The 72,089-nt window shown below is 34.1% G+C and overlaps 4 protein-coding genes, 1 non-coding gene and 1 pseudogene across 8 annotated transcripts in view; 1 reads left to right on the plus strand and 5 right to left on the minus strand.

Moving 5' to 3' along the window:
• The first annotated feature begins 1,954 nt into the window (after nt 1-1,954).
• Nucleotides 1,955-6,881, plus strand: LOC130817811 (transcription factor PIF3-like). 4 transcript variants are annotated; one of them, XM_057683719.1, is made up of 9 exons: nt 1,955-2,362; nt 2,840-3,011; nt 3,111-4,242; nt 4,340-4,438; nt 4,532-4,597; nt 4,784-4,849; nt 5,162-5,393; nt 5,475-5,644; nt 6,034-6,881. In XM_057683719.1, the coding sequence occupies exons 2-9, from the start codon at nt 2,926-2,928 to the stop codon at nt 6,127-6,129; spliced, it is 1,947 nt and encodes a 648-aa protein (XP_057539702.1). In that variant the 5' UTR covers nt 1,955-2,362; nt 2,840-2,925; the 3' UTR covers nt 6,130-6,881. The 4 variants fall into 4 exon arrangements, 3 of the variants coding, with proteins under 3 accessions (XP_057539702.1, XP_057539701.1, XP_057539703.1); XR_009043858.1 differs by having other exon boundaries at nt 1,956-2,362; nt 5,162-5,644; nt 6,034-6,222; nt 6,357-6,881; XM_057683718.1 differs by having other exon boundaries at nt 1,956-2,362; nt 5,162-5,644.
• A 2,947-nt stretch (nt 6,882-9,828) lies between these two features.
• Nucleotides 9,829-29,283, minus strand: LOC130818546 (cell division cycle 5-like protein; annotated as a pseudogene).
• Nucleotides 29,284-38,857: 9,574 nt separating this feature from the next.
• On the minus strand, nt 38,858-41,519 carry LOC130817812 (60S ribosomal protein L31-like). Its single transcript, XM_057683721.1, has 3 exons — nt 41,378-41,519; nt 41,155-41,265; nt 38,858-39,296 (listed from the first exon to the last, which is right to left on the minus strand). Exons 2-3 carry the CDS (start codon nt 41,235-41,237, stop codon nt 39,017-39,019), a joined length of 363 nt encoding a protein of 120 aa, XP_057539704.1. The 5' UTR covers nt 41,238-41,265; nt 41,378-41,519; the 3' UTR covers nt 38,858-39,016.
• Nucleotides 41,520-42,244: 725 nt separating this feature from the next.
• LOC130819587 (U5 spliceosomal RNA) lies at nt 42,245-42,360 on the minus strand. The gene has a single exon (XR_009044626.1). It is a non-coding gene; the product is annotated as a U5 spliceosomal RNA (small nuclear RNA).
• A 12,423-nt stretch (nt 42,361-54,783) lies between these two features.
• LOC130818548 (ATP-dependent DNA helicase pfh1-like) lies at nt 54,784-56,433 on the minus strand. The gene is made up of 2 exons (XM_057684713.1): nt 55,188-56,433; nt 54,784-55,121 (listed from the first exon to the last, which is right to left on the minus strand). The coding sequence occupies exons 1-2, from the start codon at nt 56,431-56,433 to the stop codon at nt 54,784-54,786; spliced, it is 1,584 nt and encodes a 527-aa protein (XP_057540696.1).
• A 10,420-nt stretch (nt 56,434-66,853) lies between these two features.
• The window catches only part of LOC130817813 (pectin acetylesterase 6-like), a 5,904-nt gene continuing 668 nt past the window's right edge, over nt 66,854-72,089 (minus strand). The window contains exons 1-11 of the mRNA XM_057683722.1: nt 72,051-72,089; nt 70,638-70,720; nt 69,951-70,080; nt 69,768-69,841; nt 69,288-69,499; nt 69,128-69,188; nt 68,995-69,048; nt 68,747-68,824; nt 68,483-68,588; nt 68,251-68,396; nt 66,854-67,547 (exon numbers count right to left, since the gene is read on the minus strand). The exon at nt 72,051-72,089 is cut by the window's right edge and continues 668 nt beyond it. Coding sequence (XP_057539705.1) covers nt 67,440-67,547; nt 68,251-68,396; nt 68,483-68,588; nt 68,747-68,824; nt 68,995-69,048; nt 69,128-69,188; nt 69,288-69,499; nt 69,768-69,841; nt 69,951-70,080; nt 70,638-70,720; nt 72,051-72,089 — 1,091 coding nt within the window. The 3' untranslated portion in view covers nt 66,854-67,439. The remainder of the gene's footprint in view (nt 67,548-68,250; nt 68,397-68,482; nt 68,589-68,746; nt 68,825-68,994; nt 69,049-69,127; nt 69,189-69,287; nt 69,500-69,767; nt 69,842-69,950; nt 70,081-70,637; nt 70,721-72,050) is intronic.

The raw sequence follows: 72,089 nt of genomic DNA on the forward strand, positions 1-72,089 counted from the left end.
AGGGTCCGCCCCACGAATCCACGGATAAGGTTCACTCTTTTTTAGAATTATATGGTATTATTGGGATACCCATCAAGAATTATACACAAGCCCACAACCCACTATTTTAGTAATGTGAGACTTTCCTCACATGTGAAAGTATTTCCAACACTCCCCCTCATATGTGAGTCACATTATAGCTAAGAACCACTTTCGGCTCCAATATCATGTCAAAACCAAGTATTATATACAATTCAACAACCCACTATTTAAATGACGTGGGATCCTTCTCATACCTAAATATTTCCTAACATTATGGTTGGAATATGTGGCTTAAAAATTGTGTAATGTTTACATCAATCATAAAAAAAACTACTTCATAGATTTAACATGGAAACTCTTGATACCATTCGTTAGAATTATACTTGAAACACAATGCCCAATGAAATAATAGTTATAAAACATCTTAAACAACATAACTTGTTTGTGATTTATGGTAGGGATGTTTAATGTTCGAAAATTTGTTTGTGGAATGCATAAGTTAGACCTCCTATATATGATGTATCGTATTTTTAAATGATTTCCTTTATGTCTCTGTAAATGGAAAGTAAAGACAAATAATAACGACTAAAATAAAAATAATATATCACCTCTTTTTTTCTCTCTTGTGCATATATATATATATATATATATATATATATATATATATATATATATATATATATATATATGATTAAATAAGAAGGATTTTAAAATGAGAAGAATGAAAAGGATTTTTATTTAATTTTGTTTTGTTACTATATATACAAAAAAGGATATTATGTTATAAATTAAAAACATTTTAAAAATTATTTTATAGTTACTTTTCTATATACTTTTACAATTATGTGTTTTTGGCTCAATCATGACCATAAGTTTTTTTTTATTTTAGTGAAATCAAATGTGTTGAGTTCTTCTTACCCTTCTCATTTTTCACTCTTTCTCATTGGATTCCTCCCCTTTATATATATATATATATATATATATATATATATATATATATATATATATATATATATATATATATATATATATATATATATATATATATATATATATATATATATATTTATGTTCTTTGCGAAAGAAAAGAGGTGTCCTTGATCCTTATACTTAATTAGAATCACTAACAATCACATGTATTGGAGGCCATAAAATCTATCTTTTTAACTTAAGCTACCGTAGTAAATCTAATTTGTCTCACTATAATTAGATTATTATAGAACGATATCTATCCTTTTTAATTTTCATAACATAATTATCACTAAGCCTAATATATAAATTTAATAAACTACTTTGACTACACAAATATGAAATTACATTTTTTCTTTATAACATATATGGCCCACATAAATTAATCCTACACACAATACTATGTATAATAAGTCTTATTTTCTGACTCTAATTTACCTCATAAGAAGCCGCAAGTAAAAATAAGTCTTTTCAATTATTATATTTAATTGTATATATCAAATAAAAATACTTATTTTTTTAATAATTTTTAAAAAGAAAAGTTACCTAGAATAATCTAATATTTTCATGATTTTCTTACAATAATCCCACGTGTTGATTGACCATGAATAATCTCAACTTTGAGAGGTATTTTCCTAGAGTAAATTCAATAATCAGATAACTTACTATAACAAGTTTTTTTTAGAAAAAAAGATAAATTAAAATAAAATGTCAAAAAAATATTGAAAAAAATTTATGAATTTTTTATTATTCAGAATTTTTTATTGTAAATTTTAAAAAAATTTCCCTATTTTAAATTTATTTTAAATTTATTTTTTTAGTTATCGAGTTACCTAAATTTATACTTGAAAAATACCTTTTAAAGTTAAAATTATTAATAATTAATCAATAAATAAAATTTTGTATAAAAATTATAAAAAAATTAGATTATTGGGCACCTTACGTATTCAACAAAGTATCATGTTCTTGCCTTTGCTTTATTTTGCTCCTTTTTTTTTCTTTCTTGATCCCGCTTGAGAATCGCCTACTAGTCTACTACCACGGTACCACCTGGATCTTCTATATGTTTCCCTTCTCTCTTCTCTCTTCTCTCTTCTCTCTTCTCTCTATCCTTCTAAATAAATAAGACTTGTTATGCGATATTTCGAAATTTTTTAAGTACTCAACTTATGAGTTTCTGTGATATCTTCTCTTGAAAGCTGAGCAATCTCTTAAAGTCTGATTCCCAAAATCTTTGTGCCTTTCACTCTTGATTTTCATGATTGGGTTTTTTGGATTTTGAGTTTTGAGTGCAATTTACAATTTTCAGCTGTTTTTAAGTCCTTTCAGTTTTTGGGTATTCTGCCTTTAGGTACCAACTATCTCCTTAAAGGTTGGTGTTTCCTTTTCATCTTTATATAAATCCAGTTGGATGGGGTTATTGCTTGCTGTTTGATAATTATTGTTTAATTTGGGTAATCTGATGTGGGTTCTTCTGGGAATTATATTTTAATCATGATTGTATTAAAAAGATTGAATATTTTAACCTTTTTAAGGAAGTTCTGATTAGTTGATTATTCTGTGGTCTTACTGTGATTAAAGAATTACTTTGACTAATACTTTATTCAAATTTTGTTTATCTTTGTGATTAGGACATCAGTTAATTAAGATCTCTATTTGGGTTTGTTTTTTTAATCATTAAAAGGAGTTCCATCTTAATTTTAAACTAGTTTATGCCACTCTTTGTTGTGTGTGCTTAAGCAGGAATTTTATTGAAAAGTGTTCAACTCAATGAATTCTGGGAACAGTTTTCTTGGCTTGGGAAACCTTTTTGTTTGTTTCTTAATTGTTGTTTGTAAACTTATTGCAGGATTTGGCTTCCAACAAGTTTATGTAGTGAAAGATATTCTTTGTTCATTGCTTTGGGGTGTATCTGAGGATAAATTTGGTGCAAGTATGCCTTTAACTGAGCTTATTAGGATGCTTAAAGGGAAACCAGAAGTTTCCCAAGGTGCATCCACTTCCATTTATCCTTCTTCTAGGTCAGTTAATCTTAATTTGTATGTTTTTGGAATTTTAAATTATTATCTTTCATTGTCTATTGTACTAACTTTTGTGATTTATGGGGGTAATTGATGCAGACCAGATTCTGATTGTGTTGAGCTGGTTTGGGAAAATGGTCAGATTATGATGCAAGGTAAAGCTAGAAAAAATCCCATTTCAAACAATTTTCAAACATTTGGCTCCAAGCCCCTAGATGATAGGGTGTCTAATACTTCAAAAATGACCAAGTTTGGGCAAATGAATTCTGAAATGGCTGAATTTCCTTTGTGTGTTCCTTCTTGTGAAGTGGGTTTGGATCAAGATGTACCCTGGTTGAGTTACCCCATGGATGAACCTTTGCATAATGACTATACTCCTGACTTCTTGAATGAATTATCAGGAGTTACCATTAATGATCTTCCCTCAGACAGCCCTTTAGCTTGCCGTGAAAAGATAACTAGTTTTCATGGTGATGGTGGCCATGATGCCTCCATAAATTTAAAACATAGCCATACTTCTAAACCCCCTTCAAGTAATGTGAAGGATAATAGAGGTGCAGTTGGTGAGGTACCCCAATTTTTGCCTCCATTTCAGCACAGTGTTCCAAGATCAGGTATCTCTGATGGCAACAATTTAGGAAATGCCCAAAAAGCTGCTTCAAGAGACTCTGTACCTAATCCATCTACATTAAGTGCCTTTGCCAGCTTGAGATTGCATAAGTTAAATGCTGGACAACCTAGTACTAGTTCGGGCTTTACAAAATTCCCTAAATTCTCGCGGCCTGCTTCTCTTTCGAGAGCTAGTCATGTGACGGTAAACCCCTCGACAATACTAGAGAATGATGATAAAAGATGCGCTTTGAGTAGTAATAATCCTGCTAAATCTACTCTATTTAATTCACAGAAAGAAATAGTTTCTCATAACCAAACCAATGTAGAACCAGCAAATACTAATGCAGAATCTTTTCCCACAAAGCCTAATCAGGAGCTGATTTCTACTAAAGAAACTTTGTATAGAGAAAACATGGCTATAAATCACATGTCACCAAATCAGGCATGTGATACATCAATAAACAAAGCGGGTACTGGTGGCGATGACAGGATTGTGGAGCCTGTTGTTGCCGCATCTTCTGTATGTTCGGGTAATAGTGTTGACCGAGCTTCAAATGAGCCGTCACCTACTTTGAAAAGAAAATGTCTTGAAGCTGCAGATTCATCAAGTCATAGTGATGTAAGAAACTGGATTTCCCTAGAGAGTGATCTTTGTTTATAATTCTGTTTTTTTTTTTTTTGTTTATCATGATAAGTTGAATATGACTTACTTGCAGGAAAATGAAGATGAATCATTGGGTGCAAGGAAACCTGTTTGTGGTCAGACTGGCTCAAAGAGAAGCAGAGCTGCAGAAGTCCATAATCTATCTGAGAGGGTAAGCTTACATTTTGTTGATAATTATCTTAATGGTAATGGTTTGTTGAGAATCTAAGTGTTATTTTTGTGTGCATTGGAACATATTCAACAGAGACGAAGGGACAGAATTAACGAGAAGATGCGTGCATTACAAGAGCTCATACCCAATTGCAATAAGGTATGATACTATTGGTTTTGATTCATTTTTGCTAGATATGTTTCAATGCTCGAATTATATGTTGCTTAGAGTACAAGTTGAATTTTGGATGTTTCAAATTTGGAAAAACAACGCGATATATGTGATTGGAACTTGGCTTTTTCTCTATGATACATGGCTCTCCTGACTGTTTCCATGTAACACTAGGCTGACAAAGCTTCGATGCTTGATGAGGCCATAGAGTATTTGAAGACACTCCAACTTCAAGTACAGGTGATTTTCCTATTTTACTCCAAAGATTTGGTTGTTTCGTTTCATATTATGTAAATGTTGCAAATGGTAATGAGGTTTAGGTGTAATGTCTTCTTCGTTTGTTTTCATTACCGCTTATTACCATCCGGAGATGTGAATTTACGTGTTGATGAAAGCGAAGAAAAGCATAATATTTGCTAATAATAGATGCATTTCATTGGACATTTTCATGGAAGACTTTGTTTAAGCTAACACAAACTTCATGAACATACACCTCAGAGCCATCAGTACTGAACATTATCGTTGACTCATTTTGGTTAATTGATATTGCAGATATTGTCAATGGGTCCTGGGTTGTATATGCAGCCGATGATGTTCCCGCCAGGAATGCAACCGATCCATGGAGCACATATGCCGCATTTCTCACCGATGGGGCTTGGCATGGGCATGGGAATGGGATTTGGAATGAATATGCTCAATATGAATAGTGGTGCAAGGATGGTACCATTCCTTGGCCCTCATTACCCTATCCCTGGAACCAGGCCCCCGTTTCATGGAATGCCAGGTTCTACCCTTCAAGCTTTCCCGCATCCCGGTCAAGGATTTCCTATCTCTATGCAACAACCCTTTGTTCCTCCGCTGGCAGGAAATTTTATGAAGATGCCATCAGGATCAAACGCCTCAGGTGTAGCTGGGACACCCAATGCACCGCATTTAGCTTCATCTGGTTGTGCAAAGGATGCTAACCTGCAACTAATACCAAGTGGCATCACTAGTAACAACGTTAGCAGCTCCTCGAATCAGGCAACCAATCAGGTATGTGCATATTCTAGGACATATTGATATGCTGATTTAATTAAAACAATAATTATTCTTTCTTTGGTGATCGCTATAACCGTGCGTGAGTTTGTTCTATTACTTCATGTGATCTTAAGAAGAAATTCTACGTTACTAGGACTTGAATATATGAAAAATTCAACTTAAAATTTCCGATGGCTCTCTATAAAAACTTTGAATTATCATTCTTGAGATGATGTTCATCCCCTACACTAAATGCGCCTGGCTCGATGTTTCTCAGTTACGTGACTGAATATCATATAAAATATGCTGTCCTTGCATAAATTTATCACCGAGATAGATGAGTAGTTATACGTCTACTATGTTCCGTGCTTAATGATTACTCGTTTCCGATATTCTAATTGCAGGTATCAAATGAAAGAACTCAACAGTCTGCCACGAACATAGATCAAGCGCAAGATGTAAAACCGTCAGAAGCTGCTAACAAAGAAAACACTGCATAGATGACAGAAACTTGTAACCTATGAACGAGAAATAAGAGAGAAACTCCAGTAATGCGCACCATCTGTTTTGCTACTCAACAGAAATCATCAAAGGTGTGCAAAATAGACCCGATTCAACTCGACTTTAACCCAACCCAATATTTTGTAGACCCGGAGGCTGGATGTACACCTCAAGAAATTATTTAACCGAGTTAACTGTTTCTAACGTGTGTAACATACATTATCAGATAGAAGTTTCTCCATAAATCAACAGAATTTCAGCAGCTGTTGAGTACAAATGTGCCTAGCTATTACGGGGAAGCTTATAATGCTCAATTTGAGTTTCCCGGAAAAGAGGGGCAGTTTGATGAGACAAAACTCCTTTCGAGTGAAATCTTCAGCCGAAGTGAGGTCTCCAAGAACAGAGCTTAAAACTTTCTTAGATTGTACATATTACAAAGATGAGATTAGTACTTCGGTATCTCGTGCTGATCTCCTTAGAGGTGCATATGCTGTCCTAATGTAAATTTCCAGTGCTCGAGGCTTCGGTTTTTCTTTTTTATATATATTTATGAGGAAATTTATATTTCTCATACATGCTTAATAATTCAAGGGTGTTGTGTCCCCTTGACTTTGGTTAGTAGTTGGATCTTACAATAAGTGTATACATGAAGTTTGAGGAAATACTTTAGATGTAACATCTAATATAGAGGCTTGATCGAGTGTAACATGTAAAGAATAGTTTTTTTAAAGTATAGTTTGTCTTCAATTCATGCTAGATATCTCTGTACTTGAAGGTCATACCTAATCTGCTATCCTCATTAAGTATTGAAGAGTCCTAAAGACAAAAAAGCCTCTAAAGTGCCACCTAGTCAACAGCTTGATTGCCATCTCGTATAGCTATTCATACCAAACGACCCCTAAGTCCATTAGTTTGTTACTTTTACTTGTTTAACTGTAACTTAAAATTAAAGTTTTATCATTTTTCATCTAATTTGATTAAAAATGGTTAAATAAACATTGATTATTGATTATTAACTCTAAATAATTAAATATATGAAACCATGTATGTATAAAATTTAATTTATTAAAATTTCTATTACTTTATTAGATTAACTAATAAGATGATTGAATATGAGTCGATCATACCTCTATGTTAAAAGTTAGTTCAGGTTTGCAGCATTTCGATTAAAAATTCGTTCGGGTTAAGTTGATTTTTGTCGGATCAGATTCGGTTTTAAGCATGATTCGAGTCGGGTATGACTCGGGTCGGTCACTATTAGGTTCGGGTAATCTCGGTTAATGGTTATATGTCGGTTATAAAAATCGGTCGCAGTTGGGATTCGATTTTACAATTTTCGGTCGTAAATCGGTTTGGGCGCAACTTTAGTTCAAATAATGTCGGTTCGATAAACCTAAAAAAACATATTTTCGGGTCGGTTAACTTTCAGTTTCAATTAGAAGCGGATCGGGTCACATTTGAAAACTTCTAATATTTCCATTTCATTTCAGATCTTGGGCTCTTAATCTTATAGATATGAGACTATATTAGTTTAGAATTGATTTAACATTGGGCTCTTAATCTTATAGATATGAGACTATATTAGTTTAGAATTGATTTAACATTAAAGTTAAGAATAATCTAGAATAAACATCCAACTATGGCCAAAAAGCAAATGATAGCACTTTTTACCATTCACATATTAACATCAAGATCGCAATTTATTCAAACCATAGCCAAAAAGATGAAAATACTCTTGCTTTTTATCAATTAATTAATTAATTAATATTTAAATTTAGGAAAAATTACCCTGAATAATACAAACTTTCACTGATTTTCCTACAATAATACGAACTTCCAATTAACCATGAATAATACGAACTTTAATACATATTTCCCGCTAGCATACTTGACCGGTTCTTTACCTGGAGAAACGGTAAATTCCCCATTTCTTCATTATGCTAGCGGGAAATATGTATCAAAGTTCGTATTTTATTCATAGTTAATTGAAAGTTCGTATTATTGTAGGAAAATCAGTGAAAGTTCGTATTATTCAAGGTCATTTTTCTTACTTAGTTTTATCAGCCAAAAAATAATTTAAAAGGAAGGAGTAAGTTTACCGGTAACAGGTAAAATGGTATACCAGCGGGAAATATGTATCAAAGTTCGTATTATTCATGGTTAATTGAAAGTTCGTATTATTGTAGGAAAATCAGTGAAAGTTCGTATTATTCAGGGTAATTTTTCCTTAAATTTATATCAATATTATAGAAAAAAAACCTTAAAACCACCCACTACCCAACTCCAACCAACTGACCACCCCGACCCGACGACAACCCCCTGCCCCCTCCTCGACTTTAGTTTAAAATTAATTAATAAAACTTGGAAGTTTTATGTCTACACTTGTGAGTTTTGACCATAGGGTTCAACTCCTTCAAATTGCTATAGCGTTAAAAGCAGCTTCTTGTAATTCCAAGAATCAGATTGTAGTTTCTGAAAAATTCTATCTTCATCAAGGATAGTCAGAATTCTGAAAATCTGAATATACATTCTGTGTCATTTAGAGCGTATAATGATCGTTGGAAATTAAATTAAATTAATTAATTAAATTAATTAATTTGATAATATCCCAAGGTTGTAAAGTTTGTGTTTTTACTAAAAAGCAGTGTTCACGGATCGTGAAGCTACTCGCGGCTCGCGAGGAAAGAAAGAAAAAGTCACTGTTTTGTGGAACTGCAGCTCGTGGCTCGCGACCCAGCTCGCGGCTCACGAGTTCCCTTCTATTTTGCTGATTTTCCTTTGCAAAGCTAGTTTATCTGTTTTGTTGGTTTTGATATAACTTTCAACGGTTAAATATGGTTATATTAACCATATATATTGGGATGGTTTGATTGAAAGACGACATTAGTTCGTGAATCAATCTTGCGTTTTATGAAGTAACGTGTTGCTTCGTGTAAAGGTGTGAGATATTCTATAAATATAGAATGCTTGTGTGGTTAATTGATACATGAAATTTCTGATTTCTTCCTTTCTCGAGCATTTTACATAGAAAACTTGCAATCCTCGATTGTAATTTTCCGTATCTTCTTTCATTTAAGTTTTCCTTACATCGTTCTAAATTCCGTGTGCTATGAATTTAGTGTAATCCTTTGTATCTCAAAACATATTTTCGGTTTATTCCCAAGCACCGTAGTAGGGAGAAAATGATGTTTTAGGAAAGAGCATCTCGCCTAGAATTAATATCAAGTTCAAACAAAATCTTCTTGTTACTTTGTTCGGGTTTGAAGATCCGCTTTCCGGAGTTCTTGGTGGTGTACATAATCATGGTTCTTAATTGTCATATGTAATTTGTTTCCTTCTATAAACTCGTAACTTTATTTTATTGTTTATTTAATAAATAAAGTAACACTTACAACACGTTCATCCACACATTTAATGAAGTATCAATCAGAGTTCTAGTTCCGACGGTAAAGACATGTGATGGTGGTATGGAACCAAAAGCTTGCTCCGAATTTTATCATCGAAGTTTTACGAAAACGAATGATGCATAGTAAAATTTGTAGACCGAAGAAACTGAAGGCCTCACGGAATCATCTGTTGTACATTCTCCTATCAATGCCACATTGCAACGGCTTGAAAGTGCAATTGTGTCCAACAGATGGGTAACTGCTGACTATACCTACCTCACTGTCACATTTGAGCATTGCCAGCATCTCCTTCTAATGTGATTTCATTTGTTTCTGATGCGTTGATCTCATTGTCGGGGTCCCTACGCACTCCCCTAGGGTCTCCAGTTTGCTTGTAGAAACAGAACCCTTTTCGACAAAACTACTTTCATTTGTCTCACCAACATTATCCATTTTTTCTGAAGCACTATTAGAGAGTTTAGTCCCATCGACATGTTGATCCTCAATGATTTCCAAATCAGGAAAGTTACTATTGGGAAGTTTAGTGCCATCCACATGTTGATCCTTGACAATTTTTCAGAATCAGGACAAGTACTCGGAGCTGATACCAAAATACCATCAACATGCATATCATTTTCTGAACTCACTCCATTGACAACTTTAGTAGCATCCCCATCTTAATGATGGCACAGCTAGAGTACGGATAACACCGTCTTTGAACTTTCACCATCGATTTTTCTCTCCTCCTACCACAACAACCATTACCACCTCTTTTTATCTAACATTTATCCTTAATATCTCTTCATTCTCTCTCTAAAAGAAGTATAATACTTAGTTACCTCAAAAAATATATTATTGCTGAAAAACTCATACAATTATGTGGACTAATTGAAGGATGTTAAAGCAAGTGCCAATAATCTTAATGATGACGTTAACTTTAAACATATAATCGAACATGCTTTGTGTTGTATTTTGGAGAGGGTAGATAAAGATGTGTCGAATATGAGTTGTTTAAGGTTTGGAACAGTTGATGAAATTTGCTTGATCAAAGCAACAAGGAAAGAAGCAGACTGTGAGTGGCTCGACCAGGCGCTCGATCGAGTAGTACCTAGCTCGACCGGTGGAGCAGAATTTCCAGAACAAGTCAGTAGCTTCACTGGAAGCTTGCTCGACCGAGCGAGGTAGTGGGGCACTGTCGAGCGGTAGTCGAGCAGACTACATTGGATCCTGTTTTTGGTCAGAATTTGTAGCGACTATGGTGATTTATGAGGGAATACTAAGCGTGATGAATACCTTGCCTATAAATAGGATTCATCACTCATAGTAACATTCACCACAAAAACACACATATTGTTGAGAGGGCTATTGCATTGTTGAGAGGGCTATTGTATTGTTAGAAACTTAAGAGTGTTCTTACTTTGCTTTAGTATTTGTGATCTTGAGAAATTGTTCCCAAGAAAAGGAGAGGTTTATTATACTTGTAATTGTTGAATTCAATATAATAAACTACATTTGAAGGAGGGTATCCAAGATACCTCATATACACTTATGTTCATCTTTGCATTATATTTTTCATTTGATTTTCATTGTTAAACCTTTTTGAGGCTTTCATTTCAAAGGATTTTATTATAAAAATTGATTCGAAATGCAAGATAAATTTTACGGAAATTATCAATGATACCCCTTAGTTTTGGCACTCTATCAATGGTACCATTGATAACAAAAAAAACTTAGGGGTATCATTGATAAAGGGGTACCATTTAAAAAATAAAAGAAAAAGAAAAAAGTTATTGGTTTTGGACGATTTTGGACGAAAAAAGTTAAAAAGGCTACCGTTGTAACACGCTCAATAATACGAGAGTACCATTGATAATAAAAGAAACTTAGGAGTACCATTGATGAAGAGCCAAAATTCAGGGTTATCGTTAATAATTTTCCTAAATTTTATTTTGTGAGATGTTATTACTAAAATAATATTACTAGTTATTAGTACAATAATAGCAAAGCATAGGCAAAGTTTTCTACCATATAGAGAGGAGAGAAAGTATGAATAGGAGAGTTGTACAAGAGGAGAGAGAAAGTAGCCTTCCACAAAGAAGAGTTGAAGATGATGGCAATTGGCACTCAAATAATAGGGAAAAAATCGTTACGAGGACACATAAGATCAAAGAGATCAGTGCAAAGAATTTTCATTTTTCTTAAGAGGAATACAGCTAATTCTGTTACTACCAGTGAGCTGTAAGTGGAAACAAAAGAGGGGTAATCATTACCTCTGGAAAAATAAACATTAGGTAATGGAATGGGCTAATCGATACTGTTTCCAGCTCCTAAATTTTATTAACCAAACACCCCATTGAATACCTACAGAATACTAGGAATGCTTCCGTCCTAAACAGAATCGGAGAATTATGTCTTCAACAATTTTGTTTGGTATGTGCACCTTGTGTTGAGCGAATAATTGTCTCATTTCACGAGGTTGTGATATTTTCGATCTTAGTCAAACTCATGACAATGGCTAAGACAGCCATACATCAATCACCAGATGCTCACTAGAAATGGCATGCTACATGACATCATCGACATATGAAAGATCAAATTCGAGGATGGAAATGTTTGATGTTGATAAACTATCCAAGAACAAGGACAACATTAGCTCTCTAGTTTATGCTCATCTCAAAACACTATTTGAGAACACGATTACAACAACCCCAAAACACTATTTGAGAACACGATTACAACAAAGTTGTTTCATTGGCACAGGAACATTACCTTGTAACCATGAGTAAGAACATCAATTTTCTTCTCTAGTCGTTGAGCCTTTTTGTTATCATCATCCATTTTCCTCTTAAGATTCTCAAACTCGTTTTGTAGGGTGGCAAGTTTCTCTACAGCTCCAGCCACACTTGATAGACACTAGTGGAAAAAACGTTTTTTGCTGCGGTTATTTTGCCATTATTTGCTGCGGTTTTGGCCCCCAGCAATAGTGATAGCAGCAAATGTCCTTTTTTAAATGCTGCGGTTCAAAACCGCAGCAAATAAGGGCATTATTTGCTGCGGTCATGGGCAAAAACCGCAGCAAATAAGGAGGGTTATTTGCTGCGGTCAGGGGCAAAACCACAGCAAATAAGTGTGCATTATTTGCTGCGGTTTTGCCCCTGACCGCAGCAAATAACTCTATTTTTTTTTTCTTTTTTCGTTTTATACTCATAATAATCTAATAATATTGTTATTTTACCATATCAAAAGCAGTAATTACAAACTGTGCTAAAGAAATGCTAAAGAGTGAAAAGGAGATTAGAAGAGTAAAAATGTATTCTCATTTATTGAATCAAGAAAATATAATCTGAAGGTACAAAAGAACCTATGCATATATAGGCATAAGATAACTAACAGCTAAGCATCATAACAAACAAATAACAGAATACAAAGGTTGTTACAACAAACTGACAACTTGATTGAGGCAGCATATACACCGTTGATAGACATGAAGCACGAATCATGACAAAGTTGCTGTTGTAAAGATAAAACAACCTTCTAGAAGCTGCTGTTGTTACCCAAATATACTGATCATCACTTGCTTCAGAAGATGCACACAACCAGCTGTTTTGCTGATGAAGAGAAGACTTGCACATGTATTCAGAATGAAGAGCTACCTATCTTAACACTCTGAGTTTTGTGTTGTCAAAATCTTGTAGTTCTTGATATTGATATTTGGTGTCTTAGGTTCCATTCATTTGATATTGTGGACTAAACATACATCATAAAATAGGAGTAGTGGATGTTATTTTACCATGGTAAAAAGCAGTAAAAGCAAACAATATCAGTACTGTTTCACTTGTAATAAGTTATTTTACCATCACATTTTCAACAAAATCCAAGTTGTCAAGCCCAAGATAATACTAAAAGTGTGCTTTGGGGGTAACCTGAAGATATAAACAATTAACACCCAATTATAAGCAATTAAGAGAAAATCTCACTTCCCAAACCACATTCTATATTGGGAGAGACAAAAGGGAGTATTGAAATCAAATTCAATGTAATACAAAAAGCAATTATTCAGTTGCAACTTATAAGACACAAGGCAATTACAATTCCAACAAAAATGCCAATTGCATTGATGAATTGAATCATTAAATACAAAAATGTAGATAAATCAGGTCATTTAGTGAGCATCCACAACAAGAATCATCATACAAATCGATTATGATAATAATTTTATGAATCAATAACAATTAAAGAAACCAAACAACTTTTCACATTTCATTAATCACTACGTACCTAGAAATGTATAGTTAGGGCAAATCCGATACCAAGAGCCTCCAGCACAGAGAACGCCTTGGACCCCTGCATAGTTCGCATTGTACCAGCCCATACATAAGAAATGCTCAAACAATTAGGATGATCAATCATTTCTACACCCTTATGAAAATCTACAAGCTATAGAGGATGATCTCAATCTCAAGCATCCAAATTCCTAAGAAATTGTGAAATCCTTCATGAACATCATCACAAGCAATACCAAATACATGTTCATTTTGATTCTATCGAGTGGTTTTAGTAGGCTAAATTAATCGACAAATCATGTACAAAATTACAAAGCATTGAATGGAATAACGGCTAGAACAACCAAGAATGAAACCCATGATTAGTATTAATTGATATCAATCATCAATGAATTTTGGAAGAAAAACCCAATTTCAAAGCAACAAATACAAATGAAATTGCATGATTTAGGGTGTGGAACACCCATAAATGAATTTCTAAAGAAAAAGTCATTTTGGGAACAAAAAATATGAATAAATTGCATGGTCTGTGGATGCAGCAATAGTATACATGGAAAAGCCTGGAGTTCAATTTTATCTCTAGAATTGAAAAATACACTACAAAATTCAACCAAAATACCAAAAATAAATTTCTGAATAACAAGCCCTAAACACGAACTCAAATATCAAACAATAAAATGGAAATAAAGTAAACAATAATTCATCGATAAAACAACAAGCAATCAATTAAACATAAGGAGTTAAATAGGCAAAAATACTTGATTTCTTCAGAGTTAAGTGGATTTCTTCAGCAAATAAAATCACAAACCCTAAATACAAACATTAATCCATCAATAAACAAACAACACACCAAAAAGCCAAATTCAACGACAAAAATATCATCAAAAAGCAAAAGTAAAACAAACCAGAAGAAAAGTCATTCAGAAACCTCCACCAAAATCAATAGATGTGAATGGGAGTAAAAGAAGAAAAAAACAAAGTCGAACTGTCAAGATTTTCAAAGAACACAAAATCCCAATTTGTTGATCATCCCAAACTTAAAAATTTCCAAATAGATGTGAATGAACGAAGGACAATGGAACGAAGGATTTTTGCGTTCGAAATCTGGAATGGAACGAAGGAGAATGAAGGAATTACTGTTGTTCGTTTGGGCGTTTGAAGTTAATGAACGAAGGAGCGAGAATGGAACGAAGGTTTGTGCGTCTGGAATGGAATGAAGGAATGAAGTAGAGAACAGAAGCTTAAGGGAAGGCGAGAGAACAGAAGCTTAAGGGTTTTATATTATGAACCCTATTTGCTGCGGTCAATAGGATAAACCGCAGCAATTAATGCTGCTGAATCAATTAAGGTTAAGGATTATTTGTTATTTGCTGCAGGTGGTGAAGAACCGGAGCAATTGCAAGCTTTATTTGCTGCGGGCATGAAACAAACCGCAGCAATTGAAGGTGCACATGTGTATTTGCTGCGGTCGAGGCACAAAACCGCAGCAATTAAGGGTTCTTTTTTTTTCTAATTCTTTTTTCTAGTTATTGCTGCGTATATACAAAAACCGCAGCAAATGATAAGCAGCAAATACGTTTTTTTCCACTAGTGAGACCGTAAGCATTACGAGTAGGAAAGCACATCAAATCATTTAAGCAAGTCTTGTGTGCCTCAACAAAATCATCAAGGGTCTCATTTACCTAATTGGGATTATGTTGTGTAGCTCCCAAAATTAAAGACAGTGTGTTTAGCATTGTTACTTAAAAAACACAGAGTATGTAATCTCATACGATAGTCAAGAGAGGGGAGAATTAGACAAGAAAAAGAACCTAAATTAAATCAATCAAACAAATATGATTCATCAAAGCTACTATCCTCCTTGTAGAAATACTAATGGATGATCGAATGCAACAAGAGGGGGGGTGAATTGTTGTGTAGTAGGTTTAAGATTTTTGCCTCTAATTTTTGCGGAATTATATTAAGTAAAGGACAAAAACTTAAACTTAAAAACGAAAAGAAAAATAATAAAGGAGACAAAGATTTTACGTGGAAACCTTCTTGGCCTAATAAGAAGGAAAAACCACGACCCCCCGGGATTTCAAAATTCTCACTATGTTAAGGCAATCAATTACAATTACACATAACAATGTTTTGCTTCACTTGAAGCTTCTCAATTCTCTAAACGCTTTACTCAAAGCTTCTCTACTTAGGCCCACTTCTCTTCTCTTCTCTTCTCTCCTTCTCTTTCTCTTCTCACGTTTCTATTCTCTATTCCCTTAGACTTCCCATAAGTCTAATTACAACAAAACACTCAAATACCCTTTATAAGGCCAATTCTCATAAAGATCAAAATGAAATTGTTGCTTAAGAAAAATATTATAAATTAATTGGCATTTAAAACTTAGAATATTTTTCTCAATTAAATCTCCCTTAGATGGACACTCTCAATGCAACATTCATTCATTCATCCATCCATACTGAACCGTAATTTCCCTCTTTTATAAGGGGAACAGCAAGCAGTGCACTCAGCCCACGTTCTCCACGAGTTGCACATATCCCACGTTCTCCATAACTTACTTGCTCCCAAAGAAAATGGAAAGTTAGTTAAAGGTAGGAGTGGAATGTAACTGCTGTACACATGCACGGTTAAAACATCATGGATTAAGGAAGATCCTATTTTAAAGGAGACCAATTCAAAGAAGAGAACAAGTCTCTTGAATTCCGAGTTTATAGGAGATAAACAAGGAATTGATTTTCTCCATGTTTTTAGGCGAATTAAAAAATATTTTGCCAATTAATAAATAAATTTAATTAAGCAACTAATTAAATTTTAACCTTTTACATTAACTAAAAACAGAAAACATAATTTTCGTAACTTCCAGTCAATGTCTTCTTCGGACCTGTATCGTGAGGAACAGCACACTGTCTCCATCTACAACATTCGTCAGAACTTCAACTCTAGGAACAGTAAACTGTCTTCAAGAGCAATTTCCCAACTTCTTGGATATTTGAGACATGTACTTCTTTCACGAATCAAGTCATAGGCTTCATCAACGATTCACATTAAATCGGATATGTACCTACAAAACAATCTCTAAAAATATGTTTGTTTATTTAAAAGTAAAGTCATCATCAAAACCTTAAGAGGCCAACAAATTCCCCCTTTTTGATGATGGCAAACTTTATAAACAAACTTAAGTAAAAATAGAGTAAAACAAAATTCATAGAGCATACTAGAGATTAAAGTAACTCTAATTAACTTAGCAAATCATCTTGTTAAAATATAATTTACCAAGCATTCATAAACAAACAGTTTACTCTAAAATATCAAATATTTTTCAAAAGTTTTCAAAATTAATTAACTTAAAACTTAAATGAAATAAACTAAGTTAAACAAAATAAATAAAGACTTAATATAACATAATAAATAAAAACTAACATAATAATAAAAGTAAATAAAAACTATCATAATAAAACTATAATAAACCTAATAATAATAAACATAACTTATTAAGTATTTTCACAGAATCAAATATTCATGAGGACTTCAACAAACTTAGCAACACAGATGGAAACTAAACTACCATAAACACAGCAGCACACATTATATCCATAAGAATCAATATAAATCAACAAGATATGTAACTGTGTAATCACTGCTCCTGTTAAGTTTGTGCATAATCTTCCCCCTTTTGACATCAATCAAAAAGAATTGGGAGTTATCAAATCTCAGCACAAACCATATAGATTTGTTAGTGATGAAAACAACAAACAACAATAATAAAAGCAAGTGCTATGAACAATGATTAAACCTGCATAGAGTTAATTGTTTCAGACCATGAAAATAAAAGTAAGAAAAGAAGAGTAGCAATTGTTCAAAGGTACAACTACAATGTACCCCAGATGGTACAAATTAAAAAGAAAAAGTGTTTGAGAAGTGATACAGCCAACAAATCATTAAATTTTTGAGCAGAGGGATCAAGGGTCAGTCTCTTCATCAATGTACTCAGTCTGCACCTCCACTGTGTCCAGCTTGGCACCAAGGCGTTGTTCCATTTGGTTTAGCTGATCCACAATAGAAGCAAGCGAGACACGAGTTTCATCCTGAAATGCAATGAATTGAGACTGTAGATCAAGGAGCTTGGAAAGAATGGAATGTAAGGAAACTGCAGGGACAGAGTCAAAGTTAGTACAGCCAATATTGGGTGAAGTGTGTGATTGTGGTGGTGGTGTACACGGTATAGGTGATGATGGTGGTGATGGAATTCGATGTGGTGGTGAATTGGCTGGCTTGGGAGAGGTAGGTTTATCAGGTGTGGGCTCAGGGATGGTGTCAGAAGGTGTTTCATCAACCAAAGTAGCCTTGCGTTTCGAGGCCAACCTCCTACTCTTCCTTTGCATTGACTTAGCCTTTTTCCTCAGAGCTATCACAATCTCTTCATCACTTGTATCATCACAAAAATTGTGATGAGCCTCTTCTCCTAAGGCTCCCTCCTGTTCTGCTTCCCCCTTACTAGGTTCTCCATCCTGTTCCCCTTTTTCTTCTGTTTCAATATGGTCAGTGGGAACAGGCTCTTGCTCCTTTTCCTCTTTTTCTTCCTGATCTCTCTCTCTCAATTTTTCTTCTTCTTTTTCAATATCTTCCTCATCAGATTCTACTTCAACAACCCCTTCATGCATCAATATTCCCTCATCATTCAATTTCAAATGCAAATTTTGTAAACATTTAGCACCAATTTTCATATTGGGACCCATTGGGAACTCCAACCCTTCCAATGGGACCTCAAACTTCCTAAAAATCCATGTTAACAACCCTCCATAACCAATAAAACTTTTCTTTTCAATGCAGTCTGATAAATGAGAGATCATCAACGAAGGAAAATTTATTTTAATATGTTTTTCCATGCAGTAAATCAAGGTGGCATCACGCAAACTCACTTGACTACGTTTTGAGTTTCGTAGTAAGATAAATCTGCGAGCAACATTGTACAATAATTTATGCATAGGGAACAGAATATTGTGACTTATCTTCCCCTTTTTATCAATTCCTAAAAATTTAAAAATTGTTCGTTCATTGATGCCTGAAAATGCAATCTTTGACCCAATATGATATGTATCAAAACCAATATTGGGAACATTAAACCATTCCCCTAATAATGCGCTGTTAAATTCAATTTTAACAGTTTTAACAACACTAGTACACATACCGCCATCATTAGAGAAATTTACAATAAATTCTCTCATTAGGTTTGGAAAAATTGAATTGCAACTGAAATTTGACATTAACAATTCCCATTCTTGATACTGTAAAATCTCATGCAATCTAGGAAAGTTAGTAGAATCATACCAATATTTGTCCAACCCGAACCCTACAGTCATCTCCTTTGAAACTTCTTCTGCACTGTTTGGATCAACATGCTTCGATCGCTTAACTACTCTAGAAGATGAACCACTTGTTGACATTTTTCTTTTGGTACTAGTGGGTTCAGTGGAGTGTTTTGGTGATTCTTGTGTGGTTTCAGTTGGTGTGGGTGGTGCATCCTGCAGTAATGGTGGTGGAAGAACTACTCTTAGTGGTTTTGGTTGATCGGGCATACAGGATTTTGGAGTTTTCTTGCCTGATTTAGAGGATTTGGGTGTTTTCATTTTTGAATTTTTTGAAGGTTTTGAGCGAGAAGGAAGGACGGTTTCTTGGGGGATTGAGAGAAGGTTTGGGAAGGTAATGGGTAATGACATGAAGCAGGGATTTTTAAATGATTGAAGTGACGGTTACTCCTCCAAGTCCCATCTCTTTATTGCCTTTGCATTACTTGAGTGAAGAAGAATCGTTTTCCCAAAACTCTCAATTCCATCTCTTTATTGGCCGTACAAAAAAAATGTGAAATATGAATAAAATATGAAATAAGAAATTTAAAAAAAAATTAATTATGATTTTATGAAATATTAACAATATATTATGATATTATGATATTATGAAATATTATGAAGAAAATAATGAACATATTTCTTTGGTCTGATTGAATTAACAACATGCAAACGTAAAAACATTCATAGTACTAACTTTATTACGTGTTTACCTGATTCATGCAATAATTGATTTTCAATCAAGATTTTGAGATTGATTCCTGACCTTTTCATTTTCATGATGCTTCAATGGGAAATATATGCAACTAACTTTAGTGGAGCTTGATCATACCAAGTTCCAATCTCATCTTTTCATATTGTTCCCTAGGAAGTGGTTTGGTTAGAATATCAGCAACTTGTTCATTTGTGTTAACATGCTTCAATACAATATTTTTGTGTTCTACGTTATCCTTTAGAAAATGATGTCTAATGTGTATATGTTTAGCACGTGAATGATGCACTGGATCTTTAGATATACATATGGCACTAGTATTATCACAATAAATAGGAATGCATTCAACTTTAATACCAAAATCTCTAAGTTGCTGTTTTATCCAGAGCATTTGGGAACAGCAAGCTGCTGCTGCTACGTATTCAGCTTCGGCAGTGGATAATGCAACCGTATTTTGTTTCTTGGAACTCCATGAAACTAAACATGAGCCAAGATATTGTACCATACCTGATGTACTCTTTCTATTAACAAGATCACCAGCATAATCTGCATCACTAAAACCTTTTAAATCATAAACATCACTTTTAGGATAAAATAGGGACAAGTCGTCTGTTCCCTTTAAATATCTCAAAATTCGTTTGACTGCAGTGAGATGTGATTCTTTAGGACTTGATTGAAATCTAGCACATAAACCAACACTAAAAGAAATATCAGGTCTACTTGCAGTTAGATACAATAAAGAACCTATCATGCCTCTATACATGGTTTGATCTACGTTGTTCCCATTTAGGTCTTCATCTAGTCTAACATTGGTAGCCATAGGTGTGTGGTTGGTTTTAGAGTTGTTTAGTCCATATTTCTTAAGAAGTTCTTTAATGTATTTTTGTTGATGAATAAAAATACCATTTTCAGTTTGTTTAATTTGCAAACCAAGAAAGAAATTTAATTCTCCCATCATGCTCATTTCAAATTCTGTACCCATAAGGTTAGCAAATTCTTTACATAATAAATCATTAGTAGCACCAAAAATAATATCATCAACATAAATTTGAACAACCAAAATATGAGAACCTTTATTCTTAAAGAACAAGGTTTTGTCGATTTTTCCTCTTACAAAGTTATTTTGAATCAAAAACTTTGAAAGTCTTTCGTACCATTGCCTAGGTGCTTGCTTCAAGCCATATAGGGCTTTGTCAAGCTTGTAGACATGATTAGGACAAGAGGTATTCTCAAAACCTGGGGGTTGTTCCACAAAAACTTCTTCATCAAGATAACCATTCAAAAAGGCACATTTCACATCCATTTGATATAGTTTAAAATTCATAAATGCAGCAAAAGAAATTAAGATTCGGATAGCCTCTAACCTTGCTACTGGAGCAAAAGTCTCAGTGTAATCAATACCTTCTTGTTGATTATAACCTTTAACCACAAGTCTAGCTTTATTTCTAACAATTATTCCATGCTCATCAAGCTTGTTCCGAAATACCCATTTCAAACCAATAACTTTCTTGTTTTTCGGTTTGGGTTCCAAGTGCCACACTTTATTTCTTTCAAACTCATTTAGTTCATCTTGCATGGCAACTATCCAATCGGAATCCTTTAAAGCTTCCTCGTGATTTTTAGGTTCAAGTGATGATAGGAACGCAAAGTGTGCACAAAAGTTTCTCAATTGAGATCTAGTTTGTGTTCCCTTATTTATATCACTTACAATTGAATCAAGAGGATGATATCTTTGATACTTCCAAGGTTTAGGCACAAATTCTCTTGAAGGAACAGTAGCATGTTCTTGTTCAGTAACTTGATTGACATTCTGTTCAGCTACTGGATCATTTTGTTCATCTGTGGGAACAGCTGGATTGGGAACAGTCTGCTGGTCCTGTTGTGCTGGCAGTTCCTGGATTTGGTCAGTTTCTTCTGCCTCTTCTTGTATCGACTGTTCGCTTGCTGTTCCTCGATCTTGCACTTTTATTCCTTCATCTTCATCTTCCAAATTTGCAAGACCTATTTTAATATTACTTGTTTCCTGTTCACTTGTTGAAAAGTTAGTTTCATCAAAGATTATGTGAACAGACTCTTCTACACTCATTGTTCTCTTATTATATACTCTGTAAGCTTTGCTTTGTGATGAATAACCAAGAAACACTGCCTCATCACTTCTTTCATCAAATTTACCCAAATTTCGTTTTCCATTTACATGTACAAAACATTTGCATCCAAACACACGAAAATAGGAAATATTTGGTTTAACACCCTTAAGTAATTCATAGGGTGTCTTTGAAGTGATTGGTCTAATTAGTACACGATTCAATATATAGCATGCAGTGTTAACGGCTTCTGCCCAAAAATTCCTAGGTAGACCACTAGCAATCAACATGGTCCTTGCCATTTCTTCTAAAGTCCTATTTTTCCTTTCTACCACACCATTTTGTTGTGGTGTTCTAGGTGCGGAAAAATTGTGATTTATGCCATGTTCATTGCAATAATTCATGAAGTTTGAATTTTCAAATTCTTTTCCATGATCAGACCTAATGTGAACAATTTGATTATTGGTAGATTTTTGTGTTTTATTAGCAAAGGAAACAAACTCATCAAAAGCTTCATCTTTGCTTGCCAAAAATAAGGTCCACGTGAATCTACTATAATCATCAACAACAACAAACACATACTTTTTGCCACTACGGCTTTGTGTTCTCATTGGTCCACATAAATCCATATGAATTAATTCTAATGGTCTAGTGGTAGTCACAACGTTCTTTGATTTAAAGGATGACCGCACTTGTTTCCCTTTAGCACAAGGATCACAAACTTCATTTTTAAGGAATTTTATTGCAGGTAATCCTCTTACTAGGTCTTTTGATCTTAAAGTGTTAATCAATGAATAACTAGCATGACCTAGACGCTTGTGCCAAAGAAGTGGGTCTTCTTCAATAACACTTAAACACGTTAGACTGTTTCTGGGAACAGTGTCCAGGTCCACCACATAGGTGTTCCCTTTTCTGATTCCCTCCAGCACAGGGTCTCCTGTACTGTTCCTAGAAATTATGCATTTTTCAGAAGTAAACTTAACAGAGTTACCTTTGTCGCAAAATTGAGAAATACTTAACAAATTGTGTTTTAAATTCTCGACTAAAAATACATTATCAATGGCATGGGAACTAGACCTTCCAACCTTTCCTTTGGCGATTATCTCACCCTTCATGTTGTCACCGAAGGTTACTGTTCCCCCATCATAGGCTTCAAGTGAGAGAAATTTAGATTTATCACTCGTCATATGCTTGGAACACCCACTGTCGAGATACCATGAGTTGTTCCCCCTCACTTGAATCTGCAAAGCAAATTAGTGGTTAGGTGCAGGAACCCATTCATCCTTGGGTTCCTTGTCGACAATATTTGAATCACATTTCTTAATCCATGTACGTTCGACATAATTTTTATTTGCTTTGACATGCTGTTCCCTCTTTGTACATTGATGTTTTAGGTGTCCACTTTTACCACAGAAGGAACATATTTTGCTATTAGGGAGATCTACATAGAACTTTTTCTTTCTATCATTCCTTATATAGCCTAGACCTTCTTTACTTTTGGTTTTAGCATTTAGAATCCATTTGGGAATTTCATTGATTTTCCCTTTTCCTCTTAAGTTTATTTTATTTTTCAAATTTTCATTTTCAATTTCGAAGGATTCTAATTTTGATTTCAACCTTTGAAATTCAGTGCTAACCACGTGAGTGGTTTTATCATTTTCAATCGATTTTGATCTTAACAAATTGCTTTGATTCAATTCAATATTAAGAGTGATAAATTCCTGTTTTAATTTCTCCAACTGCTCTTTCAAAATGATATTCTTATCTAGCAAATCAAAAAATCTTCTTTGCACATCGATTCTAAAGGAGTCTAAATATGAGATATGATCTTCACTTAAGTTAAGATCTTTCTCAATTTGGAGACACTTAGCTGTTTTTTCATCTAGCTTTTCTTGTGTCTCTAAAAGCAGTTTGATTAGTTTATTCTTACTTATGTTGGACAGATGTTTAGGAGATGGACCAGAAGACATTACCTCTTTTTCTTTGGATTCTTCATGAGATGCCATGAGGCATAGGTTTGCTATTTCCTCTTCCATTGTAGCTTCTGTCTCAGCCTCGCTCTCCGTATCTCCCCAAGCTGCTATCATTGCTTTTCTAAAATCTGTTTTGAAGTTTCCCTTCTTATATTGTTTTCCAACTTCTCTTGCTTTTCCCTTGCCCTTCTCATTTTTCCATTGAGGGCAATCCTTGATGAAGTGTTCAGTGCTCCCACACTTATGGCATTCAAAGTTTGTCTTCAAGTTCGGTGTTCCCTTTTCTTTGTTATTCCTTTGATTACCATACCTTCTGTTCCTGAAGAATTTTTTGAATTTTCGAGCCAACAGTGCTGCTTCCTCTTCACCAGTTTCTGATTCATCGCTATCATCTGCTGCTAGAGCCAGTCCTTTGTTTCGGGAACTGTCAGCTGTTCCCAAATGCAATTCATGGGTCATTAGGGAACCAGCCAGCTCTTCCAAATTGAACTTGGTGAAATCTTTGGACTCCTGGATGGCTGTAACCTTTGCTCTCCAGCGTTCGTCTTGAGGAAGACTCCTAAGTACTTTTCTAACTTGTTCATCAACGGGAATGATTCTACCAAGAGAGACTAACTCATTCGTAATATTTGTGAACCTAGTGAACATTTCTTGAATGTTTTCCCTAGGTTCCATTACGAATCTTTCATATTTGGACATTAGCAAATCAATCTTGGATCTCTTTACTTCACTAGTACCTTCATGGGTAACTTCGAGCAGGTCCCAAATCTGCTTAGCAGTTTTGCAACCCATAATTCGATTGTGCTCATTTGGACCAAGCCCACAGTGAAGTAACTTGATAGCGAGAGCGTTCATCTCCATCTTTTGAAAATCTTCTTTTTCATATTCAGTGATTGGCTTTGGAACAGCTTCATTGTTGGAGTTGATGGTCGTCACCTCAAAGTCTCCAATTTCAATGACTCTCCAAACTTGATAGTTTTCGGCTTTTATGAAGATTTCCATTCTATTTTTCCAGTAAGTATAGAATTTCCCATCGCACATGGGTGGCCTTTGTGTGGAGTACCCCTCTTCCATGCGCTCGTTCATCTTCAACATCTTTCCAGGGAACAGGATACTGCTCTCAGGGTTTCCTGATTAAATGAGGAACAGGGCTCTGATACCAATTGTAGAAATACTAATGGATGATCGAATGCAACAAGAGGGGGGGGTGAATTGTTGTGTAGTAGGTTTAAGATTTTTGCCTCTAATTTTTGCGGAATTATATTAAGTAAAGGACAAAAACTTAAACTTAAAAACGAAAAGAAAAATAATAAAGGAGACAAAGATTTTACGTGGAAACCTTCTTGGCCTAATAAGAAGGAAAAACCACGACCCCCCCGGGATTTCAAAATTCTCACTATGTTAAGGCAATCAATTACAATTACACATAACAATGTTTTGCTTCACTTGAAGCTTCTCAATTCTCTAAACGCTTTACTCAAAGCTTCTCTACTTAGGCCCACTTCTCTTCTCTTCTCTTCTCTCCTTCTCTTTCTCTTCTCACGTTTCTATTCTCTATTCCCTTAGACTTCCCATAAGTCTAATTACAACAAAACACTCAAATACCATTTACAAGGCCAATTCTCATAAAGATCAAAATGAAATTGTTGCTTAAGAAAAATATTATAAATTAATTGGCATTTAAAACTTAGAATATTTTTCTCAATTAAATCTCCCTTAGATGGACACTCTCAATGCAACATTCATTCATTCATCCATCCATACTGAACCGTAATTTCCCTCTTTTATAAGGGGAACAGCAAGCAGTGCACTCAGCCCACGTTCTCCACGAGTTGCACATATCCCACGTTCTCCATAACTTACTTGCTCCCAAAGAAAATGGAAAGTTAGTTAAAGGTAGGAGTGGAATGTAACTGCTGTGCACATGCACGGTTAAAACATCATGGATTAAGGAAGATCCTATTTTAAAGGAGACCAATTCAAAGAAGAGAACAAGTCTCTTGAATTCCGAGTTTATAGGAGATAAACAAGGAATTGATTTTCTCCATGTTTTTAGGCGAATAAAAAAATATTTTGCCAATTAATAAATAAATTTAATTAAGCAACTAATTAAATTTTAACCTTTTACATTAACTAAAAACAGAAAACATAATTTTCGTAACTTCCAGTCAATGTCTTCTTCGGACCTGTATCGTGAGGAACAGCACACTGTCTCCATCTACAACATTCGTCAAAACTTCAACTCTAGGAACAGTAAACTGTCTTCAAGAGCAATTTCCCAACTTCTTGGATATTTGAGACATGTACTTCTTTCACGAATCAAGTCATAGGCTTCATCAACGATTCACATTAAATCGGATATGTACCTACAAAACAATCTCTAAAAATATGTTTGTTTATTTAAAAGTAAAGTCATCATCAAAACCTTAAGAGGCCAACACTCCTAATAAAAGGATTCAAGCCTACAAAACGTAATGGACATTGCCCAAATATTTGAAATATAACAAGCCTACCACAGGAAAAGTAGAGCATAAACAAATCACTTCAATAATATTACATTAGAAAAAGATTTAAACAAAACAAAGTTTGATTATGCCTTTCTGCTGAGTTCAAAGAAAAAGTAGTGCATTTAGGTTGTACGTTGTAATGAATGCTAATTGTCAACAGAGTAAAAGACCAAAGATTAAAACTCATACACTGTGGTCTTTTAGCGCCAGAAAAACAAAACTGACTATGGGTTGAAACAGCTTCAAAAATGGGTCATTTAGACATGATACATCACTAAAATCAACATTCAATTATATGTGATTAAATTCCAAGTTGAAACAGCTTCATAAAAGAGTTCATTTTGACATGATACATCACCAAAATCAACATTTATTCAAAAGTGATCAAATACTACGTCATGAGAGCAAAACAAGGTTTGCTTCCATTACAGAGAAGCTATAGCCTAAAGGCAGAGAGCAACTTTGTTAGAAATCAGATTAAAACTCAAATCACGTTTTTGTAGACGCAGAAAAAAATAGAATATTCCCTAAAGTTACATGAAGTATGGGGCTGATTGAATAATAGCAAACCTAGATTCATTAATGGGGACTAATGGTCTGATTCCAACTATTTTCCAGTTGAAATACGCAAAGGTGAAAATACCAAATTCAAAGTCAATAATTTTTTAAATATACCTGCTTAAGTTCATCTTCTTCAAAATCCTCAATGACAGGTACTTTGTTAGCACTTTGCTTAGATCCTTTCTTTTTCTCTTCATCCATAAGTGGATACTTGGCATTATCATGCTCCAGCAAACCCAAAAACTCTTTTCTCACCGTTTCATCCGCCTGCGCAATATCAGTAGGAGGGACAAATGAGCTCTTGTCTTCATCAGCACTCAGTAATGAATGCCTAATAAGATCAACAGATGCAGCTGGAGGACGAGGAAGCTAACTTTGAAGCACTTTTGATCTCTTTCTAACCAATGCTAGCAGCTTTGCTTCTTTCTCGGGTCTCTCACGTGCTAACCTGTTAGACATGTCTTTCTCAATATTCTCCTCTGGTTCTTCATTATCAACGGTTCTGGGTGAAGAACTACTTGGTACTCATTCTTGGGCTTTGGAAGACTGCTTAGACCCATACGCAGGCTCCTTTTCAAGTCAGCTTGTCTTCAAAGTTCAAGTTTTGCACTATCATGTACATCTAATTCTTCATTTATGTGTAGCTTATCCCTGATCAGTCTTCCTTTGGGTGTCATACTAAAAGAATTACCATCCCTAGGAGTCATACCAATCCTTGGAGTAATGCCTGCACCTCCAGGAGTTGCTGAAGGAGTAAGCATGGGATTCGGAGTTTGAACATCCCTTTTCTTTGGAGTAACACCGGAAAAATCTGATGGATGCAACTCTGGGTTATGTTCTCCAAGCAATGGGGTGTGAGATTCCCTAAGTCTGGCCAAATTTTCAGCTTCCATCATAATAGCATCACCTTTTCCAGCTGGGGTTCTCTGGGAATACGCATGGGTGTCATTCCTGGCCGACGCGTCTGATAATTATTTGCAAGTAGAGCATGGGTGGAACCACTCCCTTCAGAAAGATCATGATTTTCGGCTAAAAGATCACTAGCACAACCCATTCGTGCAATTTCCTCTAGCTCCTGGTCAAAAATCTGCGGAGGAGGAAGCATAAGCTTGGACCTCTTCCTAACTGTCTCAGGATCATTAAGCTTGTGGACTTGCATTATTGCTGCCGGAGCATCTTGCCGTTGAGCTATCTTATTCTTGGCATTATCTTGTTCTCTTAATCTGGATTCAATATTAGGCCTTCTTTCTCCTTCAAGTTCATCAATTGTTGTGGGAAATTTAGGCTGCTCAACAGGCCTATTTTCATCAACAACATCATAAAATCCAGGTGGAGGCCTTTCTCAAATGGTATCTCAGCGTTATAATCAATTCCCTTCCTTTTCCTCTTCCTATGCCTGACGTCTATACCAGCTGCCTTAAGTTCTCTTCTTTTCTGCAATGAAGCAAGCCTCCTAGCCTCTTCAAGCTACTTCTCTCTAGCTTTTCTTTTAGCTTTTTTACCCATAGTATTTGCTAGACGTGCACGTGCTTCAGAGACCATTTCTTTCTCATCTTCATCCATATCAACAGGGTCTGGCCGTGCAGGTTTAGATTTAGGATTGGGATCAATTTCTCCAGGACGTAACTTCCTCAGGTCATCTCCAGCTTCATAATTTTCATCCTTGGTACAAGCAGCATCAAGAAGTTTCTCATAACGCTCAAGACAATGCGATGGGGTACGACCAACTATTGGTACTATTGTCCTCCATTGAGTTGGCATAAGCTTTGCAACATGAAGAAGCCTTTCATCTTCGTCTCTAGTCCACTCTGTCTACAAGTTTAAGTGATATCCAAAATCAGCAGCAATCGTAAGAGTTATTCATATAAGATCTCAAAACACTAAAAGAAAAAACCCGACAAACAAGGGAAAACTACTCTTAAGAGCAGTACATATTCCAAATTAACAAACTTCCCCAATGTTAATATATCAGCAACCACATCCCAGTGCAACAATATTCAAGCAAGCCCTTCGAGAAAAGAAGTTTGTTAGCCACGTCATCAAGTTTGTTAGAGTTTCTGTTTTGCTATTTTCTTTTTTGCACAGTTTGTTTTCTTTCTCTTGTAGGTACTTAGAGCAGCAGCTCCTAGGCTATTCTTTCCTTGTATATATACGTTTCTTCTCAATCAATAAATAATTAAAAAAGGATTATTTCCCAAATCAGTGTTTTTTTGTTTCTTTTCATAAAGTTGTCATGGTATCAGAGCTGGCTCTAATCCTCTAATTTTCTTTCTGATGTCTTGCTTTCTTTCTTGCATCCATGGCTGAAATTTCTTCAGAAAATTTCAATCTAAACCTATATCCGCACCTGATCCTACACAAATTCGAGCGAGTGTATATTACCTACATCCTTCAGATCATGCAAGTACTAAGCTGGTCTCAAACCTCTTTGACGGTTCAGGCTATGGAGATTGGAAACGTTCAGTCATTATTAGCTTGACAGCTAAGAATAAAATGAGTTTTGTTGATAATACACTTCCTAAACCTACAAACAATGCAGTCCATCAAAAGGCATGGAAACGTTGCAACAATATGGTCATAGGTTGGTTAATTGCATCTCTTGACCGAAATCTTGCCAAAAGCATAATGTACTAGTGCACAGCAAGTGAGATATGGAAGGACTTGGAAGATCGATTTGGTCAGTCATCCTATTCTCAACTGTATGCTTTACAAGAAGAATTAGCCACTCTAAATCAAGCAATTGGAATGACCATTGCTGAATATTTCACTAAAGCTTAGTCTCTATGGGATGAGATAGATAATTTTAGTTCTATTCCTACTTGCACTTGTGATGGTTGTTCATGTAATTTAACCAAACAAATGCTTAAGTTGCATCAAGATCATAGAATCATGCAGTTTCTTATGAAACTTGACTCTAAATACAACCAAGTGCGTACTAACATTTTAATGATGAATGAATTACCTAGTGCTTCTATCATATATCGACTCCTACAACAAGAAGAGAGACACAAAGAGGTTAGCAAACTCACAGCTACTTCTACTGATTCAATGGTCTTTGCTGTTGATAGAAGGAAGACTTATTACAAGAGTCATGAACACAGCACTCAAGAAAGATCTATATCTGGCACAAAACGAAATGCACATTATTTTTGTGATCATTGCAAGATCCCTGGGCACTCCATTGAAAGATGCTTCAAAATTCATGGCTATCCTTCTATTCAAGGTAGAATCTCAACAAGAAAGTTGTTGCACTAACATAGAGTGATATTCATGATTCATCCATTGATCTTAAAGAAATCGGTCTCACTAAAGAGCAATTTACTCATTTACTTAACCTCCTTGGCAAGAAAGATTTTGAGAAGCCTTCTGATGCAGATCAATCCATTACTACCACTGGTAATATAGTAGGTATATCATGCTTTGTTTCTCAATCTTTTTCCTCACATTGGATTATTGACACCGGTGCAACGGAACATATGTGTAATGTCCTCACTTCTCTCATCAACATTACTTGTTGAACATTTAGAGAATATAGACCTAGATTTGTATATACTACATACTTAGTATAGTAGTGGGACTAAATAAATATATTATAAGTCCAAATTAAATGCCTCAAAGAATTTGATGAATCATTACTTTGATTCATAAGTTTTGTTTGATGAATCATTACTTTGATTCATAAGTTTTGTTTGATGAATCATTACTTTGATTCATAAGCTTTGCTTGGTGAAACATAACTTTGGTTCGTAAGCTTTGCTTGGTGAAACATTACTTTGATTCATAAGCTTTGCTTGGTGAAACACTTTTGTTTCAAAATGAGGTATTGTTTGATGCATAGCTCTATAAATAGAGGTTGCATGCCAAGGGACATTTCATCCCAATTTCATATGATTTATGATTTCTCTCTTAAGAATACTCTTATTCTTTTTTTTTTTCCTTTCATGAGATAATATTAAGAGAGTAATTAACTCTTAATATCATCAAAGTTCATATTTCACTACAACACTTGTATTTACTATTGCAATTTCCTTGTGCCAGGATTTTGTTGCGTAGATTGTATCTCTGTGAATTTCATTTATCATCCCAAGCACCTTTGTGGGAGAAATATCACAATAAGAAAGTGCATGAACGCCTTCTACTCATATCAAGTTTCCGAGCGACTTCTCTGATTGTCGCAACCTTATCTTCATGGTGTCCATTTGGTGATTTACAAAGTAAGGAGTTCCATTGCCATCCACACAAAGGAAATACAAATCGGTTTGTTTATTTGTAATTGCATTATATTTCCAATATTACTGATATTTCTCACTTTAATCATCATATCACTCATCCTGATGGAAGCCTTCTTACTGTTCTCAAGCAGGGTGATATTGTTATTCATGATACTTTTGTTTTGAGAAATGTTCTTTACGTGCCCCAGCTACACTTCAATTTAATATTTGCTTCCAATCTATGCATTGATAATGATTGTTCTCTTGTTTTTAAGTTCACAATTTGCTTTATTCAGGATCATATAACGAGTACACCTTTACCTCTTGGTAAATACTCCAAAGGTTCTCTATTATCTACTGGACAAAAGCACTCTTCCTACTTCATTTGTAGTCAATATCAGTACCCTAAATAAGACTAATCTGGCTTGTAGACAATCCATGACACAACAAGCTAAGCTATTATGTCAAAGGCTAGGCCATGCTCCATTTCAGAAGCTAAAAATGATGTATCCAAATATTGACATTAATGCAATTAAGAATTCTTTTTTTTTTTTTTTTTGCTCTATTTGTCCTTATGCTAGACAATCTAGACTAGCTTTCAAACCAAGTTTGTTTAATGCTACTTTTGCCTTTGAGTTGTTGCACATTGATACTTGGGGTCCCTACCATACCCCTACTCTTACTGATTGTCATTCATTTCTTACCATAGTAAATGATTTCACTCCAGCAACATGGATTTTTTTGTTAAAATCCAAAGCTGATTCTGTCCAGCTTCTCTCTGACTTTGTCAATCTTGTTGCTACACAATTTAATGCTCATGTATGCGAAGGAATTTTCTGCGGGAATTATATTACGCCTATACTCGGACAAAGGCATTATACATCAAACTAGTTGTGTTGAAACACTCCATTGGTAATGTTTCTCCTTATGAGAAACTTTATGGTGTTCCTCCTAATAACACCCATCTCCGCTCTTTTGGTTGTCTTTGTTTTGCATCTACTCTTAAACAAGGCTGGACCAAGTTTAATGCTCGAGCTACCCCATGTGTCTTTGTTGGCTATCCTTATGATCAAAAAGGCTATAAACTCTATGATTTAGCCTCCAAGAAAATATTTGTTTCTCAAAATGTCCGTTTTCATGAGCACCATTTGCCCTATCACATCAAGTCCCTTCCTGACTCTCCTTTTAAATTATGTTTACCTACTACCACTGATCATCCCTTCTTATATGATGAACCCATATTCCCTTCTCCCTCTATTTCTGATCCTCCTTCTTCTAATCCCTCCCCTACTGATCTTCCTCCTAGTTCTTCTATTCCTGCAGCTTCTGATGCTCTTTTCTATTCTCCTAGTCCCTCTCTTCCTGAGGTCCCCACTGCACCTTTGCCTCCTCACAAATCAGGACGGATATCCAAACAGCCCACTTATATTTCTGATTATGTATGCAATGTTTTCTCCTCCCATGCTTGTTCTTTTGTTTCTTTACCATCTCCTGATATCACTCTTATTGAACCCTTTACCTATAAACATGCAGCTACTGACCCTCATTGCCTTCTTGCTATACAGCAAGAACTTGCAGCTCTTGAACAAAACCATACTTGGGATATGGTCCCATTACCTCCTGGAAGTCGATTGTTGGTTGCAAATGGGTTTATAAACTCAAACTCAAGGCTGATGGGTCTCTTGAAAGACACAAAGCTCGTTTAGTGGCCAAAGGTTATACCCAAGAATATGGTATTGATTTTTATGAGACTTTCTCTCTGGTTGTTAAGATGACAACAATTCGCTGTATTATTGCTCTCGTAGCCTCTAAACATTGGCCCTTACATCAACTTGATATCAACAATGCTTTCCTCCATGGTGATCTCCATGAGGATGTTTATATGAAGTCTCCTGAAGGTCTCATTCATGCTCCTAATCTGGTTTGTAAACTCAACAAATCACTTTATGGCCTCAAACAAGCCAGTCGACAATGGTTTGCTAAACTTACCCTTGAGCTTTTGCATCAAGGTTTCACTCAATCCAAGAACGATTATTCTTTGTGCACTAAATGCACTCCTACATCTTTTACTAATGCATCCATTTATGTTCATGATATTCTTCTAACTAGTAATGATGCTTCTACTATTCACAAACTCAAAACTCATCTTGATCGTGTCTTTAACATTAAAGACTTGGGCACCTTACGCTATTTTGTTGGTCTAGAAGTCTCTTACCTTGACCAAGGTATTGCTATTACCCAACACAAATTTGCTAAAGACCTTCTTCATGATTCTGGTCTTTCTTCTTTCAAAAAGACAGCCACTCCCTTGCCTGTCAATCTTAAGCTTCATGCCACTGATTCCCCTCTATACTCTAATCCTACTCATTATCGAAGCCTAGTAGGTAAACTGAATTTTCTAACTCATACAAGGCCGGATCTTGCCTTCACAGTTCAAATACTTAGCCAATTTATGCAACACCCTACTGAGGCACACTATCAAGCTCTCACTCATACTCTCAATTATGTGTCTTCCACCATAGGGCACGGCATACTGTTGAAAGCCTCTGATCATCTTCAACTCAATGCTTATTTTGACTCCGACTGGGGTGCCTGTCTTGACACTCGACGCCCAGTCACAGGCTAACTTCTTCTTTTTGGGGATTCTCCTATCAGTTGGAAGTCTAAGAAGCAATCTACGGTCTCTAAGTCCTCCGCTAAGGCCGAATACCATGCCATGTCCCCCGCTGTTTCTGATGTCACTTGGGTTGTTTATCTTCTTGAAGATCTTAGTATTACTAGTCTCAAGCCTATCATTCTTCATTGTGATAACATCTCTGCCATGCATATTACTCATAATCCTGTCCAAGATAAGCGTACCAAACATATTTCCATCGACTGTCATTTTACCCGAGAGAAAATCTTGGAAGGTCTACTTCAATTACGTTACTTACCTACATCTCAGCAACTTGCTGATCTTTTGACAAAGCTATTATCTTCTACTTCAATTAAGTTTACCCAAAATTCTTTTTTTTATTGTTTTTGTTAATTTTACTTATTTGTTGCACATTTTCGTGATGGTCATGGGTTGGCAACAAGATTTGTAACGGACCCGAAAAAAGGTCTTAATGCAGCGTGTCAAGTAATTGTGAAAATTTCATATTAGATGTTTTACATCACGGTTTAAAATCGAAGTTGCGAATTTGCATTGGTTTTTCATGGTCTTTCACGACACCTCTTTAGTATGAGACGAATAGCTTAATTAGCGCAAAAATAGTTTTCCTCAATATGCGCTCAGTAATGCGCTTAGTAGTTGATCTATTTAAGGTCATAATTGATACCTTTAAGGTCGAAATTGATTTATCAATTAATCATTTAAGATTTGAATTGATCATTTTTAGATCAAAATTGAAATCTTTTTATTACAAAAATAGCCATAAACTCTTGATTATTTCCAAAAAGTATTCATTTAATGGATCATTTTGAGGTCTGAATTGATCATGTTTAAATCAAAATTGAAATTTTTATAACAAAGTAACCAACTCTTAATCATTTCTAAGAGCATTCATCGAATCATTTGGCAAAACATAACTCGAGATCGATACTTCCTCTACCTTCACATCAAGGGTAAGCAAATACTACACCTACAACTTTATTTCCAAGTCCATTATAAATAAGAACTGTTGAGGAAAGAGCAATATCACTATTATTGATCGGTGATTAAAAGAGTACGAGTACTCTTATGTTCCATTGGAACCATTATATTGCATTGAATAAGAATACTTGTATTATAGAATGTTTTAACACTATTATTGATAGTGTTATTGACCATTCATATTGTTTGAAATTCATCCATAGAATAATAGAAAATACCATTTTATTAACTCCGTTTTGAAATTGTGAAAACAGAACCATATTTAGGAAGAAATTGATCTTTTTAACGTCAAAATTGATCACTTATAGGTCATAATTGAAATTTTTATTTTAATTGATATGTTTAAGGTTTACTTTTAGTTGAAATTGATATATTTAAGGTCAAAAGTGATAAATGTCCAAAAAATGGAAAAAACGAAGGAAAATATATGTGGCTGTTACATACGCGAATTGGGTCAGCCCAAATTAACAGTCTCATAATGAGACCGTCTAGGCCAAGTTTTTGTGTTGGTTTTTAAGTAGGGTTGTTTAGATACGACCCGAGTCGGAAATTCAAACTGAAATAGAAAGTTATCCAATCCGAAAATTGCATTTATGTTTTATGTCTACGGAACCGGCATTAATCGAACTAAAGTAGAAACTAAACCGGTTGATAAACGAAAATAGAATCCGAACTGTGATCGAAATTTATAACCGACATAACCTTTGACTTAAATAATTTGAACTCGATAGTTAACGAACTGAGTCATGTCAAATCTAAATTATGCACAAAATCGAATATGATCCGATTAAAACCAAATTAATTCTAACCTACTTTTAACTGAACCGATGCAACCCAAACCAATTATTAATCGAATTATGTAACTTGAATCAATTTTTAACAGAAAACAAGTCAAAGCTTTTTTCAGCAAATCTAGGACTATTTTAAGTTATTTATTGATGAACATTTAAAATCTAATTTTAGTATTTCAACATTGTAATATTTATAAATCAATAAGAAATTCTATGAAATTAACATCAATTCTAAACCAATAAGCATATTACAAAAATCCTAATTGTTTAAAATATGTTTAAGTGCATCAATACAATAACTTAAATGTGTCATCAACGTTTCACTTTTGAGTTATCTTGCTATCTATCGCTGATTCTGTATATCATGTTAGTAATCCATACATATATCAAGTTTTAACCCCAAAAATTTACATATATTATTTATTCGTTCACTTTTGAGTTTCGATTATCAAACTTTGAAATACAATTGATTATTAGTGTATAGAGTAATATATATTCTAATAACTGGCCTAAAAAGGAAATGACACTGAATTAGAGGGAGTATTAGTTTAGAGTTCTCAATTACACTAATAGGCCTATGTATTTAATAGTCTATAAGATAGTTTAGATAGTCTTATTCATTCTAACAGATCGAGTTTCAATTATCGAGCTTTAATATAAAATCGATTATCAAAAATAGCAATGTGATGCATTGTTATATCATATAATAGTCATATATTGTTATAAAACTTTTTGAAATAAATTAATCTGCTACATCTGATAAAACAATTGATAATTATTTATTCATAAGTAAATGAGCATAAATGAATTTAAAAATCGACTATTAACTTAATCCGATATTGACATGATCAATAGTTGTTTGTAACCCTTAACTACTCAAACAATAAAGCTTTTTATCGCCTTTTTATTGTTTAAGTTGTGTTTTTCGCGTTTTTTATTTTATCGTGTAATAAGTTTAACGCGTAGCAAGTTTATCGCTTGACGCATTTTATCGCCTTACGTTTATTTGAACAATGTAATTAAATTATTAAATAAAAAAATAAATTAAAAAGGGATGTTTGAGAGGGTTGGCTGGTTCTGTAAGGGTTTTGGAGTCCTTAAGATTCAAAATGAACAAGTTGATGTCCAAATGAAATTAGGAAGCTCGAGTAAGCAATACTTAAAAGAGATATGTTCTGATAAAGCCTTATCTTCAAACTCAACAGAGCAAACCTTCCAAATTGGATTAAACAAATTATAACCTACAAGCTAGAAGGCATCATGCTTGACATACTTAGATCAAGAGATTAGAGAATTTTAACGATAGATAATGACACCCACTTCGACTAGAGTAACCTAATGGAGTACTTGAGAGTCTTCAAAGAAGGGATTGTATACGCTTCTGTATCAAACTACGATGCAATGGTTAGACAGAGGCTGTCAACAAGCAGATCCTGCATTGACTACAAAAGAAGCTTGATAATACAAAAGCTAAATAGGTTGAAAAGGTTTATAATACTTTATGGTCACTCAGAAACAAGGAAATGGAAAGGGGTTTTGGAGAAGATGATGAATAATGAGGACGGATATGGAACATAATTTTTACGGCAACCAAAATCTAAAAATAAAATAAATAAATAAAAATGATAAAAAAAAATTAATTAAAGGATTATTATATTGACTTTCACCCTTAGGCCCAATACTACTTCCCCAATTCAATACTACTTCCCCGATTCAATCTATATTTAGTTCAAAATAATCACTATTCTTTTACATTTGTATTTAATTCTGATTCCAAAATAAAATGATATTTTTTTTTAAAATGTTACACCAACACCTCTTTTTTTCTTGAATCTTACGATGTCAACCTCGAAATTCCGAAGAATGACTTGTTAGGTTTTAACCAAATCAGACTATTTTTCACTAGAGGCATCAACCTTAGTTCCCTAGTAAGACAAAGAATGATAGATGGTCATGTCTTCAATTTTTCTCTTGTGGGTTGGGGCCTTGGTTTAGGAAAGCTCCTTGCCATTAATCAGACTATTTTTCTTTATCAAATGTAATTTGGACAAAGGATAGAGCAGTTGGAATACCATTTTTAGATGAAAAAACTATTATCAAAAAGAACCAAATACAAACCAAATAGGAAGGTAGGATCCTCTTCTATACCCGAATGGTAATAATAATAATAATAATTTAAAGAATAATTTGCAAAGAAACACCTTGTAAAACTATTTTTAAAAAAAAACACCTTTTAAAATTGTTTTTGTAAAAAAACACCTTTTAAGAAACTTTTTATTAAAAAAAACACCTTAAATCAGTTTCCGGTGACTTTTGTCAACTTTCAGGCGTTGACTATGCCATTTGTTAACTTTCAGGCGTTGACTTTTGAGCTCAAATGGCATAGTCAACGCCTGAAAGTTGACAAAAGTCATCGAAAACTGATTTAAGGTGTTTTTTTTAATAAAAAGTCTTAAAAAATGTTTTTTTACAAAAAAAATTTTAAAAGGTGTTTTTTTTACAAAAAACTGGTTTTATTAGGTGTTTCTTTGCAAATTGTCCTAATTTAAAATTGATAATAAATTCAGATTTATCCTCAATCAAAGCAAATATCGTTTTCAAGATAATGTCTTGTGTTTAATTCTCACTTAACACTCACCTTATCTCAACCTACCATGTAATTTAACTAAAAATAATTTAAAACAATAAATGAGAAAAAAACAAATTACATCACCTTTAAGGAGAGAAATACGAACCATGCATCTAGGATGAGAGTCCTCCCAAGCCCTTGGGGAAAGATACACTACCACAAAATCAAATGGCAAAATAACCAACCTAATTTATGAGTGAAAAGAATAGTGATTTAGTTGCCACTGGATAAAGGTGCAAAATTAACATTAATAGCCCGTTTGATAGGTGATATTAAACGAGTAATGGAAATAAAAACTAGCGTAATTTTAATTGAAAAATCTTTTGACTATCTTGATGATCATACTTGTTCAACTTTTATCATCTTATTTTCTTCATAAAATTCATTACAACACTTTACCATTTAAAAAGATAGTACTAGATGGTAATGAAAATTTGTATACGAGAAATTTTTGAGATCAAAATTTCATTACATAGAACTTGTAATAAAATTTCACACTATAAATCATTCTCATTACCATCATTTAATACCATTAATAAATCGCACAATAACTTAATTCTATAGTATACCTAATTCAGTCTATAAATAGAATAGCATAAGGATTAACATGAAAGCTCAAATGTGAAGGATAGATGTTACTAACAAAACACTAACAAAATTCATATGTAGAGCATCTCGGTGCAATAAACATCGTCAAAGTGCTAATATTCAAAACAACCTTTAAAAGGAACCTCAAGCTACCTATTACACTCAACAAAAATGACATTGCTTAATCTTCATCTTCAATGACCTTGGTACCAAGCCCCTTCAAACCTTCTGGTGGAATTTCAGTAACAGTGACCAAAGAGTAGAGCTCTTCCTTGGCGTCCTCATCGTCATTTCTCTTGCGAGCAATGCGGACACGGATCCTCCTTGGAACGCTCCTGATACCCCTACTCCAGATTTGTTTGTTAAGTTTGACGTCTATTCTGACGTCCTTGGTTCCCATTGCCTTCTCGGCGAATGCCTTGATTTCTTTGATGGCTTTGGGTGCCTTCTTCTTAAATGTGCTGCATTCAAACCAGATTCAAACAAATGTCAACTTTATTTCTTCAAACATAATTTATGGTTAAAAATAGATCTACCATCTCTGCAGTCAAAAGCTCCCTTTTGCCATTTTAAAATTAAAAACAGAAATGCAACAATGTCTTCCAAGCACCACTAAGAACACAAAACACGGGCAAGCAAAATGGTTTTCGTATGCAACGAGAAAAGGAACTCGCAAACATAAATTGAGAATGTCAAAGAAATAGCATCACGTGATTTCTTAAAACACTATCTATGGTTAAAAACAGACCTAGCATCCCTACACGTTTCATCCTTTTTCAATTAACAAGATAACAGAAATACAACAGTGTCACCCAAGCACCACTAGTATCACAAATACTGGCAAGAACACCAATATCCATGCATGCTGGGATCAACCAAACACTCATGAAAAGAACCCATCTACCAATCATAGTTTTTTCCCTCAACATTTGTACTAAAGTTGAATCAATCAACACAACATCCCATTACTCATGACTCCAATCTAGATGGGGTTTAAGGGTCAAATGTATGTAACCTTCTTGTTTAAAAAAGAACCCTTGATTAAAAAGGGGCATCAACAATTCCAAAATAACAATAAATGATTTTAGAGGTCATCATACTGTAGTTCTTTTAAATTCAAAAATCAAATTGCTAATCAATATAATTACAATCTATGCACATCAATAAGAGATAGCAAACATTGACCAGCGGTGAAGCATCAACCCAAACAAACCACGGATAAAATTATAAACAAAAACAATATATGGGGTACTGCGTCGGTTGGTGCAGCACCATGTTTTTTACTACAGTTGTAAAAACTTCGGCTTTTTCTGGCATTTTACAAAATTTTACTTTGCAAAAAAAACAATATATGGGGTACACATTGCATTTCAAACCACATTTCTGGGAAAACACAGCCTATTTCAGCAACATATTAAGAAAACATTCAACTAATTGCTCACGGTTCTACAAAATGCAGACTACAATCCAGGATATGCTGTAACAAAGAACTCTCCACAAAACCAAATATACCATAAGCAAAATCAAAACATAATGAAGCTAAGGCATAACCGATAATCATCACATAATCAGTAAAAAACAACATACACCACATTCTAGACATCATGAGTCGATCACCAATTTATACAAAATTATTTCTACACAGCAAAAGTCAATGTAAATACTAACAGCAAGAAATCACAACGCAAAAGGAAATGTAATAACTAACAATACTCTTACAGTAAAATTTGAACAAGAAAAACTTTTATTTTATTATCTGAGGTTTTTACTGATGATGTCATATCTATTAAAAATTCGGCATTGTCATTAGTTTGAGCTGGGATAGACGTTGGGTTCTGGAATTGAATCTCATGGAAACTTGAATATGAATTTGGAAAAATATCTGCTGTTTCTATTTCAGACTGTTGGCTAATTATCATCTTGGTTTACCTCAGATGGTGGAAATTACAGACAATAATATTCCAGTTTACAGCAGGATATAGCTATTATCAAATTTAAGTTGGAATTCAATTATCTTAGACGTGGTATTGATAGCGCTACTCAGAAATTATTTTCACATCAAGAACAACAAATCAGAGTGGAAACCCACCATTTCAAGGTCCAAACAAGAGCTAAAAATTACCAATTCACCCACCATTATTTCATGATTCAAAACCCTAATCAAACCACATCAGATTGAAAAAAAAAAAAACACTGTTTCAACATGTCCAAAATAAAATCTAAAACGCCCCCGATTCGACGACCATCATTTCACGATCCAAAACCCTATTAAAATTAAATTCAATAACAATAAATCAAACCAGAGGAAATTAAAAATACCATCCATGAAGACGCTTGTGGAGATTGATAGTGTACTCTCGTGTAACAACCTCTTCCTTTCTTCCCTTAGTCTTGTCAACCATTTTCGCTGCCCCGAAAAACTTACCTTTCCTGCATGATTTATACAAATTTCAATTGTTAAGAGTTCAGATTCACCATAAAATAAAATTTGCAGATGAAAGAAAACGAACAAGAAGAGATGATTGTACAGAGAGAATGAGACCTTGGGATTGCGACGGGAATGGAGAGGTGCAGACTGGTATAAATTTGAAGGAGGCTATTCAAAAACCCTAATATTTCACTTTATATATTGAATTTGGGCCATCTGATTAAGGTTTAAATAGAGTAATTGGTTCTGGCCTCATAGAATCATGACCCATATTTTCATTTTAACAATGTAACTATTTATTTAGAGGGTGTTTGGTAAATGAACTGGTTGGGGTATTTTCAGCTGATTGGTAGGATTAGAGGTGTTCATTCGGTTGATCGGGTCGGTTTCGGACGGGTGTTATTCGGTTCGGTTGCATTTCGGATCGGTTATTTTTCGGCTGTGTGTTACAACGGGTCACACTCGGGTCGAGTCGATTAGTCACAGTTCGGTTAGAGATCGGTTATTCAAGCTATCGGGTTAGCATCAGTTCGGTGTCGGTTGAAGTTCGTGTCGAGTGTCAATCGGTCTCGGGTTGTCATCGATTACTAATTGGTTCGGTTTTTTCGGGTACAGATCGGATTCGAGCTTTATTTTTCGAGTAGTTATCGGTTACGGATAACTATTGATCGGGTCAATATCGAAATAAGTTAATAGTCAGGTTTTTAATTGATGTATGCTCATTTACTTACAAAAAATAATTACAATTTGTTTTATAAGATATAGTAGATAGGGGTGTCAAACAGGTCGGGTTGGGTCATTTTTAGGTTCGAATCATATATAAATGGGTCAATAAACCCTTAACCTGAACCTGACCCATTTAATTAATGGGTCAAAAATTGAAACCCCGACCTGATCTGTAGCAGATCGGATCAACCTGCTAATGACCCATTTAATCTACTTTTTTTTTAGGTCATTAAATTCATATATTTCAGGTCAATTTAACCTTAATTAAAGGCTTCCTCCAAAAATAAACGTATGCCACTTAATGCAGCGAGCACACGGTATTCTTTAGTAAAAGGCGAAAGAATAGTTCGCTTTGTGCTCACGGCGTGGCTGCGTAAGTTGGTATGAGATCTGTGGAAGTGATTTAAACGATTTTTCTTTTATTAATATCTTTCATAGCCGATGTGGGACAACTTCTTTTGTTATTAAAAGTCATCTTCAGCTGACAAATCCCTTAGCCGATGTGGGACAACTTCCTTTCTTATTGAAAGTCATCTTCAGCTGACAAATCCCTCAATACATGGTAATTGGTTAAACAGGTTTTTTTTGGGTTTAAATATTCAACCTGAACCTAACCCATTTAATAAACAGATCAGGTCGGGTTGACCCATTTAATTAATTGGGTCAAAAATCTAAACCCAAACCCGCTAATTTCGAGTCGGTTTCAGATTAGGTTAGCAGGTCGAGTCAGCTTTTGCCAACCCTAATAGGCAGATCAATTTATTTCAATTAGTTTATATATATATATATATATATATATATATATATATATATATATATATATATATATATATATATATATATATATATATATATATATATATATATATATATATATATATATATATATATATATATATATATATATATATATATATATATATATATATATATATATATATATATATATATATATATATATATATATATATATATATATATATTCTGTATGCAATCTCTTCTGTATAGAACTTGTGTTCTTCCTTTTTCCGTATTATTAGAAAACTGAAATTGGACTTAATTTGCTAAAATTAGGTGAAAATTTGATTCGGATTTATAACAGTTCGATTTACAATCGGTTCGGGTTTGTATCAGTTCGGGTTAAAAACAGTTCGATTAATAATTGATCGGGTTTGTATCAGTTCGGGTTGAAAACAGTTCGATCTTAATCGGTTTGAGTCAGGTTACATTCGGTTACGTGCATAATTCGGGTCGGATTTGACTAGGGTCGATCACTGTTCAGTTTGGGTAACATCGGTTAAGGTTTATATGTCGGTTATAAAATTCGGTTGCAGTTCGAGTTCGATTTTGCCCTTTTCGGTTATCAAACGGTTCGAGTAAAGTATCGGTTCGGGTAAACCTAAAAAACTTACATTTTTTCAGGTCGGATAATTTTCGATTCCGGGTCGGATTTTCGGGTCGGGTTTGTTTTGAACAGCTCTAGGTAGGATTAGTTGGTTCAGTCAAATAAGTTAAAAATAGTATTTGGTATAAGAGCTTGTTAGGAGAGCTAATTGTTACAAATCAGCTAAAATGTAACATGCTGAAAAATTGAACGTGTTAAATTAAATGATTGCAAAACTTTTGTGAATTGACCAAATTATCCCTTCATTTTTCATCTTTTTACCACCCTCTTATAACCTAATCTCATATTCCTGTTTTGTTCACTTCCCATATCTCCGTCCTCATCTTCTCTGCTCTCTGGTGTGCGGCGCTAACATACAGGTTAGTATTTTATTATTTATTTTTCTTTTTGATGAATAATAATCATCTTTTTAGCTATTTCTTTAAAAATTATTTTTAGTTTTTTTTTTGTTATAGCATAATAGTGATATTTAAAATTAGGTTAGCATTTTTTCAATTTATTCTTTGTTGGAGTATATCTGATGTTATACTGTTATACTGATCATATTTAAGAAAGTCGTTGTATTTTACCATCAATAGTTTTATAAGGAGTCCAAATGTATTTATGATTGAATGAATAATAATGTCATTTGTTTTTTCTTTTAAGATAAAATAGCTAGTTACTTGATTTGTTCTTCCATCCTAATATGTGTTTATGGTTTATCATATTTAAAAGAAATGCTTCTAAGTATTTTTATTTAATTATGGTTTATCATAATTAGATGGCAACAAAGCCAAGAATGGTAAAGGAAAATGAAGAAGGTGGAAGTGAGGGGAAAGATGTGAATCGAGTTAATAGGTCGAAAGAAAATGAGCACATTTTTTTTGATTTGTGTATCCAATGTATTGAAAAAAGTAAGGGAAAAACCGGTGCAACAATCTCACAAAGAATCCCATGGAAAATAATTGAAGAGAAATTTCAAAAAAAAGACCAACTTAGCATATAACAAGAGTAAGCTTAAGAACAAGTGGGAATGGATGAAAATTCGTTAGAGCCTTGGAAAGCTTTGAAAGGAAAATAAATGGGATTAGGTTGGGATCATGAAAAGAAAATTATAAGTGCTAGTAAGGAGCGTTGGGTAAAAAAAAAGTGAGGTTAGCTTACTTATCAACTCTACTATTACAACTTTAAAATCATAAATTACAATGTTAAGTAAAATGAACTTCTAAGAATTAATTTTTTTTTTATCTTTCTTTCTAGGAAAATATCCACTTTAAAGCTTTCCAAGAAGAAGGGATTGAACCTGAGCTGGAGTCAAAGATGGAGCAATTATTCGGTGTTTCGATTGCACAAGAAGTCCTAAAGTTTACTCCCGCTCAGTGTGAAAATGATAGAGTTTATATCTCTTCTCCTCCAAATTTAAATGTTAGTAATACATCTCATGAATATGATGATGTATGGAGTGGAAGTAATGCTTTTGACAATAGTCAAACCAATAAGGAATGGCAAGAAGTTTGGAATGATTAAAACTCGACTCCTTCCCTCGTACCTTCTCCTCAAAGAATTGAACAAGAAGTTGGAAAGAGAGGAAGCAAGTGAGTTTACGAGACTAAAGCTTGTGTAAGCAATAAGAGTTCTAAGTTGGAATCCTCTAGAAGAGTTGGAGGATCAACAATGTTGATGGAGAAGAACATCAAAGATGTGGAATTAATTGATCTTGAGGCGCGTACATTGTCTAATTCTTCTATTACACTTGCAAATTCTCTAGCAAAATTATTATCCTTACTTGGTTTGACTCCATGTACTCCTGAATTTGATTTTGCTTGCACCATGATTGAGGATCCTCAAAAGAGAACAATTCTTGATGGTCTTCCAAGTGATGAGGCTAGACTTCATTGGGTTAATTACTTGTATGAGAAGGGAAAATGAGTGTGATGGTATTTTAACATTATAATTGACCGTACTTTGTATCAAGCTAGTTTAAGCTAATGTATCTTTTGCTGACCTTTTGTTATTTGAATTATAATTAGCTAGCTAATGCTAATATATCTTTTGTGATGAACTTTATTTTGTAATGTGAAAGTGGCTTATATCTTTCTATTTCTTATAATGAACATTTATAGGCATGGATTTGCATGTTATACGGATTAGAATCCATAGGAGGTGTAAGAATAATGAATTTTGGGATTCAATAACTTGTGTTATTGGTTATATGTCTATTTATTATGTCAAGTACATACACAAGGAGCAATGCATGATTTCTTTTCGAACCGGAAAAAGATGGATACAAGAGTTGTTGAACAGCCATGAAAAGCGTTGTTTTAATATGTTGAGAATGAAACAAAGTACTTTCCGTCAATTATGTGCGGATCTAGAAAGCAAGTACGTCTTGCTTCCTTCAAGAAACATATCAAAACGGAATGTCGAAGAACGATTTCAACATTCTGGTGAAACTGTTAGTAGAGTTTTAAAAGAGGTTTTAAACGCCATGGATGGCTTGTCAAGAGACATAATTAAACCAAGAGATCCTGAATTTAATGAAGTGCCTACACAAATTAGGAATGATGCCAAATACATGCCTCATTTTAAGGTAACTTCTTATTGATTCTTAAATTTTGTTCGAAAATTTAATCAAAAATGATAATAGAAATATATCTTTATAACATTACTGAATTTTAGGATTGCATTGGAATGATGTCAAGTAGCGACGCAAGTGAACATCTGTTTTATATGCATACATTATTTGTGGAACCAATAAAGACGATGCACCTGCCAGTGCAAGCTCTGAACGTACAGAATGAAGGATTCTGTATCCCTGGTTGTAGGAAGATTATTGGAAACTTGTGACTTTTCTAGTGTTCTAAGGGGTGGTGTTAGGATCTAATGTTTTCTCGTTGCTGGTATCAATCGTGATGATGGATTGTTTAAGGCTTCATTTGATCAAATGCACATGACCAAAGTGCAAGTTTAAGACTCATGAGTGAAGTTCTTGAACTTTCTAAAAACACAAAAAGAAAATAAAAAATGCCAAAGTCTTAATCTCAACAAATATGGTCAACTACATAAATTAAAAAAATTAATGGGAGAGCTTGTCGATGACAATGACCATACTTTATTCAAACTAATCAATCAACAACTTAAAATATCAATTTAAATGATCATTTACGTTTATTCTCCTCTTCTTCCAGTAATTTTTATCTACTATCATATGCTACTGAAAATTCTAACTTTATATGTCAAAAGATTGCCCTTCCTTGCAAAATGGTGCCACAAAAGGTCATTACAATCACTCATTAACATCAATGAAGTACTTACGTTTGTGATTTCTTATTTTAAAAGATCTGAGCAATAGCCCTCGCTGGATTCCTTAACATTGCTTTTGCTACAATGTCATTCTAAGAATGACTGTAAATCCAAATCTAAAAAAAATAAGAATTACGATTGAATGAAGATCACACGGTGCTTAGAGATAAGATGAGCAAGTATAAAGCTTAAAATTTTCACTTTGAATTCATACACAGACTGAACAAGAAAAGTACATGCATGAAGCAACAATTTTCCTTCAAGGTATCTGCATATACACAAGCACTAAAAGAAAATCTGAACGCATTCAATAAACAAAATTGAAGAAAAATTTTTAGATTAAATATTACATGTGGAATTTCAGTCTAGAAAGTCAACAAAAGCGTACGATCTATAAAACATACATTTATCCAGCCCACTTTTTTGATAACATCTCCAGATATAAGTTTTGGAAGAATATATGAATCATATAAGCCAATAATAACCCATATTCTTCCTAGACTGTTAACTGTAAAATCTCAATAAAGTCATATAAGCCTACCAGATCAATATGTTATAAAAAAATTAAACTTAAACACAAAGACTTGCTTTTTAACCCGTTTTAACATATTTGGTGTTTTGACCTATTGAAGTTGGTATTTTTAACCTATTCGAGTTGGTGTTTCAATCTATTAAAGTTGGTATTTTAACATATTAAAGTTGATATTTAAACCTGTTGTAGTTGGTGTTTTAATGTGTTTAAATTGGTGTTTTATGCTCCTTAAGTTGGTATTTTAACTTATTTAAGTTGGTATTTTAAAATAATAAAGTTGGTTTTTCAATTTATTTAAGTTGCAATTTTAACCTATTTTAGTTGGTGGTTTATATTAAAGTTGATATTTTAACTTATTTGGAGTGGTTCTTTATCTTGTTAGGCTGTTAACATATTGAAGTTGGTATTTTAACCCAATAAAATTGGTATTTTAACATGTTTGAGTTAGTGTATTATGCTGCTTAAGTTAATATTTTAACTTACTTAACTTAGTGTTGTAACCTATTGAAGTTGATATTTTAACCTATTAAATTGGTGTTTTAAATTGATGAAGTTGTTATTTTACCTTTTGAAGTTGATAATTTTAAAATACCAACTTCAGTAGGTTAAAATATCAACTCTTCTAGGTTAAAATACCAACTTTAATAGATTAAAATACCAACTTCAATAGGTTAACATCTTAATAGGTTAAAACAACTTAAAAATATTAAAACACCAACTTTAAACACAAATTTTAATAGCTTAATATACTAACTTTAATAGGTTAAAATGCTTAATTCAATAGTTTAGTGGGCTGGGCTAGAGAGTAGTCTCTATAAGAAAAGGTCTTTCAAGTGACTAACTGTAATCGTAAGGCTATAAAAAATAGACCTGACCAGTAATACCGTCCGAAATCAACTTGTATTTAACCCATTGGTTGATCTGAGGTGCAGTGACCTGTAATCGACCAAAACTCGACCTAATATAAACCAATAACCCGACATTTACCCAATTATTTTGGACCCAATATCGACCGGCATCCGACTCGAGAACAACTTACACTCGAGATTAACCCCACAATGTGGTTAACTGAACTCGATTTGCACCTGACCTATTACAACTTTAACCCTTATTTAACTCGATAGGTACTTGACATAATCCTACCCAAAAGTACCCATAATATATTCACACACAAGATTAACCCGACAATGTGGTTAACCGAGCTTGATTTTCACCGGACATGTTACAACTCGAACCCCCCTTTAACATGATGGATACTCAACATACTTCCACCTGAAACGACCCATAATCCACTCTTGAGATTAAAATGTTCTTTAGGAGGTGCTTTTTAGTGAGGGAAAGAGTTGGAATAAAGGTGGCTCATGAGCAACAATGTCATGTTTATGAGAATGAGGATGTTTATGAGAAATGAGAATGTGATATTATGATTTTTACTGTTTAGAGAGTGGAGTTAATAAGAGAATGGGAATGAAGAGCGGGAAATGAAGTGTGGGAACGTTTGAAGTTGGTAATATTTTCTCTTTATCTCTTATTTTGTATCACTTTTTATTATAATTTGTCGCACTAATTTTGTGTTATTTATTATTATTATTATTATTATTATTATTATTATTATTTTTATTATTATTATTATTATTATTATTATTATTATTATTATTATTACTTTTTCTTTTTTTGGCAATTAAAGATTTTATTACCAAAAAGCACACTCCCCAAACGTTGAGAGGGGAGTAACAAAAACCCATAAAAGGGAGAGACATACAAAAAACCAAACAAAACAGCAAAAGAAGCAACAGACAACAATTACACAAGGAGAAACTGTTTCTGTTTATTAGAAAGCCGAGCTGCAACATTGAAAATCACCATCCGCCCAAGTTGTTGCTCATCTATACTCTTTCCTCCAAAGATTTTGACATTCCTTTAAAACCACACATAGTAGATGATCTCTGCCCATGATATAGTAATAATAAGAGCCTTGGTATTGCGTTTCTTCTTACTCAACTGATTCATAAGTCGAACATCTTGGTCAAAAGAGGGCGGCCAAGAAAAATCTCTACAAACAAAGGCTTTCACCTTCCGAATATACGCACAGTCCCAAAACAAATGATCTCTAGTCTCAGGAGCATCATTATAAAGCTCACACATAGGATCCGAAGACATCCCCTACTTTTGCAATCTATTAATAGTAGGAAGTCGATTAAGAATAGCTTGCCACATGCACACCACACTCCTTGGAGTCGCCTTGTTATTGCATCAAATAGTTCTCCAAGGAGCCTTAGGATATTGTCCTAATAACGTCCTGTAAGAAATCTTCATACTAAATCGACCATGAGGGGCACAAGCATTCAAGACATGAAGATTCTCAACCAAATGTCTGCTATCAAAAATCTTCGCAAGCATCCAAGATGCTCCACTAGGAACAACATAGCTAAAAACATCAGAATGTTTGAAATAGTAATCATTAATCCACCGAATTCAAAGCTTATCCTTCTTGTGAGCAAAGAACCAGAGATTCTTTAGCATAGCAGCCTTATTCCAAAGGTCTAACCGACTCAAATTAAGACCACCACAAGACTTGGGAAGACAAGCAAAACTCCAAGCTACATGAGGCTTAGCTTTAGAGTCTCGACCACCACTCCAAATGAACTTGTTGCACATAGCTTCAACCATCTGAATAATTTTTAAAGGAAGAATAAACATCTGCCCAATAGGAATTCATACTCTGGATAACACTACGAACTAGCTGATTCTACCAGCCAAAGAGAGATTCCTAGTAGCCCAATGAGTAATGCGACTCGTAATTATCTCCACCAATACTAAGTAATCCTGAATACTAAGCCTTTTAGCAGATAAAGGAACCCCAATATATCAAAAAGGAAGAACCTTTTTGGACACCTGGCTAGCTTGGACAAGCCTAAGACTCATAGCATCATTAACACCCGTAACATAAAGGGCGCTCTTGGCTTTATTAATAGAAAGACCAGAGACCAAAGTCAAATCATCCAAAACCAGATTCAAAGCATGCATAGAGGGAAGATTAGCTTTAAGAAAAACCAAAAGATCATCAGCAAATAAAAGTTCCATGACCTCCGAGCACTTACACTTAAGATGGAACTTAATAATATCACCCTTCTTACTCCTCAAACATCTACTAAAATACTCCATAGCAAAAGCGAAAAGGAAAGAGACATGGGGTCCCTTTGGCGAAGCCCCTTCTACGCTCTGAAAGGAATACCAGGTAAACCATTGATCAAAATAGAATACGACATAGAAGACACGCAACACATAACCCAATCAATAAACTGAGTAGGGAAACTCATCTCCTGCATAACACTCATAAGGAAGGACCACTCAACAGAATCATATGCCTTTGCCATATCAATTTTAAGCATACAACAAGGACTAGCTAGCATTAGCCCAATTATAGCCACGAATAAGATCAGTAGCAAGCAAGATGTTGTCATACATTTGCCTACCAGGAATAAAGCCTGACTGAGCCAGATTAACAAGATGAGCAACAACATTTTGAAGTCTAATCGTAAGAATCTTCGCAATAACTTTGTAAAGCACAGAGCAACATGAAATTGGCCGAAAGTCCTTCGGCTTTGAGGCATTAACAATCTTCCGAACAAGAGTGATAGACGTGATATTAATAGGAGTATACATAGCACCATCATTAAAGAACTTAAAAATAACTGAATAGACATCCTCCTTGATAATATCCCAAGCTACGTTAAAGAATTGTGAGCTAAAGCCATCAAGACCAGGGCTCTTAGACTCATCAATATCCTTAAGAGCATCATCAATATCTGCCCTGCTAACAGGCTTAATAAGATCCTGAGCCTGAGACATAGTAAGCTGGGGGCCAGCACGCATAGCCCGAAGATCAATACCCTTAAGAGAATCAGTAGCCATCCCTAAGAGGTTTTGATAAAAATGGGTAATTGAACTTTTGATGGCATCAGGACCAATTACAATATCCCTACAATCATCAACTAAAGCTTCAATTCTATTTTTCTTACATCTCTCTTTCACAACACTATGAAAATAATGAGAGTTGGAGTCCCCCCTATGAAGCCATGCAATCCGAGCCTTCTGACGGAAACCACCCTCCTTAATACGAAGCCATTTCCTGAACATGTCACTAACATGAATCTCCCGTCGTTGAAGAGCCATAGAAAAGGGTGAATGCTGAAGAGCAAGTTGACCTTGATCCAACTCAGACCTCCAAAAATTAATCTTCTCCTAAAGATTCTTAAAATGAACCAGATGAAGGGACTTCAAGACTCTCTTCATAGTCTTCACTTTATGCCAGACCAACTCAAGCCCATTACCCCCACAAGTAGAACTCCAAGCTTGCTGAACCAAAGAGAAAAATTCAGGATGATCAGACAGATAATTGAAGTACTGAAACGGATTACCACCAATAATAGAAATCCGCTCAAAGGAAACCATAAAGGACAATGATCAGAGATATGAGGATTCAAAAAATGAACAGAAGTACTGAAGTCCTGATGAATCCACTCCTCATTGATAAAACAATGATCAATCTTAGAGGCCTGCCCATCAGAATCCACACCTTTATTATTCCAAGAAAATCAATGCCCAATAGAATTAGGGTGAAGCCAACTAGAGGCAGAAATACAATCCCTAAAATCCTTCATTTCATAATTAGAGACTTTCCTACCATGACCCCAATGAGAACAGTGATACACAGCATTAAAATCCCCCATAACAAGCCAAGGACCCTAGAAAGAATCCCGTAACTGCATTAACTCCTGCCATAAAGGCCTCCTGTCAGCAATGATATTCAACCAATGAACAAAGGTAATCCAACAGATCTTCCCACTATCAATAAGTTGTACTTTACAATGAATAAATTGCCTATGATCACACACATTAGACAACAAAACCTAGACTCATCCCAACCCACCATAATTCGAACCTTCTGCCAATGCAAAGAATTATCAACCCACTTCCAAAAGGGAGCAATAAGCTTCTGAGAATGCACAATAATCTCCTGCTTAACCCGAGTCTCAAAAATACCAACAAGAGAAGCTTTATGGGTAAGCAAAAACTTCCCCACTTCCCCAAAGAATTATTATTATTATTATTATTATTATTATTATTATTACTATTATTATTGTTGTTGTTGTTGTTGTTGTTGTTGTTGTTGTTGTTGTTGTTGTTGTTGTTGTTGTTATTATTTATTCGGATATTTCATGATATACCACTGAATTTCTCCAAAATTCACCATATACCACATAAAATTTTTTAATTCACCATATACCGTTGAGTTTTCGTACGTTAGCACAGAATACCATTAATGACAACTGTCGTCAGTGTGCCGTTTGTGGTAAATTATTAATTCACCATATACCATTACTTTTTTTTTGCGTCAAATACCATTTTTTAAAAATATAGTCGTTGGAAGAGTGTAACCCAAAGAGTGGAGGGTGCCTAGAAGCCGATCTGAACCGAATTCGACTTAATCCGAAGCCGATCTAGTGCGATATCAACCTGATATAGACCCCCAACTGAACTGACCCGATTCAAAGTGTTATATTGCCCGAAAAACACCCAAACCCAAAAGTATCCGAACTCGCTAAAACCCATCCCAAAACCTGACCGAATAACCGAATTTACAACCCTTTATACTTCTATTAAATAAACTTGCAACTTTAATATTTTGTATATTTTTATTTTTTTTTGAACTGACAATAGAAAATATGACAAAAAATAATTTTAAAAAAAACTTTAAACAAGATCAAAAGAGATATTAACTTAATCATTGTAAGTAGGAGAAAATGTTGATTATGTCTAAATATAGCAAACTTAAGTACTTCATTAGAATAACAAATTGTTAAAACATGTATCACAAATGACAATAAGGGCTCGAGAGACGTTGTAGCTTGTGAGGCTTTTATGGTCATGATCATGGTCATGATCATGGTCATCCACCTAGTATCTGCACAAAGTCATGGTTTGCAGAAAAAGGTAGCGAACAGTGTATACTTGTACCCTCTCAAAAGAGATGACAAAAAGGAAAGCGCAGAGTCAAACCCTCCAAAAAGAGAGCCCCTAAAAAGAGAGATCCTTACAAAAAGAGCGATGAGTAACACCGAGCTCGCATAAAGAAACTTACCTTTGGGTAGTAGTAACACTGAGAACGATGAGGCTTGTGATAAGTGATTTATGTGCAAAAGTTCAAGCACAAATGATGAACAATAAGGAGCCCCTATAGCTAAAATATCGTGCAAAAATCGTATCACCTCTACGCCTAGGGGTATAAAAAAGACCACAATTGGCTGTCAATTTTTAAGACATTGAATTACAAAACCATAAATCTTTAACAAGATATTCACCGATCACCAAATCAATGTAGTTTTAATCAGAATTCCCATTGTAAGTAACAATAAACAAGTACCTTTGGAGTAAAAAGCTTCCTAAGAAGCAGCTCTTCATGACGTCATGCATATAACTCCCATTATAAGATCTGTAAATCAAAGTAGGTCGACGAGAAATGAAGTTGCACGTCAAGAAACAACCAAAACTGAAAAGAAAAAATTGCATCATAACAGCAATCACCTTACCTTTAGATCTTGGGAGAATGATTCTCATTTGACCCTCATAGACCACACGAAGTTGCTCATACACCCTCCTGAACTGATTTTCCATATTCCAGTATCATAATTCCATTGGAAAATCTACGTTCACGAGGCAAATCAAAAATCAAGAGCTCATCTATCACGTTACTGCCAAATTTAATTTCATTCAGCCGGGGACGTACTTTATATGTTGCTTCCGTTGACACACAAAATAACAAGTTAAAAACAAAATACTTCATCACACATAGCAACATTTTCTAGTTAATTGAAACGGAGGAACATGGTTACATAGCCAAAAAAATGCTTCATAAAAGCACATTTTTTGATTAAAAAATAAATAAAACCCTAGATTTTCATTCAAAAATACTCTCAATCGATTAAAGCCGTATACCAAAATGGGAAAAACAGTAAACTAATTCAGCCAATTTGAGGTGTTCTTGCAAGAAGATCACAAAGCGAATATCCCGAGCTATTCCCAAAAACAACAAAAAGATAGTCAACACTCACAAATTAACTTTAAAAGTATATCGTTCATTTGTAGTTGAACTTTTGAAACAACTTGTTGTACAATTAAATCATATGAATGCAACTCTTGTGATTATACAATTGTAATAGAAATTCAAAGTCACTTGTCGAACACCAGGAGCATATCAAGTCCCGCATGCTCAATAAGCTTAGGTTCTGGTAATCTAAAAGCTTCAGGCTACCACTTAAGAAACCGCAAATACATGGTGAAGTCCAAGTTAACAAAATTTATGGAGGTAGAATGCAAGATGAATACGTACTTGTTTTCCGTACGTTCTACAACACAAATCTAATAAGTACAAAAAGATCATGATCTATTAAAAACCTGAAGAATATGTTTTATAAACAATTTTGACACATGAGAACAATCAATTTGAAGGCAGGTTTTTACGCAGTTATGAATTGTTAACAATGCAATTCTTTTTAACTTACCAAAACACTGTCATATAATGCCCGCTTTCTTCAAAAGATCATACGAAACCACATTTGTAACACATGGTGATGTTGCCTTCTGTTCTATTGAACTTGCATCTAACACCTTTATGTTGTTGGCTTTTCGGGCTCGAGAAAGTGCAACGTACAGTTGCCCATGAGAAAACATTAGTTTTCGAATGTACACTCCAACTTCAAGTGGAGTTTGACCTTGTGATTTATTAATAGTCATTACAAAGCACAACTTGATCGGAAATTGCAATCTCTGAAATTGGAATGGATAACCAGATGATTCTAAGGGCATGAGATTAATGCGCGGCAACATTACACACTCACCCTTTGAAAAGCCTGTAGAAATCTCGCATTATATAACGTTTGGCATGAATTTCTCGCAAATAAGTCTAGTTCCATTACACAAGCCGCTTGATAGATCAAGGTTGCGCAACAAAATAAATGGGCAATTCAACTTTAAAATCAATTCATGTGGACTCATGCCTTCGGGACAAAGTGCATTCAAAAATTCAGTTGGATAAATGTTACAATGATCATCAATAACTGAATCAAAGCTTTTATAGATACAAACATCTCCAAAGAACTTATCAATTAGCTTTGAATTGTTCAAATCAACATCTTCATTCCGAGGTGTCAATATAGCGCGTTCAGCAAAAAATGATGGATGGATAGACTGAGTCAAAATATTGGGATATACTGCCAATAGAACCTCAAGGGTTGCAGGATATTCTCTACAACTCAAATTCAAGCTCTTTGGAATACTAACTAACTCAGTTTCTTGCATTTGAAGTTCACCGTTGCCCAATGCTAGCAAAAACCTGGAAAATTCTGGATCTTCTCGTGCTTGCATATTTACAGTTAGTTCAAATCGAGTGAAAAGAGGCCACAAGTGTGAACTAACTAAGCTATAACCAATTATTTCTTGTTGTGATTTCTTGGGAACAATTGGAACAGTTTGACGAAAGTCACCACCAAACACAACAAGCTTACCACCAAAGGGAACATCAGGTAAACATAGATCTCGTAAAAGCAAATTAAGTGACTCGATGTTCTCTCTACGAGCCATGAAAGCTTCATCCCATATAATCAGTGAACTTTCCTCAATAAGAGAAGCGACACTTGATTGCTTACCGACATTACATGTAAAGGATTGTCCACAATCAACTGGTAGTTTAAACCTAGAATGCGCAATACGACCAGTAGGCATGTTGGAAGCTGCAATACCAGAAGTTGGTGTCGGTAACACAATTTGATTGAATAGGCGTACCTTTGCATACAGTGCACAGTATAAAAAGGTCTTGCCAGTTCCCCCTGGGCCATCAATGAAAAATAGACCCGATTTTTTCCTTTTCACATGAGAAATAATACATTTGTATGTAGTTCGTTGTTCATTGTGGAGTTGTTTCCTTGCAGCATTACATGCCTCTGGATTAGGAGCATCAAGAGCATCAATAACATCTCTTGTTCTTTGTACCAAAATATCTTCGCTTCTACAAAGGTGTTGTAAACCATAATCTTTAAGACTCTTTCCCATGTTCTCCAAAAAAGAGGCAAGTGATTGACAAGTTAGAGATAAAATTCTGTGAGGCTGACATGGATGCTTAACTGCATAATCCTCTGATAAGTGAACATAATACCTATCCCACATTTAAGCAGGATTACTCGGTTCGAGGAAAACAAGAATTGTGGCAAACAACCTTCGTAAAGAATGAGGCATGTTAACAGTATCTGCGTCATCTAAGCATCGATCAATCCAATCATCAGGCTCAATTACACCACGTGTCATAGCGGCTTCATGGAATGTTGAACATGTGTGGTCGTCAACTGTGAGAAGATCAGCAAAAGAGCATGGACCAGCTACGTATGCTAACAACAATCTTAAAAAATAACGTTCACCTTCGGATAGTGCAACAAATGCAAGACGACCAATCGATGTACCTCACTTTCGTTTGTTCCAACTTTTGCTTTGTGAATGCCAAACATGATGCTCAACAAACTCTGGAAAGCAATATTTAGGTTCAAAAGGATGTGTCGCGTTATAAGAAAAGAATTCTGTCAAAAAGCTTTGCGTATTAGGCAAATGAACCTGTAAAGGCATAACTGCTGGTTTCATATCATGCCGGTCAAAACCGAATATTCTCCATGCAGCTTTCGGCGGCGAAACCCATCTACCGGATTGGTATGCTTGAATCTCATCAACCACTTGTTGCTCACTATTAGACCCAACACTAAATGAAATCTTATCATGGCCTTTGTATACATATTTATACAGATATTTAACAGCCTTAATTGTTGAGAAAATTTCAACATTTTTATGACAATCAAAATAAGCAAGAAGATATGGATTATAAGGAATAACTCAACGATTGTCTAGCTCAACTTTACGAACACGGACAGTCTCGACGGTATTGCGTCTTCTGTATATAGGATATCCATCATCTGCATGTGTGGTGAAAGCTGAGAACTCCTTAGGGTAGTGATGCTTGCATTGGGGCTTTCCATTTTGCATTATCATACAAGAGCATTAGGGATCCAATACTCCACATGGGCCATGCATCATATGGTGTAATACAATACTTCGCAAGTACTTATTAGAGACATTTGGTATCTCAGCACTCGCAAATTGATCAAATTGCTCCGGGTACCTAATTTTCGAAGAAGGTTGCAAAATAATTAGGAAATGAGCATGTGGAAGACCGCACTTTTGGAATTTAACAACATGTATCATTGCAGCTGGTTCACCAAAGATTTTTTCATCTTTAAGTTTCTTTTTCAAAACCACTAACTTAGCTCTAAATATTCTATATACCAACTCTGGTCTATCCTGAGCAATTTCACCTTCAGCTAACTCTTGTTTGATTTCAATCCAGTTTGGATTACAAGTGATGGTAAGGAATACATCAGGTTTGCCATATCTTTGGACAAGTTCCATAGCATTCAAATATCTCTTCTTCATATCTCTACGCTCACCAATAAATGAAGGTGGCAGAATGATACGGCGCCCAACATTTGCTGCACTGCATTCACCAACATTCATTGTGTCCATAATCCCTTGATAGAGTTCTGGTCGTAGTTGTGTTTGATTGTTACGGCAATAGTCTATTAGGGTATTCTCTATTTTCACATACATATCCATAACGAACTGCTGAAATAGCCTAGTAGTTCTAAGAATGTAATTGTAAGGGCGAATTTGAAGCCTATAAGCATAGTATTCTCGACATGAAACCCTTTCTTCGAGTTTCTTGAAACCATCTTGCACAACTACACTAATAGCATTCATACATAAGCAAATATAGTATTCCTCAAAGCATACATTTCAAAAACCAATTCATTTACCTATAGCTTCATCCAAAAGCAATTCTTCTGTAGTATTAGCCAATAGTGGACTAATAGGGTTTTTACCAGTGCGCCTAGATTTTCGAACACCATTACGACATTTTCTTATCCCCTGAGACATCCACAGTTCATAAAGTGTTACATTAGATTATGCACATGTTTGTTGTGCTACACAGTATATTAAATACTTTATAACTAGCGCTACATATATATTGAATTTGTTGTAAATGTAATATACAAATTTTGAAAACAACATGTACATGTTTCTTAGGAATGTACATGCCAACTACTCCTTTTAAGCTGCAAGACCCCACGCGTTTTACTTCATATGGTGCCAAGTTGTTTGCTTTCGAATCGGTGTTTTTCTATTGTTTTGGAGGTGAAATTATAATAGCTACTAATAATTATCCTACACAACTCATAGATTTGTTTTGTTCTCAAAGTGAAACTGCAATACATTTTAGGCAGTATGCTCGCATTTACAATAATATGTTTGCATTTAGTTCATTTGGAGGGTCTATTGATGCACGTACATACAAGGGTATCTATGTCTTTAAGCTTCATGGCCAGTTGTATCACTTTGTACCTGATTTGATAGCTCATGATGATAAGGTGCCTAAATTCTTACAGCTATACTTCTACGATGCTCAATATGAGAAAGATCTTCGTTCTAACTTATTCCCTGAAATTAGACCTGATGTGATTAGTTTGTTAATGGAAATCATGGATCGTAACCCATATGCACAATTCTTCCGATCTTTGCGTGATATAGATGTTGACGAGAATACAAGGATTTAACCTGAGCTGTGGCTCGAGTAACATTGTACTGGATATTGTACTGGAGGAGTGACGATTCCCACTAAGTTAGGGGTTTTGGTTTACCTCACCCTTACAGGCCTTTACATATATCAAACAAAGATCATATGTATTAGATTCATTTAATAAATATTGGATTCCACGCCCTAATGCTGAAGCAGAAGTGTTAGTAAATCACGCCCTGGTACTCAAGTAGAAGGACCGAAAGTTAAATATATAAATTGTAGATCATATGTATTGCATTCATTTATTGTGATGCACTTATTTTTGCATATTACTTATTACAATGCACATATTTCTATACTTGTATAATTGCTGGCAAGTTTCTATACTCGGCTTAGTAGCTGACTTGATTCCCACCGTTTATTCTGACTTATGTCAAATCCTATGTGCTATGTAAAGTCCTTTGATATTGCCCCCAAGTTTATACTCACAGGCCACAAGGCTACAATTAATCAAACTCAACTATGAGAATCGAATCAATTATATATCAATCACATAAACTTTTGATATTGCTACGATTGGATAATCGATGAATTTTCATATCCACGTGAATTCATTTAATTTGTTTGGACCTCAAAGTTGTCTATAATCTTTTTATATTAATTTTTAAGGTAGGATTTATATTGACTAAAGTATATTGCGTTTTATTTTTTATTAATTAAAGGTATAAGTAATAGAGCTAAAATTATTTACATTTAAAATTATTTATGCGTTTAAGAATGTAATTTAAAATAAGAATATTACAAATAGTAATGCTTTACATAACAAATGAAATCGTAAGTTAAAATTAGAAAAAATATATCACCATAAACTCTTTCTTCAAAAATGTTGCAATGCAATATTTTCACAATATAAGTTCACTTATAAATTAGGCATATATCGACATATATAATATATTAGGGCAAAACAACGCTTAGTAACGTTGAATATGAAAACGTATATTATTTTGTTTCAATATATATTATACTCCCTCCTATTCGTCTAATTAGTCCTATTTAGTTATCAATTTTGAGGTGGGTCAAATGGGACCACTTAAATAGGAGAGAGTAAGTGAATTAGTGAATTGTTAATGATTCCTTATTAGATTAATGATTCCCTCCAAGATTTTAATTTTCCCTCCCAATTTCTAAAAATGGATTAAAAAATCAGAAAATTCATAAATGGTCCAATAATATTGAAAATCTGATACAAATCCCAACTAATACATTCATGAATTTATACGTTACAAAGTTAACCATTGATTAAAATTCATAAATACAGATACGCTACAATTAACTGTTCCAACAACGAAAAAATAAAATTACGTAGATCGACTACTTAATTTCCCCAAGCTATTCCAACTCTTCTACAGCTTTGGGGTAGTCGTAGTCTTTGCTGATCATGTGATTGCGTATTTTTTTCTTTCATCGACTTCAGAAAAATCAAAACATAAACCGATGCATTAAAATTAGGCCACAAAATTAAGCCAAACAACCACATTTTTCTAATCTTTTTGTTTCATCAAGTATCAAAAAATCCAAAATATCCAAAAATCAAATTCAAAATTTTCAAAACTGAAAACAGAATTTGAGAGGCAATAACCCAAAATACTTAAAACACAATTTGGGAGGGAACAATCAAAAAACGGTAACATGAGAAGGAAGCTTTATTTGGGAGGCAACAACCAAAGACTCAAAACAGAATTTGGGAGGGAACAACCAAAATATCCAAACTCAAAACATAATGTCCTCTATATATACTCCATTAATTGCACACATTATTGCACACCTAACAAACACAATGGGTAAAACAAAAGATGTTACTCCACATAAAAAAAAACCCAAATTATGCAAAAACTGTTATCATTCATAAATAAAAAAGGAAGACCAGAGCTTGGCACAATCAACAAGCTAGCTAATGAATTTCAACTTTATAGAAAAACCATAACAAGGTTATGGAAGGAAGTTCAAAATCAAATCAACAACAACTCCACAGTAATCAACTTGGGGAACAAGAGGATTAGAAGACAACCATGTAACAAGATTCAATTTGATGATGAAAAATTCAAAGCAATCAAATGTGAACTCAAGACAACGCAACATTGGTAGCAAAACAAATGGGGGTCTCACAATCAACTGTATTTAGATGGAAGAAGAAGAAAATCATAAGGAAGCACACAAATCCTCTAAAACCTACCCTTACAGAAAAAAATAAGTTGCACAGATTATCTTTTGCACTTTCTAAGTGTCACTATGATGAACACATTGATGCATATAAATACAAATCGCAAGATAACATTGTTCATATAGATAAAAGACATTTGTATCGAACCCGTGAAACACAGACTTACTATCTTGTTCCGGGTGAAGTAGAACCACATAGAGAAATTCAATCTAAAAGATTTGTTCCTAACATCATGTTCATATGTGTTGTAGCAAAACCAATATATGCATCTTATGGTGATGTGATTTTTGATGGGAAGATAGGTATGTGGCCTTTTATAACTTAGGAACCTGCGAAGAGGAGCTCAAAGAACAGGAGGAGGGGAGAATTAGAAACTAAACCAATTCAATCAATCACCAAAGAGCATATGAGGGCAATGCTCATAACCAATGTCATATCAACATTCAGAGCTAAATGGCCTAGTGTACTTTCAAAAGACATTATCATTCAATAAGATAACTCAAAGCCTCACATAGCACCCAATGACAAGGATTTTGTTGATGAGCAACAAAAGATGGATTTAATATCCAACTTGTGCAACAACCACCAAATTCACCTGACATGAATGTCTTAGATCTTGGTTTCTTTAGATCCATTCAGGCATTACAATTTCAAAAGGCAACATACAATGTAAGACAATTATTAAGAGCTGTGAATTTGGCATTTGAGAATTTAAATCCTCGGTTTTTGAGATTTGTGTTCATTACCTTACAAGCTTGCATGATTGAAGTCATAAAAAAAGGGTGGTTTTGACTACCACATACCACACATGAACAAAACAAAACAAGCAAGAGATGAAACATCACCAAATTATTTGTTAGTGGACAAAGTCTTAGTTGTTGAATCACTTCAACACTTACTTACTAAGATGAGCTTTGAAACAATTAATGAATTAGTTAAAATGATTGGGTTTCAAGGGGTTGTTGAAGTGAGTGAACCAAAAATTCAAGTCACACAAGGCAGAATCAAAATGTACAACAACAACCAAACAACTAGCAACACATAAAGCAGCAAGGGAAGAATGCACATTTTGGACAGCAACTAACAGCCAACAACACAGCAATCAACCACACAGTTTTTGGATAGCTTTTGGATACATTTTGGAAAGCATTGTTTCAAATTCAAACAAGTATAAAAATTTATGTTGTTTATTGTGAAATAATTGTATTGAAATTATTGCGAAATGAAAACAGTGGTTGTTTAGTAGTTACTCTCAAGTTTAATTTTCATTCATTATTGAGTTAAAGCATTATTTTTATAAACATTTGGTTTTGGTGGCAATTGGTAGCCTCCAAGATCAAATCTGGTGGCAATACCAAGCTTCCTAAAATCAACAAATGAATACAATAATGCTTTGAATGTGGCCTAGAATATTTTCCCTCACTTAAGTTCATTGGGCATGTATTCATTAATGCATCAATTCAAACAACAAGCAAAAAATTCATTTCATCACTAGTCAAGAAAAATATGCAATCAAAAGACCATAAACATACTTGTAAACGAACTAAGGCTATCAAGTCATTCTTCCTCACAATCACTTTCAGCAAATACAACATCTATCTAGTTATACACATGGTCAGGATCGTTAGGTTCTGGAGTGTAAATGGTTTCACCCTTAGAATCCAATTCTCGACCCCAAAGTGGATTAGTCTCAACAGATGATTCATAGTCATCAGATTCATCAGGATAATTAGGGTAATCATTATCAACCCTTGTCGGTTTATCATCATCAACCCTTTTAGGGTTATCAACAAAAACCATTTTAGGGTTATCATCATCAAGAACCTTATCAGTGTTCATCAAACTATAACAACAAAAGATGAAACCAAAATTAGTAACCCAAAATCATAAACAACAAAACCCATAAAAACAAAGAACCAACTGAAAAACTAACCCAGATATGGAACTAAGTCGATGAAACAAAACACATGAACAAACAAGAAAAAAAATCAAATAAGTAATGAACCCAGAAATGTAGAACGAAAATCAAAAACAACAAAAAAAAGAACAAACTCGGATCCGAAACAAAAAACATAAATAAATAAATCATCAAGAACAAACCATCAAAATGAAGGAACCAAAAAAACAAGAAAAACACAATAAAAAACAAGCAAACCCAGAAATGTAGAACAAAAAAATAACCAAAACCAAAAGAATACCAAACAAAAACTGAGATTTTGAACAAACAAATAACAAAAACAAAAAAAAAAGGAAAAACCCACAGCAAGAACACAAAACAAATACTCAGATATTGAACAAACAAAGAACAAAAACCAAAAAAGCTTAACAAACCCACAACAAGAACACATACCGAAAACCCAAAACCTACAAACAAACTACAAAATCGAAGCATGCACATGAAAAAAACAAAGGAAAAAAACATCGATCTAGAATTACGTACCCAGATTTCGAAGAACAAACCCACAAAATCAAAGAACAACAAAATCGTAACATTCAAACAAAAAAATCGAAGAAAATGGAAGAACAAGAGGGAAAAAAACTAAAATAACATACCTAGGAATAGAAGAAAAACCAAACCCACAAAATCAAATAACAAACCCAAAAGAAAAAGAGAGGATATCAAAATCAGTGGTTAAAGTTCTTCAAAATCGAAGAAAAAAGCTAGAAGAACAAGAGATAATAGCAAAATCAATGAGTTAGGGTTCTTGAACATCGAAGAACAAGACAGAATAGTGGCTTAGGGTTCTTGAAACAACAAGAACACACCTAGAATAACAAGGGAAGGGGAAATGGGTTTTATAAAAAGGGAGCGAAGGGTTAATTTTGGGTGGGTAGGCAATTCAGATTAATGGGTTTAATAAAGAATATGTAAGGTTTAATTGGGGTTTGTTAGTTGAGGTTAAGAAGGGGATATTTGTAATATTTTAATGTAAGGGTAATGTGGTAATAAAGACATGCCATAAATAGAAATTGAATTAATAGGGTGACTTAATCCTATTTGAAAATGGGACTAATAGGGAGAATAGGAGGGAGTATCAATTTGTATAATTATTATTATATTTATAATTATAAAAATAAAATCATATATTATTTTTTTAATACAATTTTTATACTATAAAAAATATATGATTTTATTTCTTATTATTTTTAGATAAATTGGTGGCCACACCCTAGTGGGGATTTCGTCGCCTTTAGAGACCCATAATGTCACGGCTCTTTAGTCGCCATTGTCGACTCATTGGCTACTCTATTCCTCTGATCCCTACAAGCGACGTAGACCAAATTTTATTTGTTGACTACTTTTAACGTGACTTGAGGAGTATATGTATGAATGCACATAAGTTGTCCATTCTCTTTCTCCAACCCTAACTTTGTACGAAAATATTTAATTAATGACTATTGCTATGACTATTGTCGATAATTTATAGAGCTAAAACTAGAAGTTATTAAAAGTATGTAATAAGAGGAGTATATGCATGAATGCACATAAGTTGTTGTCTAGTGTGATTGATTCCCATGTGAAACAAATAATTGGGTCTTTCATGTTGTTTTCGCAAGGCCCTACCATTGTATAAAGGATAAACTATACAATCGTTGTTGTTATTATTTATTTATTTAATACTTGTCATACTAATAGCAAGAATCAAAAAGATTTGGTTGTTAATGAATTGGCTTAAGGAGTAAATTAAAAGAAATTATTAGGGCGGCATTCAATAGAACTAGCTTAGCTTGTAGGCTGTAGCTACTCTTCCCTTTCCTCTTTTAGCTGCTGGTTTTGTTTGTGGAAAAAAATGATATTAATAATTTTGTTTATCCACAGTGAATAATCTAATCTTTAATAATTCAATATTTACTCTTAGTTCGCTATAAATAATTCAATTTTTATTTTAGTTTGCTAGCAGCATATCTTATTATTACCTATTATTAGTAATATGGTATGTTATGTAATATGATATATTGTGGGTAAATTTATCACAAAGGTTAAATTATTGAAAAATAATCTAAATGTGGAATTATTCACAACAGATCAATAAAATGTAACATTATTAATGTTAAGTTTTCCTTCGTTTAATTACTTGTCTTTTGCATATTCTTGGGCTGCTGGTGGTTGTTTGTATTGATTATCATCGTTAAAAATATGAGTTAGTTTAGTGATTGTTAAAAATATGAGTTAAAAATATACTTTCTCCGTTTCAAAATACTTGCAACATTTGCTTTATTACGCAATCTAATACACTAATTCAATCCTTAATATCTCTAATTATGCACAATAAAAATTATAAAAATTTGATATTAATAATCTTTGCAATAAGACGAATCAAACAAGATATCATTTGAATATATTTTAACTTATAGATTCAAAATTAATCACAAATTAAGAGTGGTGAACGAATAGTGCCATATATCCTACTGTTGCAACTAATATGAAACAAAGGAAGGTATTTTATCATTAGGTCCAGTAGAAGCTTACCGATCGGCTGATTCGATTTGAATCTTAACTTAAAATAAGTGGTTTTAGATTGAGATTTTTGACCTAATTTAGTAAATACATCAAACCTACCTAATTTTTTTTATTAAATGGGTTAAGTACAAGTCAAAATTTTAAACCCAAAACTACCCTATTTAATTAAAGGACTTCATTTCAAGTTAAATCAATTAGTATAACCTGAACTTAATTCAATCAATATTTTCATTTTTTCATAGAAAATACAAAATAAACAACTCATGAACGAAAAAATAATCTTAAAGCCTAAAATAAGATGGACTCAATGTTAAAAACTCTAACGGCCCGTTTGGTACATGGTATTAGAGGGCGATAATGGTAATAAAATTAAGTAATAAAAAATTTGGTTGTTTGGATGCCTTCAATGGTAATGGATGGTAATAAAATAAGGTAATGAAATTACCAAAAAGGGCCATTTTTATTACCATCAAACAACTTGGTATTAGGCTGTAATGGTAATGAAGTATTACTATGATAATAAAATAAGATAATATTATTTCGAGCTGAAGAAAAAAATAATGAAGAAAAAAAAGGTAATGTATGTAATTATCCAAAAAATATTATTATTATTAAAAAAAGAATCATTAAATAGAATAATTTAGATACAATAATGCTTTTAGATACAAATATACAATAATGAAACTAAGAGTCATTACCATTTTTTATTACTAACAACCAAATGCAATGAAATATTATCTTTCATTACCATTCTTTAATCATGCACACCAAACAAAAGAATCTTCATTACCCAATCTCATATCCATTCCTTCATTACTATTGCCATTACAATATTTCATTCCCATTACTTCATTAGCATCAACCAAAAGGGCCGTAAAATGAAAACAAAAATCTTTAAACGAGTTAAATATGTCAAAATCAGGTTGACCGAATCAATTGTATATCAGGTCAGAGTTATAATTTTCGACCCAATTCTATAAATCAATTTGGTTTGGATCAAGGGTTTGATTATATATAACTCAAACACAAACTGGTCCAATCTGATCATTTTGACAACCTATTTATCTTAATAGAGATGGCGCATGCAATATGAAGACAATTGTTGAAAGGAAATTGGCCAAGTCGTAACTAGAAGGGTTCAAAACGAATCCAACAATTCAGTATTTATCCAACCTTATAAACAAATTTGATTTTAAACAGACTTTAAAATGGATTTAAATAATGTAAATTCAATATGGACACAAACTCTTAACTCAAAATATATTATAGAACATATTTTAGAGTATCAATTAAAAATTTTAAGCTTGGTAGTTATAGTTTCATAATATACCACTTAAAATAACAGGTGGATAGGCTTCAAACCCTTAACTAAAGCATTTAATAGCAAGTTAATAAACCAATTCAACCAGAAAATTAAGCTTAAAGTTGAGACTCCTTTATATCTTATGACTTACACACACTATCAAAAGACACAAAAAGTAGAACATAAACATTCACCGGATAACCACAACAAAGACAATACTACATATCATATAAAACTGAATCAAATGCTTTTTCTAGTTAATGAATACTTTTTCATGACCAGGTATTGAAGCTTCATTTCCTCAAACACAAAGTTATATACTTTTGAAACAATGCCTCAGAGATAAAATGACTCTCTTAAGGTTGCTAAGAAGAGGAACCACTTTAAGAATACGATTAGGAAAACCGACTTTTCGGCCCCTATTATCAAATCAAGATCTTAGCTAATTATTGAGTAACATCAAAATACAATTACGACTTGAATGAGCAGCAGAATTAGCAGCAACGCGGTGTTGTAATGAATCCCTGAGGCAGACGAAGATGAGAATGAAGCTACCGGTGATGAGTCTGTCTCATCGAAAAATCAAGTTGTGACAAGTAGTATCACAAGGGTATGCACAATCAATAAGTTTAATGGGCATTCGGTCAAAGTACCAGTCTCCAACAGCTATGGCCACAGGCTGCAAATCATTTCACACAAACCAAATATCACTGAATCGTGTTCAAAAAAAAAAAAATCAAACATAATTCGCTAGTTAGTTCGCCTTTTGAATTTACGATGTGCTCAAAATGGTTCAAAAATAGCCTAAAACCGATCATAATTCACTTTTTATTTGCGATTCACGAGGCGATTAGCAGATCATGCTGTTTACGTATGGTGTGTTCAAGGAGATTTTTGTGTAGCCATATGAGACAATGAATTCTGTACACAGAATATATCACGGATTGAGTTCTTGATTACTATCTTAATCAACAAATTGGTCCACAAAGTCAATAATTGTGAAATGTTTATAAATGTATAAAATATTATGCATTATGGTCTATCATCAATAAGATAAGACTCAAATCTTATGTTCCTAAGCAAGTTATCTTTTGGTAATATTCTGTAACCTTCCTAACAATTCTCCCTAAATGAAGCACATGCAAGCCTTCCCCACATTCAGATCCCACCCCCAAGAGGCCAGAGCTTGTTCTTCCTCTCTAACATCGAAAAATAATCGTACTCTAGCGATTGGCAAATGAGACAACATCGGGTGATGATGAACTCACAATGTAAGACAACACAACTTAATTATTGACCGATAGATTTTATATTGAATATTTCACAAACTAAAATTCGATGTCTGCTAATGAATGCTCCAAAAAACTGACAGATTCAAGTACCTTGTTTTGGAGAACAGGAGATTCATCGGCAAACCATGTGTCCTGCCTCTCCGTTTGGCAATGAGCAAAACAAGAATTGATGAAAAGTCCAGTTTGCCGGGATGCTCTGAAAGCTTTTACGGAATTTAGCATTTGAACTCTGAATTCTGCAGCAGGATATTATAAGAAATTTGAGACGGTTGTTACAGAAGTGTTGTGAAATAGAATTGATTGAAGTTGAGGAGAAATTTACTCTGAAAAAATTGCATCTGTGATGCAGAACATTGTGCATGGTTCATTTTGCATTCATCCCACAAGTGATGAGGATCAGCTGATCTTGGAGCTAAACTCGCCTGAACCTGATTTCAGTAACAAAAATTTATATATTCAGAACTAGAATATTTTTCTAGACAGATTAAACAGCTTTAGCACTAATTCAAATATAATAATAATAATAATAATAATAATAATAATAATAATAATAATAATAATAATAATAATAAAATAATCAGCAAACCTGCCACGCATCATAAGCCGCATTGAGGATGAATAAAGGTGTCGTAATGTTGGCGATTAAATTTTGAGGGAAAAAACACTGCACACACACAGACAGACAATAACGAGTTGTATTTAGCTGCAACGGAATTTTAAAAAACAACCAGGAAAAATAATACACGCCGTCTCAGCTAAAACAACAAAAAAGAAAACTCCGACTTAACATTCACTTTTCAAACATGTTTTTGAAAAAAATGGAAGTAGGATTACCGAAGTTGGATCCAAGCGGTTAGTACAGGAAGGGGGCAAATTCTTCCCTACACCCTGCATGACATAAAAGATTACAAAAAAGCTACTTGAGCGTAACATTTTCATAAGAGAAAACATAAGAACACATTCTTACCAAGTAGGTAACGGCACCATGGTAGAAGTCTCTTAAGGTATGTCCTCCTGAAACATCCATTCTGGAATGCCATCATGTCAAAATTATATCTTAATATTTGGTTTCATACAGAAAATTACATTTCCTGACGGTACGAACAGTAACTAAAATAGCTACTTACGCATCAAGGAAGAGTCCTGCATCACTCAGGCACTTCACTTTTGTTTCTCCTGGAAACAAGTCTTTGAATTCATCACAGTGCAATATAGATGCTAAACCCCCAGCAGAACACCCAGAAAGAAGAACCTGATCAGCGTTTCGCATTCCCTTCCCCATGAATTCTTCCATGGCAACTGAAAATATACGTTGACCTCTAAAATACAACTGGTGAACCTACACATATTTGCAACTAACAACTATTGGATAGCTTATAAAAACCTCTACGGAAATGCAAATTTGGAAACTACCAATTTTTAATCGATCTTATTTAAAACTTAAATGCTAATATCCTATTCCCTCGGCTTCAGTTTGTTGATTAAACTTTGAGAAAAAGCTGTCACAATTTTGGTCAAAGCGTAACCCACAAACTGAAACTGAGGGAATACTAAAGATTCATTGTTGAAATGTATTCTAAAAAGTTTTGCAATGAAATTGAACAAACCTCATCTTGGCCTTCACTAGCAAAAGAGGCACCATCACAATATCGAAGCTTTATTCTATTCCAATTGAAAAAATCTGGACATATATATAATAACCTTTAGTTAAATTTTTGAGGAAGAAATTGATTACAAAGATAATTAGACGTTTTTTAGAACTCAATGCGAAGGAAAATAGAAATAGTGACCTGGATTTTCCTCAGGCTTATTGCTCAATATTCCGGTGAATGCTAAGCTCTTTTCCATATACTTAGATGACCCACGTCGAGTGGTTTTCCTGTATACACATGTTCTAACATTATTACACCAGCCTCCTCCCTGCACCACATAGCAACAATGCAGCTCAATAACCTTATTGAGACCAACCTAGAGTCTAAAGTACGCTGTAAGCACAGGAATGACAATTTTCTAGTTCAAAAGCAATACCAACTTCTAATGCAAGATGCAGAAATCCAACCACATTAAACACTTGCAGACCAAGGATTTCAACATAAACAAGAGAAAGAAACATTAAGAAAACCAAAAGTCGATACATATCATATACAAGTAGTATTGATTTATAATCTAATCAATAAAACTTTGAAGTCGAGACGTTTTCCTGTATAAACATCATCATCATCATTATACCCAGTGTATCCCACTCATAGAAAACTATGGTTAGGGTCTAGGGAGGGAAAAAAGACGGTAACTCATACCCATAAAGGAGAGTGCGGTCAAAGAGTCTCTCGGCTCAATAAGGGTCTTCATGATATTATTATTACACCAGCCTCCTTCATGATATATACTCATACAAAGGATGTACAAAGAAAACAAAAATGCAAAGTAGTTTAGTGCTCTAGGTAGAAATGCATTAAGTACATGTATATACAACATACTTCTAACTGAATAAGCCAACTGTTGGCCCCTGACCCGAATCCATGGTCCCAATGATATGCAGGCAATGTTCCGTCCAGGCAAACTGCAAAAATGAAGAGAACACTATTGAAGTAAAAATGCATTGTTCATATCATCAAATATGTTCTTCATCCCCTAAGGACTAAGACATAAAACTTTTTATGAATTAAAACTAAAACAATTGAAGTCATCATGGATGTATCATAAGAACAGAAAATAATCTTCTTTTTTCTTTTTAAAGCCTTAAACCCAAAAGATTGGGTCGGTAAGCTTCAGCGACATGCGCCAATAGATCAATCCCAGATGCTACAGCTTTGAACCAATCAAAAACAAGCTGCCAAATGTTATAATTCATCAATTCATCATAAGAAACCTAAAGTCAATCTGCACTAAATACACTTCAAATTAGACCAGTGTCACATGATTCGTTAATCGTCTTGCGAATCACAAATCGGAAAAAGCGAATTACGGTCGGTTTTAGGCTATTACTGAAAAATTTTGAGCAAATTGCGAATCCAAAAGGTGAACTAACTAGCGAATTATGTTTTACTAAATAAGACAATTGATTGCTAATTAACCAAAAAAAGACTGGACCTACTCACTCCTTAACAATTGTGTAACAAAACTAAAAATCCTTGTCATTATCATCATATTAAGTGGATTCCTGCATTGTGAGTGACTTTGTAGAAGAACTAGCTTTTTCTACAAGAGTTAGAAACTATACATCAAACAAGAATCATGTGAATGAAAAAGAAAAAGAATAAAAAACTGAAAACTTATATGCATTCTTTTAAGCCGAGGCTCATTAATTGAGAAATATGTTCCATTAATATAACAGTCAGAACACAACACTATTTATATAAGGAAGCCACAATTCAATTAGCCTCCGCACATGAAATTCAGATAGTAACAACAGATGCAATTTAAACCACAATTTCTTAACCTAAACAAAGGGTTTTGCAAATTAGCTTATTGAGCAATTTTAACTTTTTTATATAAATAGAGGGTTGGATAGTCAAATCAGCTGGTTTGGTGGGTTTGGTGAATTAATTGGTTGAAATAGCTTATTAATACGAATAAGCTGTTTTTGAACAAACTGTTTATAGCAGTGAATTCAAAATCAGCTGGTCAAAGCCATTATCAACTACCGGCTATCAGCCATTTACCAAACACCTCAATGAATTTCACTCTTTTATGACTCCACACCAATCCAATACAACAAACAGAAGAAATTCTTCACTTATTCCAAGTAATTTAGTGGTACAAACTACAAACCGAAAAGATCCAAACTTTCCATCAAAAATTAAACTTTTAAAAGCAAAATCCAATAAACTAAAGGAACAGCAGTAATATAAAGTACAAAACAGCAAAACTTGAATAGAATTTCCCATCACCTGCACCCTTTGAATCAGCTCCATCAATAAGTGTAATAG

The sequence above is a fragment of the Amaranthus tricolor genome, chromosome 7 (assembly GCF_026212465.1).
Source record: "Amaranthus tricolor cultivar Red isolate AtriRed21 chromosome 7, ASM2621246v1, whole genome shotgun sequence".
Taxonomy (NCBI): domain Eukaryota; kingdom Viridiplantae; phylum Streptophyta; class Magnoliopsida; order Caryophyllales; family Amaranthaceae; genus Amaranthus; species Amaranthus tricolor.

What these genes read in the sequence shown, in the direction of transcription:
- LOC130817811 (XM_057683718.1), top strand. Translation starts at nt 2,926, where the DNA reads ATGCCTTTAACTGAGCTTATTAGGATGCTTAAAGGGAAACCAGAAGTT. An exon ending in ATTCATCAAGTCATAGTGAT is followed by an intron (nt 4,243 to 4,339) that starts GTAAGAAACTGG and finishes ACTTACTTGCAG; the next exon opens with GAAAATGAAGATGAATCATT. An exon ending in CACTCCAACTTCAAGTACAG is followed by an intron (nt 4,850 to 5,161) that starts GTGATTTTCCTA and finishes TTGATATTGCAG; the next exon opens with ATATTGTCAATGGGTCCTGG.
- LOC130818548 (XM_057684713.1), bottom strand. Translation starts at nt 56,433, where the DNA reads ATGTGGGATAGGTATTATGTTCACTTATCAGAGGATTATGCAGTTAAG. An exon ending in TGATCTATCAAGCGGCTTGT is followed by an intron (nt 55,122 to 55,187) that starts GTAATGGAACTA and finishes AGATTTCTACAG; the next exon opens with GCTTTTCAAAGGGTGAGTGT.
- LOC130817812 (XM_057683721.1), bottom strand. Translation starts at nt 41,237, where the DNA reads ATGGTTGACAAGACTAAGGGAAGAAAGGAAGAGGTTGTTACACGAGAG. An exon ending in CACAAGCGTCTTCATGGATG is followed by an intron (nt 39,297 to 41,154) that starts GTATTTTTAATT and finishes GTTTGAATGCAG; the next exon opens with CACATTTAAGAAGAAGGCAC.